This window comes from Coturnix japonica, chromosome 3 (genome assembly GCF_001577835.2).
Source record: "Coturnix japonica isolate 7356 chromosome 3, Coturnix japonica 2.1, whole genome shotgun sequence".
Taxonomy (NCBI): domain Eukaryota; kingdom Metazoa; phylum Chordata; class Aves; order Galliformes; family Phasianidae; genus Coturnix; species Coturnix japonica.
Window position 1 is genome coordinate 62,909,469 of NC_029518.1, and position 72,089 is coordinate 62,981,557.

General features: G+C 37.3%; 1 protein-coding gene and 1 long non-coding RNA gene across 2 annotated transcripts; both read left to right on the forward strand.

Annotated features, from left to right (window-relative positions):
• The first annotated feature begins 7,174 nt into the window (after positions 1-7,174).
• LOC116653227 lies at positions 7,175-22,547 on the forward strand. Its single transcript, XR_004306749.1, has 3 exons — positions 7,175-7,826; positions 10,023-10,173; positions 20,383-22,547. It is a non-coding gene; the product is annotated as an uncharacterized LOC116653227 (long non-coding RNA).
• A 1,005-nt stretch (positions 22,548-23,552) lies between these two features.
• Positions 23,553-25,917, forward strand: LOC107311894. The gene is given in 2 exon segments (XM_015858788.1): positions 23,553-23,805; positions 23,808-25,917. Coding segments are annotated over 2 exon segments (1,497 nt in total). The 5' UTR covers positions 23,553-23,637; the 3' UTR covers positions 25,137-25,917.
• Positions 25,918-72,089: the final 46,172 nt, after the last annotated feature.

The following is a 72,089-nucleotide window of genomic DNA, read 5'->3' on the forward strand; positions in this document are numbered from 1 at the left end:
CATGAACCTTTCAGTCCACAGTGAGCTATGTTGCTGTTTTTCATGATTGAGACAATTTGAGTTATCTTGGAAATTTTGAACTGCCTTCTGTTTGATGCACAGAAGACTTAGCTGCAGCTCTGCTCAGGGTCAATTGTTCCTTAAACTTCTTTTAGATTCTACTCAACATGACAAGCAAATCAATCTTTTCAGTTCAGGAGCTGCTGAAACTCAACATTTTATAAAGCACTACTATGACAGTATGAACTGAGTAGATGCCTTTCAGGTCTGCTCAGTGTCACTTTGCAATACTTTACTGGGATTTCTGAAATTGCAGAGTGGTAACCTGTATGAGGTTGCTAAACACACATAACCAGATCAAGTCAAATAATAAAATATCTTTTTAACAATGATATATTTATGCTCTAGACTCTCTTTCTCTTCCTTCTCCCCCTGCCTCCTCCATTTGTGTATACATATATGTGCAAAAATGTAAGAATTATCATATGACTCTATGTATGCTACTGGATGTAATGACTAGATTTTTATATGGTGAGCAGGTTTGTGTGAGAACATGTGATCAATAATTATTTCCAATTGGATGACTGGAAATATCTTTATTAGATTTTTTCAAAGAATAACATCTGATGGTGACATAAATTTATAACCCTGTCTTAGTGCATGAGCATTTCATCAGCTGTCATTAATACAGAAATCTCTGTTCTTGGTGAAACAACTTATCATATTTTTACAAAGGATGTAACTAGGTTATTCTTTCCATACTTATCCCTTTTGATACTCTCTCTCTCAATAAAGTAGTGAGTGAAGTTTTGCTTCATTAAGAATCCTGATTTTAAAGTGACTATTTAAGTTTCAAGGATAGTTTCTTTTAAATGGGGTGGTGTATAATGAGATATCAAAACACTTATGATTTTAAGTGTGTAGATTTGTTCACTCATCAAGGAAAGAAAATGCGATTTTTATAAAAATTACACACTTTCAGAACATCTCAAGTTGTTTACCCTGTCAACCCTGTTTGTTAAACAGTATTCTGAGGGACTGCACATTTTGCTTCCACATGCAGTTGGCCAAATGTTATGTCTAGTTGTGAACTTCAATGTATATGAAAAGTAGTGAAATTCATACCCTTCCTTGAGAAGATCTATGCATTTGGCAAACCTGTCCTAAAAGTTTTGAACGTTATTTGAAATAATTTTGAATTGAGATGTTCTGGTATTTGATATAGACAGGAAATAAACAATCCTGTAAATTTCCAGTTTTGGGCTGGAGCAAAATGTCTGAGATCCTTTCCTCTGTTCTTCCTTCTCCTCACTCCAACAAGCACCTGCAATTTACTACTTGGTTTTGGTATTTTTGGATGGCTTCTTACCCTTGTTTTCTCTGTTTTTATGGGCTAGTGTCAGGCGACCCATCCTCATCCTTCCTCTATTTCTGTCCTTTCAACTGGCAAAGGTAATATTTCACAAGAGAAAAATGCCTGTCTGGATGTCTGTGTTCTCTAGACTTAAATATTTTGAGAGAGATATCGTGGGAGTTACAGGTAGTAACTTCCCTTGTATTTCTGCAGAGCATAAATAAAGCAAAAATCCCTTTCAAAAGAGCGATCACTTTAGTTTGGAAAGTTTATATATTTTCCCTGTTTTTCCAGTGAGAATATTTTATTTCACATTTGTGAATGTAGAGTACTGCACATTCTGTGGGACTCTGAGTTCTGCATGACTTTCAGTTTGCAAACAGTTTTCTCATCAGAAATTGCATCATCTGAAATTTCATCTATGAAATTTCATCTATGAAATTCAGACTCCCCCCCCCCCCTTTGTTAGCCTTTCAATCAATTAAAACTTTGACTCTTTTATTTTATGTATGATTGAAATTCAGATTAGCTGATTTTACATTAGCTTGCAGCCAAAGTCACACAAGATATTCAGTCTTGTCACAGTTTACTCCATTTTTATTTTTGTTTGCTTATTTTGAATTTACAGTTTTACTGGAATTTTATGAAAAAGAATAGATATTAACAGATAACACACATAATTAAAATGTAGTGTTTTCCTATATTATACGAGACCTTTTCATAGTGTAATGGGATGCTGATACTCATCAGGAGTAATTCAATGCCTGCCAGCACTGGGTATTAATGAACATAGTAAATCTTTGGATCTCCAAGAATATTTTTCTATGTGACTATAATCAGTAAATGCATAACAAAATTCCTGAAAAGATCGCACTCCTGATTTCAGTTTAAAGTTTTTTTGAGGGTCATCAGAATTTTCTTAAAATCAATAATATACTGTTTTTGCAATTTATTTATTCAATTGGGAAAGGGACAAAGCATGCCTATTGCTGAATCTTCAAACTTGGACAGCAGTATTCTCAGACCATTAAACTTTGTGATACAGTATAAGACAGAGGAAAAATTAATTCATCTTCCACAGGGTCTAAGTGGCATCATAATTTTTTTTATATCTCTTTCTTGTGCTATAGACTGTGAGAAGGATAGAAAATTGTGGAGACGAAATAAGCTAATGACAATAATTGAGAGAAGAAAGATGCAATCCTGAAATTATAATGTTAGTATTGCAGTTTAACAAATTTATTTCAGGTCTTGAACATTGAACATTGCAGATGATTAATTTACAGTTTTTTTTAATTTATTTTTTTTTTTTTTTTTCCATAAGAAGGTTATTGGTAAAGGTGAAGGGATAGTAACATAATACTTGACACAAAAACTTTCAAATGCCCTTAGCTTTTAGTAGTTACATATTCTCAGCTTATCTTTATCCGTATGCTTATAATTTCCTATAAATTTGTCAGACTCAATAATTCAACTCCCAAAGATACTTAGACTCAGCCTGTGTTTAAATAGTTATAGCTGAACAGGGCTTCGACCTAATGCTTTACAGAGAGGTCATAGGGAGATTTTGGATCAGTTTCTGTTATACAGTTCTGTTTTTATACTTCCATTAATTCCTGTAACATTCACCTTTACGATGTAGCTTTACATGCTTGAGAAAGTATTTGGATTCAGCAGAATCTTTTCAGCTGCCTTTGGATTACAAAGAAGCCTATTTAAATATATGAAGTAAATCATACTTCTTTTTTTCCTTTTTTCTTTCTTGTCCAGAAAGGAGGAATGGGAAATGTTTCAAACCAAAGCAAGTTTTACACTTTAAATTGTTCATGTACAATAGGCTCATAATGAGCAGCTGAATCAATCTGAAAAGATTTAAGGAAGTGTTCACGTCATCCAGTCTTTGGAAGCGGATATGATCAGCCTATTATCCAGACTCTTCCTATTGTCACATTCTCCAGAGAGCTCTGATTTATGTGGTCTGAGTCACCTCTGGGGGAAAAAAAAAACAACAAAAAACCCACAACTGTTTCTCTCTATGCTGCCCGTTGCAAGGTCATAGAGAGAAGAATTGTTTAAATTAGATGGCTAAAGCTAGGTAGTATGAATATCCTCTTTCAACACAAGGCAGAAATATTTTCTGTCTTTGTAACTGTGCTCAAATACATGCATAGAGTGGAATGGGTCATCTGTTCCCAAGGTTTCATGAAGATCTTGTAGCATGCCAGAATTATGTGAAAGACCCGGAGCTTAGTGTCTGTAATGGACTGGTTTTAATAATATGCTCTACTGATATTGCAGTTTAAAGATGTTGCTCATGTACATGTTCTAATACATTTACAAAGTAAATGTGTGTCTTTGTTCTTGAGGAGTGCCCATCAGGGCTAGGTTAGCCAGTGAAACAGAGGAGCTCAACGTTTCTTCCTCCATCATGTTGCCTGTGGTTGCAGAGCTCAGTTGGCATCCTGTGGTGGAGAAGCACCTCTGCAACCTTCTCTTTATTTTGAGGGTTTCTGTAACTCTGGTATGACACTTTATTATTTTTTCCTCATTAGACAATATCCAGTGTTTGCTCACCATTGGGCTGGCATGATTCTTGTCATGGGTCACTCAGATCAGGAAAAAACACATGGTCACATTAGTAAGAATTTAGCTGTTGGGCTCAATTGGAGCTAGGGAAATACGAAAAGCAAGCAAGATTCAGTACTGTTACTCAAAGATTGTGTATGTAATATTATTGTAGGCAACAATTAATATGTCAAGTAATCTAAACTGCAATTTCTAATATGAGGTAATAAATCTTGATTGAAATAATTACTGGTTTTCATCTTGCACTGTTGCTATACTTTCAGACTCTTTTCTTCAGAAATATTTGATTCTTGCTTGTTGTTATCTGTGGAGGCATGATGATTTTCAAACAAATGTAAACTGCAATTTAAACCTACATAAAGCTATTCTTCAGCATCACATTGTGTCATTAAAATGTCAAATGACATTTCTTGTTTATTGTTTGATACTATTATTACTCTGTGACAAACTGCTTTTGATGGAGATGGAAATTTTATTAAGTTGCAGTTCCACTTAATTGCAGAAAATGCATCTTCTAATGCCTTTTATTAATGAAATAAAATTATTTTAAATAGTCTAGTGACAATTTAAAATGAAAACATTTTGTATTTTGAAATGATTTGTTACTCAGAAAGCATTCATTGTAGCTAGTGAACTGAATGTGTTTATGTGCTTATGGTTACAGTCTCCTGAAGACTTTGAAATAATTAACTTTTAGTCCTCTGTGGCTTGTTTTAGTTTGTAGATTGGATGAGAAAGAGAAACTCTCATTTTTCAGTCCTACTCAATTTCTATAGTTTGAATGAACTAAATACTGTAGAAAACTGTTAAACCAGAATGAAGAGAAAAAAAATTAAAAAATTCTTCCAGCACATGAGAGGGAGCTGCTAAAATAGTTTAACACCTCAGATTAGAGGTGTAAAACTTCAAGGTTTTAGCCATGATATCACCTGATGCCCTCCCATCATTTTCCTGGTTTCACTGGCTGTAAAAATGTAGTCACAAAAATATGCACATGCTGCTTTTAAGACATTAAAAATATTTTTATGACATTTTAAGAGTGATCATCTTTTTAAATTATTCTTGAGATGTTCCAATTGCCTTTTAATAATATTCTCTTCAATTTTAGTACCTAGGTAGTGTCTGAATGTGTCCAAACTCATAACAATTTTCTTTTTCTTTTCTTCTTCAGAGAGTATAAATCAAACTTGTATAACTAACTTACAGGGTAGATCTTGTGCTGAGAATGTTAGAAAAGCAATGCAAAGAGATAAAAGCAATTTTGCCATGATAGTCTAAGGTACAAACCCAACTCCTCAGGCACATAATTGAAATTGATTTCATGTGAAATCAATTGAACAGAATGGATTCCTATTGAAATCAAGGAGACTACAGAGAAGAGTAAGAATTAACTGCCTGAGGCAGAGTGTTCAGTCTTGTGCAAATAGTTCCTAACCACACAAATAGAGAAACTGCATCAGGAAAATGTGTCCATGTATCCTTTCCTTTTCTGAATGCTGAAATTTCTATAGAAAAAAATAATAATATATATGCACATATATATTTGATAAACTGACTGAAAAGTACGGTCTTAAATGCAGCTTCAGCTTCAAAAAAAGCAAGGTAAGGTACTCAACGTTTCTCCTTATCAGTGTGAGTGCCTAAATTCGTTTTTCTAAAGATTACACAGAATATAATGAATACACCATAAAGGTGTGTAAGTAGTTCCCAGACCAGCTGGGGTAATGCCTCCCACGCTGTGTATGTGTGTGTAAACCTGTCATAGTTAATTATCATCTTAACTCTTCCAGTGCAAGCTGAAGGGTGCAGTGGCAGTGTACCACTAGGTGTTGCTGTAAGACAGCATCTAATAAAGAAGAACCTGAAAAACCCTGCCATTTCTGATATTTGCATCAATTGCCACAATTCTCTTTAAAAATAATTCACAGATTATATCTAAAGCCTTTAAAAAAGTTCCAGAAAGAAAGTGGAAAAAAATATCTTGGGTTGCTATTAAAACATTCAGTTTCAGAGTTACTGCATTTCTGGGAACAGAATGCGAATAAGAATGCTATTTTATCAGAACACTTTAGTTTTCAAGACTGTTTTATTTAATTCTCAAAGTGCTTTTTGTTAAGTAAATTCCCATCCTTTAAAAAAAAGCAGAGTGTAAATTCTTTAATCTTTCTGTTCCCAGATCTGAGGCTCATGACTACTTCAGGTCAATGTTTAAATGAGTTTGCTGGTCTTGGCTGAAATATCATGGCTGTTTCATGGTATTTAGTTCAGTTTATCTTGGCATACGGACACTTAGAAGTTAAATAAAAGAAATGGTAATTAGGTCAATATGGAAATAAATCTGCAGAGCTGTTAGAAGATGCTTGCACAGTGTGTACTGAAGCAGGTGTAGTTTTAGTTTAGGCTTGCAGTATTTCACTTGCAGAAACAAATAGATTAATAAAAGAGCAGGAAAAACCTTTGAAAAGTAAAGAATTTGCTCTTATGGGAATTAGTGAAGGTTGATACCAAGGTCCTTAGTATGATAATTCAGAATGGGATATGTATGCAGAAAAGAATTTTGCAGGGTAGCAGGCTCAAGTAGGAGAGCAGATGACACAGCCAAGAGTACTCCCCAGAGTGAATTTTCCACTTTGCTTTGGCCCCACTGAACAGTTCTGTGTATGCTCATCTTTGAGTAATCACACTGGTTCAATTTTCAGAATTTTCTCTCTTACTTTTAATTCACCATAATGAACAACAGAAGGATACAATCAAAATAAGTGGGTTTTTTTTTTGTTTTTTTTTTGTTTTTTTTTTCCTGAAAAATTGCAACTGGCTCATTGATTCAAGTGGACATCGAGAGGTCATTAACACTGTGAGATGGATTTCTGAATTGTTTTAAAAAGCAGTGTGGGTCTTAAATGAGTAAAGTCTTTGCTGATCATTTTATTTTTGCATTTGAAGATGTTGTATTCTCCTACTTATGCTCTACAGGAAATGTTTGAAATTAGTTCTCATTAGTTCTTTTATAATATACTCCTCTGCAGATTGCAGCTTGACCTCATTATATCACCAGAATCTGCTAAAACTTTAAACCAAACATTTTCAAATATGAGTTTTTTAAAAGAATCTTAGAAAAACCTCATAAAAGTAGAATTCTGTTGAACACTTATATATATATATATATATATCACTGTTGTCCATAAATAGCATTTTAAAATTGTTTTTTATTTTATAAAAGTTTTTCAATCCTTCTTTTTCTTCCTTGTGATATAGGGACATGCTCACACATGTGCACATACACGCTCACATACCATGTTAGAAACTAATAAAGATGTCAGCCGCTGTGCTCTGTTATGAGCTGTGACACGTAACATAAAGCACCCTGCCTTTTCCTGATACTGTCATTTTCTGTAAGTGCAAGCTTCACTTTGGGTTTTATTAGCCAATGCATCAGAACTCTGCACATAGAAAGAGATTTAATAAAGTCAATTAATTAGGCTGCCCTTTTAGGCAGTGAAGGAGCAGGAGTACAGGAGCTATCTAGAACCACAGTACTGCACAACATTCAGTACTCTTCTTCAGATAATGCTTTTGTAATAACAGAGATTCTCAGCTCCCATATAACAGATTCTCAGCTACTTGCTGGGCTCTGGCAGCAGGGATTAGTTTAGGTAGTACACTGAACAGCTGGACTTGTTGTTGTGGGCATGCTGCCGGATCTGTGTGCCTCCCGAGCCTGCTGCCAGCCCCGTGGTGTGCAGAAGGAGATGGACGAGGGCTCCCCGCCAGCAAACTCAACACAGGGAAAGCCATGGCCCATTTTCCAGAGAAGTGGTGAAAACCACCAAAGAGACTGCTCCATCTGCACAGCTATTACATATCAAAGCCAGTGTCTGCATTTTCAGTGAGTATATAAATCTGCTGTATTTGAGATTTGTACCTGAGTGGTAAAAATAGGCTTGCCTTCTTTTGGGCTATGTATGTGAGATTGCTTTCTTGTTCTATGTTCAGTAATGGCTTCATTCTTTAAAGGCAAAATGTGTGTATCGCTGATGTTCTAAAAAATAGATGGTCCTGGGCCACCTTTGGGGAATTCTCTAAAGAGAAGAATTAGAAACCAACATCTCATGCTGGGTGTTGAAGCACTTTGTTGCTTCAACACTTGCATGCTGAGAGTGCTGGACCTGGAGAAGTCCCTGTGTGTGTGTTAGCGCAACAGACTTAGCAGCTTTGAGTTGTCAGCATGGTGGTTCAATTATATTCAGTCTTAAAAGCCTTCACTGTGGATGTACAAACTGGAGTTTGCATTATAATTGTCCTGTCAGTGTGTGCTGCTCACAGGGAGGAGGTTGGTGCCTTTGGAGCATGAACAGGCACACAGCTTTGCTTCCATGGACTATTTCCTCCTTTCACTGCACTGGGAGCAACCTTCTTGTTGGAAATATGTCTTGAGAGCAGCAGCAGAATGAGGACAGGCAGTGGTGCTGATATAGAGATTGTGTGCACCCTACCCAGTCTCTGCCCCACCTTCTTGTGTACAAAAAGAGGAGGTGAGATACGACCCTTCAGCTCTTTGGTAAATCTGCAATTCTGTGTAATGAGCCAGGTCTGGTGTGGTCTTGGAAGGCAGACGTTGAGCTGGGGAGGACATAATATGTTCAGAGAGCAGAGAACAGAACCTGCTCAGGTCCCCTGATGGTTCTGCCATATGTTCTGCATGAGGTCTGGCTTGGATGTGCCTTTCTGAAACCACATCAGGAAACAGCTGCCAGGCAAGGGTGGGTCATAGGCACTGTGTTACTGTATTTTGTCATTGGCAAGGCCTAATTCTAAAGGTGATTTTCAACAGTGCCAACATCAGAAATTCAGCTGCACAATTATGGTAAGAATTTACATTTACTTTTGTGTTTTAAGAATGGTTTGGTGACATAAGCACCAAGCTGAATCAGAGATTAGGTGGTTCCCTTCACTGATCTGCCCTCCTAAGGGTCTGTGTGGCCTTAGTAGGACAGGTATCAACTCAGAGGCTCTGTAATACATCCATGGCATTTCCTGAGATACAACTGAAGACACAGCTAATATTGTCTGAGACTATGCATAAATGGAACTAGAGAATCGCAGTAATTTCATTTGTAGTACTTTAAAGAACTAGTAGAGACTTACTTGTTGTTACTGGTTTCTATCATCTGCAAGAAGTTATTTTGTGCTATAGGTGCTCATTAGTCACAAAGCAGGATTGGTGAAAATAAATAAAGTGTAACTAAAGTAAATCCTTATTATTTTATATTGATAGTCAAATAGCCATCTGACAACACTTCTTGATCACTGCTAATGTGAATCAGCCCCAAACCATAGCAGAAAATGGAAGTTTCTCTTCAAGTCCTTTGGATCTGCATTGCAGAAGTCTAAAATCAGCTTGCAAATATGCTGTATTGCTGTGTGCTGCAACCCATAGTTCAGTTTATAATGATGCATTTCCTACATGTCTCTATGATTCCTAACTGCATAGGGAATACCAAAGTTTGAATGCATCCTTAGCTCTGGCTTTACTGGCATTGTTGATTTTTATTGTGGTTGCAAAGCAGATTTAATAACAATAAAAGAAAACCTATTTGCTTTACAGTGGATGCTTTCTTCATATTCTTCTTTATTGGTACTAGAACACCCTGAAGTTTAAGTTAAAGCAAAAATAGCAAAATAAATAAGCTGGGGGCATTTGGAGGGGAACAGTAGCTGTGCCTTAATCTGAATGCCTTTATTGCTACAGAGCTTTAGTGTAGAGCAGCCTCAGACAGAAAGCATTTTAACCAGCCTGAACAATGCATCTCAGGCAGAGAAAACCTGGGAAGAGCACAACAGATGGATTAAGTAGGAGTGCAATAAATATGCATTTAGTTATTTATTATGGAATAAATTATGTATCGACACAAGAAATTACACTGTAATTTTCTGTTTGAAATGTTATAGAAGTAAATGGGATTCTGTCTAAAGGGTAGTGCAGAGCGTTGGTCTTACATTTCTGCTGTGACATTTAACTCATTAGCATGCAGGTGCATTCCATGGGCTTCATGCAATAACTGTCTTCTTTCTTTGTTTACAGATAATCAAGCAAGTTTACAGGCCAAATGGCTCTCTGAACGTGAGCCCACAGAGCGCTGAATGAAGCACTGTGCTGCTCCAGGAGGTTCCAGTGCAGCCAGCCAGAAGGTGGCTTTAACAGTGATGTTAGAAACAAAAGATGGCTTGAAACGGTTTGTAACTGACTATCCCGATAATTAATTGTAGGTAATGTTGCAGTCACTCATGCTTCTTCCTTTTCCTCAAAATAAACTCTTGTTTTCAGCCACTGATCCATGGCTAATAGCAGTTAGTGTGATGCATCTGAGCTCCGGGCTTGCTCCATGTAATGAATTATTCTGCTTCGCAGGGGTTCCTCTACTGAGAGCTGCAGGCATGTGAGAGCTCCTGGGACCATGCTTTGGGACTGAATACAGCTGGAGGATCTCCGGCCCCTGCCACTCAGTGCAGCTGCCTGCTAGCTAGCAGTGCCAGGGCCAGAGGCAGGGCCTGCAGCTTCACAAGGGTCTAGGCTCAGGTCTGGTACTAGCATGTAGCTCAGATAGTGATGATACATATGTGCCTCATATCTCCTTTGGCTAGATAGGTGTGATGTCCTTGCTTTATGCTTTTGTTGAGAGAGGCATCAAATGACCAGTGACAGTGAGGCATTCATCTTATGTAAAAGAAGTGCCTAAGACGTGTGAAAATTTCCTCTCTTTGTACCTGGCACTGATTATGAACCAGCTTGCCTAAGTAACTGTAACTGGTGGAAGTTAGGTGAGGCAGTTCTACTTGCTGAATCTGCCTCCTGTCATCTCTTCAGACAGACTGTTGTCTGCCATGACAGGCATCACTATATGTCTAATACGGAAAACCATCACTGCAGATACAGTGTAGGTGTCTCCAAACATATGTAATAAAAAGAATAGATAAGAAGTCACATAGAGCTACTGACCAGTGTTTAGTAGCCTGACTAAGTCACCCTACTTCCATATAGAAAATCTCCGGATATTAACCCAGGATGTGTTACTCAGTCTGGCTCAGACACAAAATCATGCTTTGGCAGCTTAACAAGCTGCTGTGTGCCTACTGAGCAGCTCTTATTATCCCTGTGCTGATCTCCTTCTCATCTTATCTATGCTCATGTGAAAGGTGTGCACACGAATGGATGCCTCAGACTGATACATCGCAGCCTGCTAAGCCATGGTTATCATGTTCTATAGGCCACTCACAGACTCATACCAGATCTTTTTTACTTGTGTTTCATGCTGACACTGGGGATTTATTAAAATCTGCTGTGCAGCTATAAAGATTTTTGCTAAATATGTAATAAACATCAATGTGTGGTGTATAGGAAATTGGACAGAATGGCTATTAGGAAAAAAGTTGAGCATCTGTTCGGTGAGTTTTCATGCATGATTTGTTAGGTAAAGGTTATCAGAAAAGTCAATACAAGTGTGCTCAGAAAACATAACATCAATTAAATCTCTTGACAGGTGCATTACAAAGCAGCAGAAGAACATTCAAAGCTGCCCAGGAAAATTCAGTTGCTCTTGAGGGTAGAAATGCCTCGTCATCCTCCTGGGCTGCTTTATGAACCTGATGGTCCACTAGGCTGAAAGCTGTTGCTCTGCTCCCAGATGGTGTGAGCTGCATTTGGAGAGGCAAGCAGCATCTCTCATCCCTCTGGTGTGCCAGTCTGGCAGTCTTTGAAAGCAGGTGAATGAGCACTGTTTTAACAGAGGATATTTATGCACACAATAAATACCATCTTGAGACTAATGGAAACTCAGGTCCTTAGCTTACCCATGGAATGTGAGCAATGTGGGTTCTGGCAGTATACAGAGAACCCACACAGATATTTTTCAGAGAAAACACAGGAACCTTGGGTTCATGAGTTGGGTTTCCAGCTCCTATGTGTGAAGAGGCCACAGCACTCTCTCATTTTAGTATGCTTGTAGCTCCTGTTGCCAGCCCCCTTTCTTGTTCACACACATAGGACCCTACAGCTCACTGTTCTTGGTCTATAGACCAAGCCCACAGGGCTCTTGTCTTTGATGGTTCTGGGTTTTCAGATCACCTCCTGAGGCCAATGTGGTTAGAAACAAGATAAACATGTAGACTGCATCTGGTTGAAAAATATAACCACAATGTGCTTTTTCACAATAGTGATGCACATCTATCTGAAAACAGCCCGTGTGTGTGTGGTGCTGGGTTCTTGCCATCCATCATTTATTCCTTACTGTCTTGAAGAACAGAGCTGAAAATTTGGATTACTTTGAGCTTGAGTTATCCTGGGGTGCTCCATTCAAAGACATGTCCCACTGTCATCCCTACTATGCCACCTAAAGCCTTTCCTCTCTCCTTCGTTATTACTCATATATGAATCTGAAAGCAAAAGAAGGGAATTAATCAATCTACACATTGGAACTGGGATTCGTAACTGATACTCCAGCAGATTCTCCCAAATGTTGCAGCTGTATTTCAGGCCATTAAGTTGCCAGTGAAAAGATTTGTGTTCCTTCCCTTTCAATCCCTTGATGAATTCAATTGCCAGATGTAAAAGTTTTTAATTAGATATTTAGAAATCTTTGTAAACTGGTGGGATTACTGAGCAGAAACCCAGCACTGTGAAGGCCATAAGGTCTGCTCAGAATGGAAAATCTTTATAAATAAGCATGCACTGAAAGAAAGAGCAAAATAACCACTACCCCAAGCTATGAATCAATGTTCTTCTGAGAGGTTAAGGCCCTGAATCAGCAGTGCCTTTAAAAATATCCCTATCTTTAAGTGACCCCATTGACTTCAGTTATATACATTAGGGTCATGAGTTTGCTCAATTGGGACTTCCTTTTATGAGCTGAAATAAATACATTTTTTATTTGAGGTATAAAAATCATTCATGGAGTCTGGAATTGTGGCCTCTACACAGTATGCGAACATAGTGTCTGGAAAAATGTAAAATCGAAGTAGAGAAAGTTAGAGTGGGAGAAAGTTGGTAATACTAGTCCCATTAATCAGTGTGAGAAACTGAGGCTCAAGAACCCAATGGTTTATTTAGGGCCATATTAACAGTATATTTCAAAGCCAAAAAATGTCCCAATTTCCCTGGTCCTGCCTTTTGTATATTAATCTTCTGGTGTATATTCAGAGGAATTTCCACTCATCCTCTCTTCTCCTTTTGACCTCTTGCTAACATCTGAACAAGTGACAGAGACAGAAAAAAGTGAGCTAATCTTACTGGGGATTGGGAAACACGCAAGCACTTTTGCAAAAGCAATGTGTTCTATTTTATTATTTTGGTCCACAACATCAGAGGCAGATGTTGGTGGCATGGCAGTAGAGTCTGAACCTTCCCAACAATATTCCATTACAATTTCTGGTCATGTAACAAATGGAAGCAGAGATGCAGTCTGACAAACTGATGTCTGACATGGAAGTATGTATGCATCCTCCATGATAAAAAAATGGCACCCATTGACATTCATTGATGCTTGCTGAATGTTTATAGAGGCGAAACAAAGGATGTTGGTACAATGAGGCAATGGGCAATGAAGAGTATTTTGATCAGCTCATCTGCTCAAATCAGCAGATTATGACCTGGGATTTATGTATGGAGCTGAATATTGGAAACAATGGTGGCAACATCACAATACTACAAAGTTTGTGGGTCATGGAGGAACAGTTGATTGGGATCTATTGTACCAATATGAGGCTGACAGTTTCCTGGATTGCATCATTATCAGTGACAAGACGTGGTATCACGACTATGAGCCAGCTTCAAAGAACAGTCCATGGAGTGTTGACGTGTGAATTGCCCATTGGAGAAAAGGTTCGAGATACAGGTCTCAATGTGCACTGTTGTTTGGGATAGGAAACATGATCGTTCTGAATTTCCTGGAACCCAGACAAACGTTCAGCTCTGATCACTACATCATGACTCTGAAAAGCTCAAATTTCCAAGTCAGGGAAGAGAAGAAGAGTACTTTTCTGTTGCAACACGATAATGCTAGGCTCAGTACCAGTTTGAAGACCAGTTCAGAGCACACTGCCAATCTTGGCTGGACTGTCCAACCACACCCACTGTATAGTGCAGATTTGGCACATTCTGACTTCTATCTGACTTCCATCTGGTTGATGAAAGATGGTCTGCATGGGCAAAATCTTCCTAGAAATGATGCTGTCAAAGCAGTTGTGAAACAGTGGGTCATCTCTTTTGGTACCAAAAGAGCGTATCATGCAGGCTTGTGTTGACTGCTAGCAAAAATGCACAGCTAATGGTGGTGACTGTGTTGAAAAACATTTTTTTGATTAGAATTTCCTCCATCAAATAGTGCTGTTGTGCTGTTTGTATCTGTTGTAGTTTCCATGGGAATCAATAGAAGGCATTACTTCCAGAGCAAGCAAAGTATCTTCTTGCTTTAAATTTTTTTATACACTTGAGTGTTATGCTGGTGAAGTGAGTATTTTGCCTAATAATCTCTGAATCTCTGTACAATTTTTTTTTTTAAATAAAAAAAAGGTGTTCTGTTTTGTTTTGTTTGTTTGTTTTTACTTATTCTTTCAGATAGTTTTAGCTGATACTATTTTTCTGACCAAGCACATCAGCAAGTCTATTGCAGCTCATTTCATAGAACAGGAGCACAAACAATAAGAAGCAGGCTCACTGAGCCTTGAGTAATTAAATACGAGTAGAACAATGCTAATAAAGAGAAAGAAAACACTGGGTAAGTTTTCTGAAAAGGAAAGAGGTATAATTACTTCAGCCCAAGGGCAGCAATAACACAGACATTGACAAAATATAAGGATTTTTATGTGCTTATTGACTTAGCCGTTCACCAAAAAAAGTCATTATCTTAGCAAATGCCACATTACACGATAATAATCAAGTTACTGTACTATACCTATGAGGTACAAAGCACCTTTTACTGAAAATCAAAGGCACTTTTCTGAACAATTAAGAGAAGAATTTTATTGTTGTGTGGTAATATGGACACATATTTTACTTTCTGCTTTTCTAACATTTAGAGGCATTTTTCGCTCTCTTTATTTTATTACAAAATGCTCTGAGGTGCTTCTGCTGACTTTTAGTGAAGTAGCTGCAGAGTTAGTATAGAAGCTCTTAGCATGCCCAGCTGAGGCACACCTGACCACCTCAGCTGTGAATGATAAGCTTGCAGTGTGAAATGACTGAAAAAGATAAAGGTAAGCTTATCTGTAAACCCTAACTCTCCCTTTTTCCATCTATCTGTACTGCCAGTAAGGTGTCTGTTGAACTAATGATAGGGATCCTCCATCTTAAGACCAAGGGGATTACCAGGCTGTGGAAGAAGAAACTGATGAATGCTGACAGGGTGTTGAAATTTGTACTACTTGTGGGTGATGACCGTAACATTGACTAGAGGGGCAGGGACAGCTACAATGTCTTTAGATAAGCATCCCTAGCCCCATTTTGGTGTCTATAACTGGATACTAATCATTCAAAACCTTTCCCTTAAAGTAAAGGCAGCTACTCCTGTTTCAAAAAATATAGATGTCACAGTCATGGGGAAGATACCCGGCTTGGTGTAGAGTCAATCAGCCTTACTTTTCTTTCTCCACTTCTGTTTTTGTATTTTTGTGTGACAAATGAAATTGGAATAATTTAACTGAGGATTAGTTTGTTTTTGCTCTCTGTGTACAAGGTCTGTCTCCATCTCTTCAGCATAGAAGCTGGGAAGGGACCTTCCTAGTCACTGGTATGCAGGGAAACCTGAAAAAACCATCCAGATTCAGAACACTATCTTAATTTGGAGAACTGATACTTCTTCAGTCCTTTTGCATTGATATCTTTGTCCTAATGACTATAATAACTTTCATCTCAATTAGATTAGGAAAAAAAAAAACACAAAAAACCCCACCAAACAACAACAACCCAAACCATTCTCTGAAAACTGTGGAAAAAGAAAACAAAACAGCTGCAGGTGTAAAAGGCTTATTTATTAATCTCCTACCAGAGTATGAATTGTAGGTATCTGGGGCAGACTGCTTCAGCATTGGAAAGCCTATGAGGTGTTTTAAATCTGTTCCTGGATTTTAAATACCTTACACGTACTATTTTACCCAAGAGTGTGGGGCATAAGAAAATAACATTACTTTGGTTCTGCAATTTCCAATATAAATCAGCTGCAAATACTGAAGTAGATCTGTTTGTTGATGTACGTTTATTTTCCTGCTCACATGGTATGGTATGGTAAGAAATCCCTGTCTTTTTGGGATGACTGATGTGATTAGGCTTTCTGACTGTACTACATGAATGTAATTTTTATGGGTGTGTATTATTTTGGACGTGGTGGTACTAATTAGTATGCAGTATGACATTTATCTTTTTTTTGTGAGAAACGTCCTTCTTTCCACAAGAATTTTTGAGATGAGGAGCAGGCAGGAAATAAATTCTTCTTCTATATCAAGTTTTACATCTGCTGTATCTATGGATAACAGCTTCTGAGAGGAACTGCTGAGTGTGACACAGTACAGCTGGTAGAGTTAAGAGTGGAAAGTCAGTCTGAGCACACACTGTAATGGATTTGACCTCGAAGAGCACTACAAAGAGAAATTGCAGATAACCATCTGAACTGACTTGAGAAGCCTGTAGCCCTGACTCCCTGGATGCCAAGAAAAAAGAGAAAGACTAAGTAGATTGGAGTGAACAATCAGAAATACAGGAGTGAATAAATGCTTAATATTTGAAGTGCTGACAGTGCAAGATAACATAGAAGACCAGTACATTTTCCTACTTGATTTCAGTCATATTATGAGAGTAAAAGTCCTTAAAAGACAGCATTGTAAAAATAAAATGTATTCCGAATAGAAGTGAGATGTGAAAGTAATATTGGAACAATTAAGACATGCAGTTGAATACATTCTAAACGCCCTTCCAATTACTTGTTAAAAATGGGAAGGAGAAAGGAGAAATTACTGACATGCAGAGCAATAGCTGCATTCTCCTGATTTGGTATTCTAAATTCTTAATCAGCATGGATCAGAAATTCTGATAGAAACATATAAGAACATGAAACAGGTATATGCTTCTCTGCTTCTCACAATGCAGGCTTTCCAATTCACAGGAAACAGCTGAATGCTTGTATGTGATTTTGGTCAGAAGAAATTTCCCTGTGAGCTGCAAAACTGTGAGAAGGGAGGGTTTTAAGAGGTGTAGGTGCACAGAAATGAAAGAATGTGAAAGCACAACTATTTGATTTACTGATTGATATATAAGGGCAAATATCTGGAAGTGATTTCATTGGTTTGATGCTCCTAAAGTTGGTTTGACAGAGCAAAAATCACCGTGTTATACTGCTTGTGATCTGAAATGAGGGGATAAGACAGACAGAAAATAAAGTGGATGATAAGAGAGTCAAAAGGACATCTGTGCTTGTCCCAGGAAACACTAGAGTAGAACTGGGAACAGAGCCGTGCTTAAATTATATCCACTGCTTGTTATGAGGTTTGGGCTTTCCATTTGGTTATTCTACATATTATATTTATTAGCAGAAGTAGGGATTAGAAGGAGCTTTGAGGATGCTCTGGGACTGGAGACTGTGATCAAGTGCTACTTGTTTTCTGTCTATTGTGCTTGAAAAGAGAGGCAGAGAAAGACAGTAGTAACTGTGCATATGTTTACTGCATCTGTTCTACAAAACCCTGAGTCAAAATAAGCCTTTAAAGAGAATATAGACATCAGTGTATTTAGTTTTGATTTATTAAAATAGTTTTCAGACTGCAGTCTTATTTGTCCTGTGAGAACTACACTCTCTGGTAATGGGAGCACTGAATTTTCATGTGAAACATTTTAGAGAGCACATTTTTTTTCCGCGTACAAGAGTGTGACAAGAATTTGTTCCTGTATGATGATGTGCAAGTTATTATAGCTGCAATGCTAAACATGTATTTATGATCACTGCTGGCATGGCTGCTGTGCGTTTTGTTTATATTGTTAGAAGCCTAGTTGTGACACAATATAAAAAATACATTCTTTTGTGTTAGTCTCCCACTGAAGCAGAATAAATCTTGCTTCCTGTTGCTGTTCTGGCTTTTCTGATATTGCACCTTTGCTTTTCCCCACCCTAGAGGAGAGAGCACCTGTGTGAATCTCAGTCCCATACCAGATGATGTTGAAGACCTCATGAAAGGCTGAAAATAAATGCCTTAATATAGCTGTCAGAGAGGCAAGCCCCAAAACACTGCATGCAGCAGTGGTGGTCCTTCAATCAGAATAACCTGCTTTCATTAAATGCTAGCTTAGTTTGAGAGCAGTCTAGAAAAACTTTATGCATATGAGGAACAATGTAATGAATAATTTCAAACTGGGGAAAAGAAAGCTTTCAAAATGCATAGGAGCTAGCCAGATTCTGCTTGACATGTATTCCAAGCATTCTTCACATCTTTAATTTGCCCTGCTCTTTCACACTAAAATGAAAAAAGGACAAAACTACATCCTCTGTGTCTCTCCTTGTGCCTTTGCTATAGGCATCTTTGTGATATGTTTTTATTTCTTTTAATGAAAATACATTCAACACAATTTTAAAAGCTTAAGATTTGCTATTTTTGAAACAAAGATTTCTTTATTTCATTTGCCAGAACAGAATATTTCAATACTGCTTAATTAACAACTATCTAAGAGCATTTTTGATACAGTATCATTGTCTCCATCATCTGCATTGTATTTCACAGTCCATCTTCTGCTTTCCCACTGCCATCGGTTCTGTAAGATCAAACCCTATTATTCTGAGTCTTGCTAAAGATTAAGTATTTATGTATGTAGGCATACATCAACAAATATGTACAGATGGCTTTGCATACATTGTTGTAAAGAATATGTATTTATGTAATAACTTAAAAAAATGCAATGCTATTTTTTTGTTGCTTCTAATTCATTCACATGCAATGAACAAATTGGAATTTTAATTGAATTTTAGAAATTGTAGGGACATGTAGTAGATATTTCAGATCCTAATTCTTAAAAAGACAATGTATTTTACATTTATAACTATTCCATGTCTAACTTTCCAAACTGCAGAATGGATAGCGGAGAAAAGAAATGTGTAAAATTTTTTTCAGCAGCTTTGGGTAAAAATAGTGGGAACATACTGTGCACACATCCCCGTCTTCATTGTTGTTAACTGCAAAAATGTAAGCTAGAACAAAGTGACTGACATTTATGCAGATACGTGTTTGCAAGGCTGGTGTCTTAGTTTTAAATCTGATTTTGTATAATGAGAAAAAGATTCTAAAAAAGTTTTGGATATTTTATTGTCTTCTCTGATAGCTGATGTTGCTGTGAATGGATCCAAAACAGCTTATTGCTGAGCGCTGAGAAGTAACGGTGGGAATTTTAGTGGATATCATAGTAAAGCAAACATTTACTATCCATTTCCACAAGTGTCCTTAAGCCTTTCTCTTAACCCAGAAGAGAGACCACACTCATATGTTATGTGCCACTGGGCTTTAAATTTTGGTTGATACTTAGGTTTCAATGGCGTGTATGTATGACTCTTCAGAAAACAGCTGGTTACAAGGCATTTTGTTTAATTATGTTGTTGTTTTGACTCTTCTGTAGTCTTTATCATCCTGAAGAGTAAGACTTAAAATATAGGTCAGTGACCCTTAGTATACTGCAGTCTGACTCAGTGCTCCATGGGGGATTAGCTACCAAAACAGAAATTTTATTCATTACCCCTTCTGTGTAGCTGTTCTGAATCACTGCTTTATAAGGCTATGGGAGTAAAAGACTAAGGTCAGCAAAATTTTGTTTGGTCAGGTCCTCTTAAATAATTCCTTGCAGTGTAATAAAAGGGTACTTTTCTTACCAAACAGCATATAAGAATTCAGTAAAGAGAAACTACGGGGAAGAAAGAAGTACAAGACAACTGCAGAGCAGGAAAACTGTTGAACATTCTCCAATTTCTTTTGACACTTCACAGTGACAGAAACCCCTGTGCTAAATATGTTGGTGCTGAGCTGCTGTGAAAATTCACTGTTCAATAGCTTCCAGAGTTTCTCATCTCTTACCTACAGTGAGCAAGCATAGTGTCTGACCATTGGGTTTCCTTGCTGAGTGTGGCTGGCTACTGAGTAGCTCAAAGACTTTTAAAGGATTTTGTGAACTGTGTTTCCAAGGTGCCCTCCACTTTTAATCTCCTTATGACTGGAAATTGTTGGTCCATGGTGCTATTCATGAGAAGCAAAGCTACTGAACTTTGTGTATCAGCAAATGAATGAAAAATCACTGGGACTGACAATGCCTGTTGGACTGTAAAAGAAAATAAGCCCGTGTAACATGCTTTATTTTGAGAAACACAACTTCACTGTAATTTGAAGTAGAAACATCTAGCAATATGGTGAATTTTCTTTTTTCTTAGGTCATGTGCTGGCTGGCTTGCAGATTGAAGGTAAAAGATACAGAGGTGGAAATGGAACACAAGGTCAGTTAATTTACTATCCTTCATTTGCTCAACAGCTTTTTTGATTAGTGTCATTTTAACACTGTTGATGATCTCAACTGATTATTTCCTCTGGAGAGTGTTCACAGCTTAATATTAATTACACGGCATTGTAAAATTTCCTAAAGAATTGAAGGGGTTAAAACAAAATGGTACTGCAGCTTTTTGCTGTTAGGTATCTGCTAACAGGAGCATGTGATGAAGGTTAGGGCAAATTAATTGCTTGATTACGCAACACTTGGTTCTTGTGTTCATAGCCTAAGTAACAAATCAGTGTTTCTGTATATTCTTATTCTAATTACATAATAATATAGTAGAGTGTAAGGACAGTCATCACAATGGTAATTTTTACTTGTGGAGGTTCAGAGACTTCCGGTTAGGTTGAAACAGTAGCTGAACATGCTATTCTCTGTTTTGGGGGCTCATGCTGAAATGTGGGAAAGCCTCTTAAAAGCATGCGTGCATGTCTAGGAATATGGGCACTTGGTTTTACTAATTTTTGTTTAAAAGACTGACAAAGTGGATTTTCTGCCTAACTTAGAAACATAAATCTGCCAAGATGTATAACAAAGGCTAAGTCATGGACAAAGCAGCCAGAGGAAACCCTGAAACTGTCTGATAGCACTGGTGTAGCAGAACATCACACAAAGCTGCAACTCCTCATCCACCAGCAAGCTCCTTTGGACTGCAGCTGCCCTATAGTGATTCTCACATATGCATGGAACTATGAAATTTAGCACAATATTATTCAGGTTTAGCTTTGGGGCTTGGCCACTGGTTACTGCTGAAAAAACAGAGGTTTGCTTTGCTAAAGTGTCCAAAATTAAAGTTGCTTGCTGATGCTGCACTAAGTTGCCATCCAGCATGCACTAAAGAAATCCTGGTTATTTTCCCATGGCTCCCTTAGCTATACAAATGCTAGGTGGGAATGCAATCTCCTTGTGAAAATGGACTTTGGAGAACGGACCAGCTGGATTCCCAGGTTGTTCTCCTGGGGCCTTGGCAGGCTGGGATTCAGGGTTGCAGGCATCCTCCCTTCCTCTTAGCCTCTGCAGGGTGAGCAAAACAGCATTTCTGCCGTCACGTATCTCTGTTTTGTACGAGTCCTCTGTTCATTGCAAACATATGAAAGACACATGTTTTACAGCAGATTTTTTTGGCGTGCAGGCAAAGTGCAAGGAGGGGGGCTAATTAGACTTCAGGGTGGTACTTCCCTCTAGCATCAGGAATAAAAGCTATTTAACAAAAAATACAATATGGTGCCAGTAAAAATGCTTGGAAATAGAATTACAATAGCCAAACTTGTTTTTTGTAAGTTGTTTACCATGAATGAAATAAAGTGCAGAGGAAATGGAAAATGTGGTAACTGTATTGAATGCATTTATATAGTTTTCAGATGTCTCTCAGAGTTATCCTTATACTATATCTCCTCTCAATATGTTTATGGACCCTCTGTGTAAAAAGGTCATGCCATTTTTTCCCTGGAGTTTTTCCTTCTGTCTTGGCTAAACCTTCCTGCAAGAGTTTTGGAACTTGGCAGTGTTAAAGAGTTCAGACAGAGAAACAGACCTAGACCAATGTCAAATTGAAAATATGGAAAAAAAAATGTTGTTGCAAATATAAATCAAACTCCATGAGATCTGCAGCAAAGTAGAGAGTTTTGCCTATCAATCAGACCCAAAGATCCCAAATCTAGTGCATATATGTTGAAGATCACCATCCTATCTGCAGTCTCTACATAACTCTTATGATGACTAATTGTGAAAGACAGAACTGTTTTTCTTTTATTGTCTCAAAGTTTGCTTTCGTGAGGCCTTTCTGATGATAAGACTCTGACAGGCAACTGCTAACTATCCAGGAGGGTGAATGGTGGGTGTTATCGTGCCATCCCTGCTTAGGACTGCAAAGATAAGCAGGAACAAGACAAGCAGTTTTTTCCAGGGGTGCTGCTGGGAGGAGCAGACCCCTGCAGAAGGTGGTAAATCTTGTGTCTGGCAACAGAGACCTCCAACCCTTGCTGGCTTATCTGTGGGACAGGAATGTCAGAAAAGTTAGTTTTAAATCATTTTACAAAGAAGTGTTTGTTAAGAAGAAGAAAAGCCCCCACCGCCCCACCGAAATGGGGGATAAAAGGCCCTCGCTAAACTGGGGACTTTGGAGACAAACTCCCAAAGACACCTTTGACGGAGAATTCCCTGAGGGGAAAACTTTGTCGGAAGAACCCCCGGGACCGGCTTGCTGCGGAGCTCCCTGGCTGTCTCCCATCCCCCGCGGTGATCAGACGAGTTCCTGAGATCAACGGACCTATTGTGTACCTCGCTGGACCCACGGTGGTGACTATCTCTTTTGCTCTCTGCAAAGACTCCTTGCTTACATTCTACTTTTTCTAACGCCTACCTTCCCTTCCCATCTCCCTAAAAATAGCTAGGACAACAATAAAAACTGGGTTGGACCAACATTGAACCGTTGCTTCTTAATCTCACGCCGGGTATATACACAAAAGAACCTTGCCTCCCTCCTGTAAATTGGAGCGAGACATTTTTATTGGCGTAGTCGGCAGGATGCCCGCCGTGAGAGTGTTGTCCTTCCAAAAACTCCAAAATTTTTCTGTATGTACCTCCTGGAGTTGCAAGGAGCGATAATTTTGGTAACTTAGATGTGAGCACCTCTCCAGGAAGACCGCTCCATATTCTGAAACTTTACTGCTTATGTGTTTACCTCTCGGGGACGTATGAATTAATTTTGACTATTTGCTCTTGTTTTATACGTGTGTGCCTCCTCGGGAAGACTATTTCGCATTTTTGTGGTTTAAGTAACTTGTAACGTATTTTGGAATTTGAAAGTTTTGTGTGTGCACCTCTTGGGGAAGTGAGGAAGTAATTTTTTGACGTTTGTGCCTCTCCAAGAAGTTTATTCCTTTCTGAGAAACCTAGAAGTGTTTTGTAACTTGTGTGGCTTTAAGCTTGAAGTTTTTCTGGCCTGACAGGGTAGCCAGGAGCGATTTAGGTGTTTACACTTTCTTTGTAAGTGTTGATTGGGCTTCTTGGTCTTTTGTGAAAGGGAGGAATGATTGTAGCATTGCATTGTTTGATAGGTGCGTGTCTCCCTTGGGAGGGGTAAGGAGTTAAGTGTACCTTCTCTTCCCTTAGTGTGTATCTTTTAGGGTATTGAGAAATGAGTGAAATTATTGCCACTATGAAAAGTGAAAATGTGCTATTTGACCTTTTAGAAAAGCATGGTGCTCGGCCCTCTTTATCAGGGGTGGATTGGGCACGACAAAACTGGCATAACTTGCAGAGTGTTTCCGACCGCATTCGTGTTTTACAATATGAGGCTCATACCGACCGGGCGGGAAAGGAAAATCGTTTATTTGTGCGGTACTCGGTGCTGCTTTAAAAGCTGCCGTGGAGTTCCGAGATGAAAAGCATTCGGCAGAAACCCAAACCATACAAGCATTACAGGAATCAGTTAAAGTAATGCAAGAATTGGTAAAAACTCTGCAGAATCAAATAGTGAACCTTGAGGAACAATTACAAAGAGAGCAACATAATACAGTTTTGTTGCAAATGGCTTTTAAGGAACTATTAACATATAAGAATACTAGCAATACTGCTGTCCATAATTTGCCTCAAGAAAAAACTTTTCCTCAGAAGGAACTACAAGGAATAAAGGAAGGGCTTGGCAAATTAGAGGACTCGCCAACCCAATTGCGTCCTTTGATAAAAACCGAATATACGTTTGATAACAGTGAGGATCTGAACCCTCAAATGAATGTTAAAGAAATTCCTTTTTCTGCCACTGAATTAGCAAAACTGAAAAAAGATTTTAGCCGCTCTCCAAAGGAATCGGAAACAGAATATGTATGGAGAGTCAGCTTAACTGGTGGAGACCAAATAATGTTAACCGAAAAGGAGGCTGAGGGTTATTGGGGGCCAGGAGTATTTTTGACTACTGGTAATAACCGTGCTCCCTGGTCCCTAACACAGAGGGCTGCCTATTGGGCAGGTGGTCTTAACCCTTTAGAAAGGGGAGACCCTCTTGCTATTAATGGGACAGCTGATCAATTAGTGGAAAGTGTTCAAAAAGCTGCTTGTCTGCAAATGATGTATGATAGAAAGCTGCAGCCACATCATGAATCACCTATGATGATGCCTGTTGATCCTGAAAGGATGACTCCTTTAATCAGGGGGCTTCCAGAATCACTGAAACCTATAGGTATACAACTACAAGGAAAAATACAAGCTATGCCTCAGGGAGAAAGAACCCTGGCAGCATTAGAAGGAACTGGCACCTCAGGCCATTTGCAGTCAGGATATAAAGTATGGACATGGGGGGAGGTTGCCCAAGAGTTGATTAATTATGAAAGGAAATATGGGCCTGTGGCTTCTTCCAGTATATCTGAACCAGAGGAAGTAAGGCTCGCAGCAACCACCCTTGCTCCTAGGCCACCTAGTCCAAAGCTCAGTGGAACTGGAAGGGTCTCATTGCCAGTAAGAACAGGTAGGCGAAATATTGATCATAAACGTAATCGTCTCTGGACACTGGGCTGGCAAAAGGGTGTTCCACGAGACTTGATGAATGGATTACCCACAGTCAGGTTAGAGAAATTAGTTAACTTGTGGCCAGACAAAAGCTCAAGGAAAGCTGATGCTTTCGCCCCCTCCCCCAGATGAGTGGGAGGAGGGGGGGGAGGGCAGTGAAGGGTGGATGTTTATTAGAAAGCTCACAACAAAAGGAGATCCTCGATTTAACACCTTCTGTCCCAAGGCCTCCCCACTCCTGCCAATTGCCCCTGTGAGTCACGATCCAGTTGCTGATAAGCTAGGGAACACTTATCTCTCTGGCCAGCTTGTGTGGACTGACTCAGCTAACATGAGGCGTTTCCCTAACCTTAATGAAATCCCTTAACAAATATCCTTAGAAGGCTAAGGACACCCCGAAAAAGGAATGTAAAATTAACTCCTCGCTGGATTGTTCTCTCATTTTTTAATTGTATTAACAAAGCCCCAAAAGGGCAAGTTGTTGTCTTGTTTTATTTTACAGAAGATCCCCGTGGGACCTTTACTGAACACAGAATGACTGATAGCTGACTTTAACCATTTGTGTTTTGTGACAGAAAAATTGAAGATGTGATCGTGCTAGAATTCTGAATATAACTCGTTGTTACATATTTTGGTTGCAATAGTATTATGCTTTTGTTTGTTGTTGTGGATTGTGATTGATATCAGTCCTTGGATCTGTTAAAACTTCACAATTTGGTTCAGAGTTTCTTTTTCAGGTCATCCTGGATTTCTGGTACTTTCTGCACAGTGATAACCATTCCTTCTGATCCCTTCTTTTACCCCTTTTTGTCAAACTGATTATGATTTGCATGTAACTCCTCCATAGTGTTTCCAAATTCCTAACAAATTGGGAAATGAGCCAAGGGACCCATCTAATAGATGTGGTCAAAAATGAAATCTATCATAAAACCCTTTGCACTGATGTTTTTCAGTGTCACATAAGTCCAGGAGTTCCATACAAAACATGGTTGTTGGAAAATGTCTAAGTTTTGATAAGAGATGTGTATGTTTCTGGGATTATCCCTCTTATGGTTTATACTGTGGGGTATCCCACACACTGTCCTGTGAAAAGTTCGGTAGACTATAACAGTACTTTAACTTGCCAAACTAGTATTTATATCTCTCAGCAATTGAACTGCTTTGGAAATGCTCAAGTGGACAGCAGCTGACACAAATACCCCTATTTATTTGTTTTACTTGTTTATTTGATACTATTGGTTATTGTCACTGTCTTTGTGATTGTTAAATGTTTATGGTATATATATTGATGGAAAAAAATTATGACCTTACATGTAACCTTATGTTTAGTGTGTTATCAATCAAGGTTTTGATTGAATGATGATGATTGTTAACATTTAATTCCCCCATATCACCTATCCCTCTTTTCCCTTATGCTTACTTTTTTTTTTTTTCCTTTCCTCACCACCGTGAATGGTCATTTGCGCATCAATTTCAAGCAACCTTTGAGCCACGGGGTGGTGTGAAAGACAGAACTGGTTTTCTTTTGTTGTCTCAAAGCTTGCTTCATGAGGCCTTTCTGATGATAAGACTGGCGACTGCTAACTATCTAGGAGGGTGAATGGTGGGTGTTGTTGTGCCATGATTATGGCACAAGGCTTCTGCTTATGATTGCAAAGATAAGCAGAAGCAGAATGAGCATTCTTTCTCAGGGGTGCTGCTCGAAGGAGCGGACCACTGCAGAAGGCGATAACGCTTGTGTCCGGCAACAGAGACACCCTCCTCCCCCGTCCTTGCTGGCTTATCTGTGGGCCAGGAATGCCACAAAAGTTGGTTTTAAATCATCTTTCGAAGAGTGTTTGCCTGTTTGTTCAGAAGTTTGGTATTTCCCCCCAAAAAATGCTGAGCTGCAATTCTCAGACTTCGAAGAGGAAAATTCCCACCGAAATGGGGGATAAAAGGCCCTCGCTAAACTGGGGACTTTGGAGACAAACTCCCAAAGACACCTTTGCCGGAGAATTCCCTGAGGGGAAAACCTCGTCGGAAGAACCCCCGGGACCGGCTTGCTGCGGAGCTCCCTGGCTGTCTCCCATCCCCCGCGGTGATCAGACGAGTTCCTGAGATTCCTGGACCTACTATGTACCTCGCTGGATCCCCGGTGGTGACTATATCTCTTTTGCTCTCTGCAAAGACTCCTTGCTTATATTTCCTACTTTCCCTATCGCCTACCTTCCCTTCCCCATCTCCCTAAAAATAGCTAGGACTTTAATACTTTAATAAACTGGTTGGACCAACATTTGAACCGTTGCTTCTTAATCTCACGCCGGGTATATACACAAAAGAACCTTGCCTGCCTCCTACAAATTGGAGCGAGACACTAATGTGTCTTTCTTTTCTAAAACCATTAGAGAATACTTTAGGCAAGTCAGCACTGGCAGTCACTTGTGAGTGGACACCATCATTTTTTAACCTAGGTAACATTCATACAAAGTCACTGTGTCATATCCTTGTGCCAAGAAGGCTCTAGACCTGAGACTTATCAGGACATGGTATGAACAAGAACTGGCATTGAGTTACAGGCTAAATTACTAAAGAACTTTTTTTTTTTTTTTTCTGGAGGGGGGGGGGAGTGGAGGGAGTGCTTACTGGGGAGGGAAATAACAGATCTTGCCATCAGGCTTGGGAACTACAAATTTTCTTTAATTACAGTATATTCATAAGGACATATATTTGCCTCACTCTGGAGATGTTTTGAACTGAATATCCTATAGTACTGAAAAGGAATAATCATAATTCATACTAGTCGTTTTTTTTTTTTTTTTTTTCTTTCTTTTTTTTCTTGCATCTGTAATATAAAAGTGTTCAAAAGGGGAAAAATGTTTTCTTCTCAGTATTAGAGGAAGGTATTGCATTCTTATACTGGACAAATTTCATTCAAGTCAGTGAAGTTCCAGTTGAATAAATGGTATAGAGAATGAGAGAAGGAGCTTTTCCCTTAAAATGAGTAGTTGCAATGTTAGTGTCTTAGGCTCAAATATTTAGATGTTTAGAAAGTAATACATATGTATATTCTGGCACATCAGGATAAGAATTTACCCTTTGTTGCTTTTCATCCAGGGAAAAGTAGGGGTGTGAAATTGCTTGAAAAAGTATGACATAAGTAGCAGAGAAAATGGGCTTAGTGAGATGATGGTGTAAAACTCGGGAGGCATGTCATTGAGTCATGCTGTGCCAAAATTAGATTTTAAAATTGTTTCTGTCATCTCAAGAAAACCCACAAGACTTTGTTCTGAATATCTTAAAGCTCTTATAACTTCTGTTCAAAAGGAGTTGGCTTCCCTCTTCCTTGTTCCTCCAGACATTCCTACATGTTAAGAAGTTGATATAATTTTTGACACATTTCTTTGGAATAAATAAATGTCCTTTTTCCTTACCTGCCATAGTAGATCTGCTGCTAGGGCCAACTGAAAAGTATTGCAGAATGCACTGGAACTGTATGAAGAAGTTATATGTTCAATTGGACTGATTTCTCCATCTGGTACTGCCAATTAATTTGCCAAATTTAACCTTTTAAAATGTCATTCTTTACTCCCTCTTAAAGATAACTAACTAATACCTTCTTATTCTTTCTCTCCTGACTTCCTAGAAGCTTCTTCCCTTTTCGTAGATATAGGAAGTTCTTAAGATGATCGTGAAAAGGCAAAAAATTTGTTACAAATTTGGCTTCCCTCATTGGAAGTAAATGATAATTTTGCCCCATATTGTTCTTTTAATCACCTTAAAATATGAGAATGCAAATCAATGAAGGCAGAATTATTCAAGTGCCTGTTTAAAAGTGACTAATTTCTGTGTCTATGGCATGACTTTCCTGTTGACATCTTGTTTTAATGGGTATTATGAATTCCTTGCCAGTTTAGTTAAAAAAAATCAAAAATCATTATGCTGATGTGTCTGTAGACCTTTTGTTTTTCAGTTATGAATCTAGTATTGTTAGGTATGTGTAATTCTTTCTTCTTTCTTAGAGTCATTTCAGTCTTAACTGTGATGACCATTAGTATTTCATTCAGAGAACTATGAAAAATGATGATACTAAATGTTTTACAAATAGGTTTTTACTCATACTACTTGCCTTGCCATAATGCACAATGACATGATTAGAAATGATTTTTATCTGGCTTCTGAGAAGGTGTTATGTATTAGTTTTGTCATGTGAATTAATTGTTATAGTAATGATAGCATATCAATTATTCATTGGAAGGTTGCTTTAAATCAATTCTATAATTAATCTGACCTATTTCTCTATTTATTTCTCCAGTAATTATGAAAATGTTGGTGTTACTTTATGAAGTTAGTATTTATTTTTTTCTGATCTAGAGGTTATTTTACAAACAATATCCTATGAAGTATTTTTATGCATTTATTTTTTCTTTTGAGAATGGAATCATTTTGCTCAGTTTCTAAGCATTTCTTGTACGTTTGTAAAAGCTGCTCACACTTTATTATTTCCTTTAAAAATAAAATTTTGTCAGTTGCATTTTTTTCTTTCTTTTCCCAGCACAGTGAAGATCTTCTAAAGTGAAGATGCTTGCTCTGAGAAATTTCAGATGTGACAGGGACGAGATTTCTCCAATTTCAGTTGTAATCTCAAGAGTTTTCTGCCTCTGTTGCTGTCTTATTCTTGGCTGTACAGTGTCCTAACTTTAAAGTGGAACAGTGATAGGTTTTGTTTTTAAAACTATGTTTTTCTTTGTACTTAGCTGTGAAGTCCACCTTCATTCCTCCCTTTTACCTGTAGAAGAGTTGTCTCTACTACCTGCTTGGTGGACAAAATGACAGCCCAGGGTAATGTGGGCTGCTCTGATTTTGAAGTAGGCGATGTAAATCTGCACGTTTATTACTGCCAGTGTGGAAAACCACACAAACAGAAACATGGCTTTGTTATCTGCTGTACTTGTCACAGTAAATATTTATGATGTAGGCTGCAGTCGTAGTAGATTGACCAATTCAAAATTAGTAGTATTTTGGTTGTCTTTTTGTCTTTCTTTGTCTCTCAATTACAGTTTACTATGGAGCTTTGTAGCCCTGCACTGGTATTTGGGTATAACCACTAAACCTGTGACACAATCCTGGGTACTTTAGGCATAGCCACCAGTCAAATTTAGGTCCATTTAGGCTCGACTCTGTTGAGGAGTAGTTGTTCTCCATCATTCCTTATACTTCGCTTACATCATAAACAAAGACTGATGATCTGAATCTTTCTGGAAGGATAAGTGAGTTGTCTGTATATACAGGGTATTTTATCTATACAAATTATCCAAATATATAAGTATATCCCAGATTTTTTACCCACTGCAGAATGCAGCAGCCCAGTTTTCTGAAAACGATGTAATTTGATTAAAAATATATTTGTCTAAGCTTTTAGAAAAGATTGAATATTCCTGTAGAAATCTGATTTAGGAAATATACAAATGCTGTAGGATTATTTGTGTTCAGAACAACTGTCTTTCCCCTGAGGTTTATATAGGTCTTGGTATTTTTTAAAAATTTTTTTTGGATGATTGTGTCTGCTAAGTGATAATTCTTTGAAGATTATATGTCATTTACTATTTATTAAGACAGATGATCGTAACTATGCAACAGGTAATGTAACAGCTATTCAAAGGTAATGTACTAGTTCACAGTAAAAAGCAAATAGCTTCTGGCTAAGAAAATCCCAATGCACCCTTGTAAGATAAAAGTGAAAACAAATTTTAAACAGCTTATCTCTAGTCTCCAATGAGCTATGAGATCTGTTATACTACCAGAGTAAAACATGACTGTGGATGCAGGGAAGTAACACAACCTTGTAAACCAGGGTTGTTGCCAACAAATGTTGTGTACGCTCTTATTTTTGCAGAGAGCTGAATTCACTCTTGAGCCCAAACATTTCTGCCAGGCTCAGAAACTGTGTGCAAATACACACTCAATAAACAGATCAAGGCCAGCATGCCACTGAGGTGTTGGGCAGCCCAAGTGTATTCAACCCAACAGCAGACTCTTATCTCTCCAGGGGTGACTGTCCTGCATGAGCAGACGATTGAAGCATTCAATGAATATTTTGAGCCATAGCTACAATGGGCCTGGTGAGAGGAACGTAGGGGGGTCATAGATTTTATAGGATTTTAACTTGCTTTTGACCTTAGTTAGCCAAAATGACTAAATGTTTTTTAAAGGATGCAGGCATTTCTGGGAAGCAATCACAGAATTCCAGTCCTCCAGACATCGGATCTAAAAGAGTCTTAAATTCCTCACATTACCCACTGGTAATTAGATACTGGCTTTGGTAAAACCTAGTATTTCTTTTTCTCTCTGAATTTCCTGACAAATAATAAGAAATTTACTACAATGAGCAGTTAAGCTTGTTTGTTTCTTACATTAATCTGTGGCTATGTAAGAAAAGAGCCAGCAGTAGGAACTTACAATGCACCCACTTGCATAATAGTAGCTATTATCCAAATGAATGTATCCTTGGGCTCCCTCCTGCCACACAAGTCATGTGACCTCACACCGATAGATGTGATAGCTGAACTGCAATGCCACAGAGAAAAAATAAGCAATATTATTACCTTTCCTGAGGTGCTTATAGACTTCTTCAAAATAATATATGTCAAAACACACTGAACACAGTAAATGGGTCCTTAGCTAGTCCAGATTTGATAATTACTGGCATCTTGATACTCTGCCAGAAATAATAAGTTTTAAAGATTATCAGTTTTGATCTGATGTTTGTGTGTTCATAGTCAATTGCCATCATCTCAATGTCATTCCAAATAGAACGTTATTTTAAAAAGGTGAAGTTGTGAGAAACTTGAAAGGATTGATGTTGCTTTAGAACAGCAGTTTCTACAGTATTAGTGCTATGTATCTAATAATAAATATTTTGCTCCTTTACACGATTTCACTTCTGAGTGCTACTATCTTCTTTTTGCAGATGGGAAAGTTAAGGTCCAATTAAATAGTATATTGTATGAGGAATCAGGTACAAAACAGAAACTAAGTTTCCCAGCTCCTAACTCAGTGTCTGCGCCAGGTTATGCTACTGTGATTTATCATTGCCTGAAACTGGGATTGATGTTACCATTAAGCATATTTCTGAAGGAAAGTAAAATGTATAGTCAAATGAATGACAGATGAATTCAAAATGAAATACTTTATGATTGTTCAAGGGCAAATAAACAAATGGGGGCCAGCCTTTACCTCCAGTTGTTTATTTTATCTTTTTTTTTTTGTTCTTGTTCTGTATAGAAAAATGATCTCCACCTTTGGAGAGCAGATTTGGTTAAAGCCAACTTCTTCCTTTTCAAAATAGCAATGAAACATGAACGTAACAAAAAGTGAATTGCAGCCACTGCTGAGATTCTTAACAGTTCTGTACAAAAATTGTTGCAATACTTTTCTTTGCAGGCTGAAAAAAATTATTTTCCTTCACCTCTTCTCTGTCTCTAAAACTGCTGAGGTATTAAAGCTCAAAGTTTGCCTCCAGGCAATGAGCAAACTGAACAGATCGGCCCAATAGCTGAGAAAATACTTTAGAAATTCACAGGCATCAAGGGCATGTGGAAAAGTTTTTAGCAATCATAAGAAGAATGGTTAGTTGATCTAAGATATCACTGTAGGCCTACTCCAGAGCAGAGTGTAAATACATCAGACAGCTCACCTATAGTGAAACCTTAGAAGCTGTGGGGATACAAGTCAACTTCACTAACTTCACTACTTTTTTTCTTTTTTTTTTTTTTCTTTTTTTTTTTTTCCCTCAATTAAAAATTACCATTCCAGACCTCAGGCAAAATAATCAGCAAACAAGGGGCTGCAACTGGGAATGTATTTCCTCCTTCTTCAGGAAGTAGTGGTTTAGTTTAATATAGGCCTGGCACAGAAACTACAAGGAGTTTCACTTGTCTGCATAGCCATCCAGAACTAACCATGGGATGAAGAGAAAGTACCCCACAGCTCCGTGTTTCTCTTATTTAATTATGGTTATAAAAGCATGTGAAATTTTAGTATTTTGCATAAAAATTTTAAACATTGCTGTGCCAACAACACTTAAGCCTGTTGCTTTCATTTTATATATATATGTATATTTTGTAATATTTTCTTCCAGTAAACAGAAGAAACTTCTGCCTTAGTTTTGTATTTGAATTTATTTTTCTCATATATTTTCCTGCTACATGAGAGCTTATTAGGGCCTGGAATAGTTTATTTGCCAATGCTTATTCTAGTCAAGTGCTGATGAGAAGAAATAGCTTCTCAATAGATAAATAAAAATAAAAAATTTTGTTGTCTCTCATAAGGTAACTTTCAATCTCAATAGTCTCAACTAAAGGAAAAACCAGGTCTCATCCAGATGACAAATGAGTCTGATGTGTTTTCCAGTACCTGCATGAAAATGGATGCTAGGAAAATATTAAAGTTAAATCCATCTGCTCCACAAGAATAATTTCCACTTTAGATTTCAGAAATATCAGCTTTTGGGATTTGCAAGAGGATACGCAATCAGATGTCCTATTGGCCCCTGTCAGCAGTAAATGATAGCATCACAGTGCTTTCTTTCTTTCTTGAGCTACTCTGTTAGCCCATTGAAAGCTAAAAAGCTGAAGACCGTGTCTTGCACCAATTATTGGAGGAGGCAGTGCAATATAAATATTCCTGGAGTGAGATAAAGACCAAGTGCGGCACAATGCTGTCCAGCTGGTTTATTATTGGTTGGTATAAATTTCCCACAGGAATTTTGTATTCAATTTTAAAATATTATCAGCTATCCTAGAATAATTATAACTGTAAAACATGTAACAAAACATGAAACATTATAACAAGTAAAACATGTAAGATTTTTTCAGATCTTTTAATCGGTCAAAAACTATTGACAGATTTTTCCACTTCTTTGATGGCTACCTGAGTGCAAGGAGAGAGGGTGATGATGGAATCACAAATGTACCAACCTTGTTCTTTTTGATCTAGACACTAAAATATATGAAAATGTTGTATCATATCATAGTATCATAGTCTCGTGCGGGTTGGAAGGGACCTTAGAGATCATCGAGTCCAACCCCCCGGGATTCGAGCCTCTGTGTAGCAGAGCGGCACTTCTACCACTCGTGCCACAGGGTGGATTCGAACCTAGGGCCCCAGTGTTGCAACGTGGCATTCCTACCACCTGCGCCACCGGGGCACACCGGTTGTGGTAAGAAGAAGATTTTTATGACAACTTCTCACCTCATTTAGTGAAGTTTCTTTGATGATCTTGTGAAAAAAAAGATATTGACATAAGTGTATCTTGGGTTTAGCAAAATTATAGCATTTTAGTCCTGTACCTTATAAAACTCNAAGGGCTCAGCACATTCCAGTGGCTCTCAGTTGGCATGGAAATATCTTTGCCCTTCTCTAAGAAATCTTCACAACTCTTTTTTTTTTGAGCTCATAGTTTTTCAGTCAGATGAAATAAATAAAATCTTGTCACTTTAAAATAATGTTCATTAGATCTAACACCAGCTACTTAGATACAAAGAAGTTTCTAACAAATCAACAAGAACAAGCCAGATTAAGGCTTCCCAGTAAATATTCAGATGTCTTCTTCTCAGGATGGTCAGAGCAAACAAGCAAGTAAGAATCCTTATACTGTATGGGTGTATGGAAAGTTTCTAAACTACCTATAAGTCACCAAATCTGGGAAATGCCTTAGCAAACATGAAGAAAAAGGAGACAAATATGATTAATTCATAGCCAAAAATTTATGGGGTTTTCTATCAATGCAGATAAGTTCATTTAGGATGGAAAGAAAACAGTATTTTCCCTAATGAATTAAATAAATTTCTTTTTCTAGCAGCCAAAATGAAGACAGAGATAGGAAATTTATCTGAAATTTCAGCTGAAACAGATCCAGCTTCAGCTTTTCTATAGCAAATGCAGATTAAAGTTTTGAACTGAGGCCTCCTCTGAGGCCAACATACTTTTGATGGCCTTTTTGTTTTTTTTACTTTTCTATACTCCCCCAAGCTACACTGTTCAGTTTTATGAAACCGAAAGACTGGAATTGTTACCCTAAAACTCAGTCTTTTAAAATAAAAAAAAATGTGTCATCTTCAAAGGTTTGTTGTTTACATTTAATAAGAAATCAATGAATTAAATATTCTTTTCTTCTAGAAAACTTTGAACTGCTGTAGATACTTTTTGTGCTTTTGTAGCTTCTAGGCATGAGTCATTAAGAGTATTATGAGCAGCTATAATACTAAATACATCAAGACAAAAACAGTCAAGACAAAATATTCTTAAGGAGTTTATTTACTCAAAAGAATGTCACATCCATTGTGGTATATCAGTTGAGTTGGTCTATATTTCCATTACAACTGAACTAATTTCTCCTTCTTAAAGCCAGTGCCAGATAATTCTGCTGGCTCCTGGAATGGAACACTCTTTTCTCTCCACCATTAGAAGTAAGCAGTTTTTAATGTGGGCACTGTAACTTCCCTTTAAATAAAATTTCTGAAGTTTTTTACCAGTAAACAATTTAGAAATCAGGAAGAGTTTTCAGAGGTTTCCTGTAGCATGAAGTACTTGTAAAGCTATTTTGTAGGGAACATTTTAGGGAGGATTTCCAGGGTATAGTAATAAAGCTGACTTAGCCCCTATTCAGTCCTTCTTATATGCATATATATATATATATCTGTCTTTTATGTGCATTTTAGTATTTCCAAAATGTTTTCCTTTTGTGTATCTAGTATTTAGTTTTTCTGTGTATAGTTTATGCTTCAAATCTTTCCATATTATCTTTTTGGTCCCTCCATATATTGACTATGTGGATTCTCAGTGGATCTTTCAGAAAATGTTGGCTATTATCTTGGTAATAGACTGTTTAATCTTTGACAAGTCTTGCTGCACTAAATCTAGCAGACTAGTACCATGGATCAGAATGCTAATGTAAACTCCAAATAATTCCATTTATATTAGGAGTATGCACATTGCTAGTCTTTCTATCTAAGCTAAAGCAGTTTGAGGATGTTACTTGTTCAGACTCACAAACAAACTTTAACAGACTCAATCATAATAATGCTATTTGTGACTGCTTCTTGAGGATCTCAGTGCTAAAACTGGACTGACTGTGGGAGGTATGATCAACTAGATGAAGCTTAGAAGTCAAAGGCTAGAGGTTGAGTGACTTCATCTTTCCTTCTCCACCTTTCCCTCCAAGACAGTTGACAGGACAAGGGGAAATGGCCTCAAGTTGCACCAGGGGAGTTTTAGGTTGTATATCAGGAAAAACTTCTTTACAGAAAGGATTGTTAAGCACTGGAATGGGCTTCCCAGGAAGGTGGTTGAGTCACCATCCCTGGAATCCAAACCTGACCATTTGGATGTGGTGCTCAGGGACATGATTTAGTGGAGGGTTGTTAGTTAGGGTAGTATGGTTGGACTCAATGATCTTTAAGAACTTTTCCAACCTGAGCGATTCTATGATTCTAGCTTTATGCTATATAGTAAGTGAAAATAGATTTTGTGAAGTTTCATTTAAAATATTCCTATATTTCTCTTAAAAAATATTCCAATATGCAAGTATGCAAAAGCATGTAAATATGACAGCTTATACCGTACTTCCTGCAAGGTCTTTAATATCTCTTGGGAAAAGAAAGATTTCTAATCCACATTTTCTCAATAATATGTGTACGTTTTCTGTCTTGTCTGTCCTATCTGAAATCCCAGTAGTTTTCCATTTGTATTTTTTCTCTGATTAGTTGCTGACTTTTCAGTCCCAGCTGCATCTGGTAAATGTTTAATGCTAAACCAGCACAAAGAATATGCCATTTAAAAAAGCTTACATGGCTCTAATTTTTTAAAAAAGTCTGGTAATTATTTTTGCGGTCTGTGTTTTGTAGCAAAAGGTTGCCATATCAAGCAATGTCAAAACCTGTCCTGAAATTTCCTGCCTTATTTTATTAACCAGGCTTGCTCAATAGCTTTTATTATTAGATCGGGATTAAAATTAGAGTTAGATTGATCCCTGCTTATAAACAATTAACTAGCAGCTAAGTTCTTCCTTCTACATGGAGTATATCAGGCCACCAAGACAGTTCCTAGTGTTGTTCAAAAGAAATTGTTGATTTATTTACCAAAACAATAACTTCCTGCAACAGTAATTTCTGCTAGCTGTCTGCTCCATAATGACTTACTAGACAGAATGAAATATACTTGATTTAATGGTACACTGAAAGCAGGATTTATCTTCCCATCCCTTCATGAAAAACAATGTAGTTACTCTTGAATAGTCATTCTCCACTTGGGAGGGCACCTAATGCCACCCTCCTTTAGAGATTCAGTGACTGACTGGAGATTTTGAAAGGCGATGCATCTGTTGAGATCTACCCTAAAAAATCATGACCAGTCTTTTGGCCAGGGTTGCACAGACTTCTTTCTAGACACTGAAGGGTTGTTCCTTTGTCATCAGAGCAATTCCATGACTCTTGAGATAGGGAGTAATCTTAATATCCTAGTCTAGTCTGGACCTATGGAAACTCTATAAATTCAGATATATACATCCGTTTCTAGTAGATCTAGCTTGACAGACATCTCTCAGCTTACTTGTTATAAATTCCTTGAGGGGATAAACTTCTAATATTGATAGAAAGAAATACTCACTTGGTTTATACAATTTATCTCTAAGTAGACTTCAAGCAGCTTATATAAGTACTTGATTAAGCTATGCTCCTCCTTAATAATCACTGCTTTGAGAGCAGCCTCTGATGTTTTTTCTGTTGAATTATATTTAAGACTTACTTTGAAATAATTGTTTGTATCCTCAGTTATCTGGGTGTCATATCTTTCTGATATAAAACTGAGGTTTCTGTATTACCATTTGAAAGGTTGCTTACAGACCTTCAGTCTTGTTTGTTGAAACCAAAAATCTACATGCATTTTTCAGAGGTATGAATTCAAAATATACTTAAAAACAATAGAAAATATTATGTTGAAAAGAATTCTTGGAATTCATGTAGTATTCACACTGTAAGGAATTATTGGTGAAAATACACAATGTATGTGGCTGAATAACACTTTCTTTTTATTATTTGTGTGTGTGGGTTTTTTTTGTGCGTGCTTTTTTCTTCTTGTTTCTTTTCCTTTCAAAATCTGTAGAACAAGATAGTTATATTTATCCAGATGGCCAGATGTTCAATAAGTTTTGATACACATTTGAGCTTTTTAATAAATATATTTGTGACTTGTGTGATTTCAGTTTCTGTGAACAGTCACAAAGCCCATTTGCTTGCAATTGAACATTCATATGAAACACGTGTCTGTCTCAGATCCTACTTTTCTGCATATGAATATTTGAACTGGAAACAATATGCAAAGCTCATTGTAATCAGACAAAAAGACAACCACTGACTTTGGTAGACTTTCTTTTATTGTTTTCTAGATGTATTAACTTAATTCTCCAGTCAGGAAATACATTTTATTTTATTTTATTTTATTTTATTTTATTTTATTTTATTTTATTTTATTTTATTTTATTTTATTTTATTTTATTTTAAATCAGATTAGTAACAACTGTTTCAGAAATGAATACAATTCTCTAAAAATCATTCAGTATTTTACTGAGTTGAAAGCTGTATTTTGTTGTTATGAAAAATAGCAATGAAGTAAGGTTTTTCTTCTCAATACTCTGACAAAACACATTCACAGCTACAATTTTGTTTAGAATGATTTCTGCAGGAATAGTCTTGAGACCTAATTTCCAGTCAAGGCGGTCTTTTCTTATTAATAAATGTGAGAGCTCTTATACTTTTTCTCTTGCATTAATGGCCTTTTATTTTAAGTTCTTACCAAGAGTAGAACTGTATTCATTTTCTTGCTTTTTCTGAATCTTCTTTAACTATTCTGGTATTATGAGTTTGTACTGTGAGTGGTACAGCTCTCTTCTATAAAATGTTGAAAGTAACAGCCCAGTCAGTTGTTGGCAGGAAAATAACTGGAACCTGCTGTCCTCCATAGTCAGTCACCTGGATTAATCATCATCGCTCTTCTACCAGTTCTACAGCTTACACCTCCGTAGTAACTGAAGTGACTTTACTTGCAGTATCCTCTCATGTAAGTGAAATGACAGGGAAAAACTACTGAAATTAATGGCTTTGTACTCTTACCTACTCTCTCCAAATATGAAAAATTAATTTCTTAACAAAGCTCTTTTTTTTTTTTTTTGTAGTGTCTTTGTATATCCATCAAATCATCCAATGGTCTATTTCTAGTTTACTTCTTATATTAGGGTAAGAATAGACTAGGTGTGTAAAACTTAAATGGAAACAAAAATTAATCTATGATTTTAAAGAAGCTGTCCTTAATTCTGAGTCTAGACTGCTACACCTCCTTTTTATTTAGTACAATGTATAATTTCAAGCTCTCTTGCCAGTTGTAAAATTGCTATATCTGTCATTTTTCAAGCAGGATTAAATCCCTTTCCTTCAAGGACTTCTCATGATGAATGTAGAAATTTGAAGGCAAACCTGATAAATATGAAATTAATGTCCTCAGAACTCACTTGAATTTCTTCCTTCTTCCATAACTGAGTAACAATAATAACAATAATAATAATAAAACCTAAAAAAACCCACAAAAACAAATACAAAATCCTGAAAAATGGTTTCAACTTCCAGTTAGTACGTAACTGAATATATTTTTCATTAGATGCCAGTAGTTCTTTCATGATAGATAATTACTGAAAATACTTTACTTTCAACATTTTTAGTTGCCATGCACATAACACAGTTCCATTCTGCTGAAATAATTTTAAAAGTATTTCTGGATCTGTTCCACCCGGGAATGAAAAGCTAGCAAACACTTATCTCCAAAGGGATAAAATTTTGAAATTAGCAAGTAAAAGGTGATGGATTTTTGATGAGTTTGATTTCATAGTATTCCAGGTCTTGTGACATTTGTGTACAGCTTTAAGAATCATAGAATTATATAATCATCTAGGTTGGGAAAGACCTTCTAAAGTGCCAACTCCAATTGTGCTAGTTAATACGAGCAGTTTCTTAGGACAAATAGTTGGTGTGAAAAATATAGCTTTTGTGCATGCTTTCATGTTCTTTCCAAAACAGGTAAGGAATAAAAATATCCTTTCCTCTTTCTAATGCACTTATTTGTAATGCAAAAAGCTTTTATTCAGACTGTAGAAGTGAAATGTGCTTAAAAGCTTCCTGGACTGGCTTGAACAGAACAGCAGACCTCTTCACTGAAAAGTTAGTGTTTAAATAAAATTATGCATTTTTGAATGCATTAATATTGTAGTTTGCAATAGAAGAACTTATTCTTGGAAGCATATTTCATCTTGCTAAATCCTCAAGAACTGTTTTTTTTAGTAGTTTTTATTTAATAGCTTTTTATCTGATTCCATTATAAAGAACAATAAGCTTAATGAAACAGAAGCTTTCTACTCACTAATGAATCATACTCTAGGCATTTGTTTATTTAAATATTTTTATTAATTAGAATTCAAACTTCAAAATCAGAAAGAAAAGGTTTTCAGAACTTCTGTCAAAAATTCATTAAAGCACATAAATCAGTGTTATAGGGACTCTGGCAGAAGATCACTGGCTCCACAGCCTGGAACTGTTTACTCAAAAGATTGAAATCTGCCAAAAAACCATGTCATTGTGTAGTTAATAATTAAGCAAATGTGTAGCAGACAAATGTCTAAAATAAAATAATATTCTGAAGTGAGCCATTATGACTGGATTCTTCTCCATGCACTAGTATTTTAAGTCAGCCTGATGTGTATTTTCAGAAGTTCTGAGAGAAGATGGAGCAGAATTGTGGTTTCTATATCCTAAGTTTGTTTATGCTGATGTTAACCAGTATCCTCCAGCCTATTTTAGAAAAAAAGATAGTACATGGAAGTTTTGTGAATGTGTTAATTATAAAATATTGCACATAAAAACACTCAAAACATATGAAGCAACTGTTTTGAAGAGTGTAAGTTTCCAAGTAAAATTCAACAGAGAAGCATATTGTTATTTCACAGAGGGAATTTTTAATATGCATTCCATGGTATTTAATGAAATCAGAAGAGATCTTTTTTAGCTAATCTTGAAAACTGCGGTGATGCTTTAGGCCTTCTGATTTATGTAATCAATTGGACTTCTTTGTATCCTTTCTAGTTTTCATATAAAATCCAATTCATCTAAAGACCAATCAGCTTTCCCTCATTCTCGCTATTTTAGCACCTTTAAGAAGATGTGGGGCAAGTCTGCAGTGCCACAGAAAGAGCCATGAAAAAAATTCTGACTGTAGACATGACCACTTTCTAATTTTCCATTATTTTTTTTTGTTTCTCCCTGTTCCTTGCAGCAGGGATACTGGCTTATGCCAGGTAGGGGCAAAGCCAAGGTTTCTACCATTCTCTGGCAAAGCTAAGCCTCTGTATTTCCTGTCTGGTACAAGGCTTCACACTGAGAGCCATGCTGAGAAAAGGAGCTGCTTTTCTGATTCATCCTTCTCTTCTGTTTCTATGTCATAAACGCAATCTTATCCTCATATAACATCCAATATAGCTTTCTTCTAGCATTAAAAAACACTTTTTCTTTTTTTTTTTTTTTTTTTTTTTTTTTTAATATTCACAAGTGCCTGAGAAAATAGAAACTATCAAACTCACTTTTCATCATGGTAATTTTGGAAAGTTAAACTCCCAATTCTTCTAACAAATAATGTTTCAGATAGGCAACTCTGAAACTTTCCTGTAAAGTGCAACAAACTAGTCTCATCAATCAGACAATGCACAAGAGAAAGAGCCTCGGGGAGTGAACATGACTTTGTAGGACCTCTGTTTTCCTGAAATCCAAGGAAGCAAAAAATGTTACTATCTGCAATAAAGTGGCTTTTGGGGCACTGGGTATCTTCATGTATGCTGTGGCTATCGGCACAAAGGAGTTGATGCAGCAAGCTGGAGATCTGGGAGATGACATCAGGCCCTGGTGTCAAAGGGGAGGACCATGGTGGCCTGACTGACGCCCAAGACTTTCCTATGAGCTGGAATTTCTCTGTCTTCTGCTCCATTTGACAGTGACATGGAAAGTCGTAACAGGGCTGAGGAGATGCCACCTGCAGGTAAACAAAATCCTTTCTTATGGCGCTAATGTGCCAATACTTATTAAGCAGAGCAGAATTTCATCGAAGATTATAAAGAACAGGCATGTAGGAGGTTGATGATGCCAGATACGGCCAATGGGAGATGTATACATTTACCTCTATTACTTGAAGTTTATATGTAAACTTAAATATGTTTAATTTATGTGTGAATGTCTTTTTAACAGCTGAGCTAGCCAGTAGCTCTATCCTCAGTGGCCCTTCTTTCCAGCAAAGGAAAGAATGTGCCATGTACTAATCCAGAAGTCACGTTGCAAAAGTAATAGCAACTGGGCAGCTTTCTGTAAATATCTTCAATTAGACAAGAATTCAGCCTGACACGTATACTTTTTGTGTAACTGTAATCTGTGTTCAGTTTGTGGGAATCATAAAGTATAAGTTGTTTAGACTGCAAAGAAGAATGGTATGCAGTTCTGATCACAAACAAAATCACTGCAGCTTTTTCCACAATTATAGAACTGCAATCCTCTTGAGAAGCTTGAAGATTAAACCCAGTACTGGAGTTGACTTTAGGAAAATATAACACCCTGCTTCACAGTATAGGACAGATGTGGGATATTTATTATTATTAGGTGACCTGGCACTGGCACATCATCATTGATATCTTTATATATATATAATATATGTGTATGTATATATATAAAATTATATATATAACACTAATGCTCTGTTCTTACTCTTTTTCTCTCGTGCTGCTTCAGAGACAATTTCAGCTGTTTGCAGCTGCAGTTCATAACGTGCACTTATGCTGTCCATAACGCTGTGTTTAATTTCAGGACATCAGTTTTGCTTTGGCTTTAGAGTATTTGGATTAAATCTGAATTTAAAGTTCAACTTCAAACCCAACCTTTTTATCCCCCCTTGATTAGTTTAGTTTATGTTCCTGCTTTGCAGCAAGAAATTAATTCAGGTACCTGCTCCTACTCAAGTGGAGGTACAGTTCAGCCTTGCTTTTGCTCTTCTTTCTTCATTCCCTTGAGTGTACATTGATATTCCAAAAACGTTTTAGGTTGAGAATTCTGTGAAGCTTTTCTATCAGTCCAAGGGTAAATGAGCCTGAAAATAAATCTTTCAGGAGTCATAGGAAGCTCTATTATCGGGTTCAACTTCATACAAATAACAGTGCTGTTTTGCTGTAGCATGCATTTAATAATGCTTTTGCAATGATAATTTTTACTATTAAAATACAAAGCGTTATGAAGTTTGAAGATACTTTGTTTTTACTGATTCTTATAAAATGCTATACTGAATAAATGGAAGTGAACAGATTTGTCTTTGCAACATAAAGTAGGAAGACTCTCAGAAAATCTTGATCATTGTTACCCGGGGAAAGAATGTCATGTATTCAGGTCTTTGACTTCCTCTGTCACTGTATGCTCATTTTGATGTATAATATATGTTTGATTTCTATTTGAGTTTGGTGCACTCACAGAGAAGTAGATAGGCAGGAAGGGGAAGAAGTTTAAGTACAGTGTGAAGTTTGTTGTCTAAGGGGATGCTGAGGCGGCTGGATTTGTTTAACATGGAGAACAGAAGGCTAAGGGAGCATGTACATGCTATTTTCAATTCCATGAGTGGAACCAAGCACAGAGACAGGTTTCTCTCTTTTAGCAGAAGGATTTGAGGCAATAGTTGCAGCTACAGCACAGTAAATTTCAAATAGGTGTACAGTAAAAATAAAACCACCATTTGGATGGTCAAGTACTGGAACAGATTGCTCAGAGGGATTTTTGGATCTGCACCTTTGGAAGTGTTCAGAGATTCACTGGATATGGCCCTCAGCAGCCTATTCAAATAATGGTGTTGGTCCTAGAGTTGGAACTAGATGATGTTGGGAATGCTGCTGGGACTAGAAGTCCTTTCCAAACCAAGTTGCCATTCAAATTTGAAAGCACACAAAGTAGGACAGAAACCCTATCTACTGTATGTGACTGTAGTCTTCATCACATAGTAATCTTAGGAAATGACCAGCTGTACTCTGAGCTTTGATTGCTTAAGAAGCTGCAGAATTTCCAGCAACTGCCACCTGCTCCCTGCTGTTAAAGGAAAGCTTCCATCTGAATGGACTAAGGTTGAGCATCAGCTACAAAGACACATAAGATTAGGTGATTAGAACTAGTTTGCTCATTTAACTGTGCCAGAGGAGGTTCATATTGGATACTGGGGAAGGACTCTTTGCCAAGAAAGTAGTTGGGTGTTGTAATATGCACCCCAGGAAAGTCCTCATGGCACAAATTTGAAGGAATTCATGAGACATTTGGACAACACCCTTATACATACAGGAGTTGGATCTGATGATGCTTGTGGGAGGGAGCTGCCTTCCTCTCAGATGACTTTCAGATTTTGGATGAGTTTGCAGCTTTGCTTCAGCTGCATCCAACACCTGGGACAAAATCTACACTTATCAAAAAATTTCTTCTTAGTTTTGATCAAAAGATAAAGAAATAATTTTCTTGAATCGCTAGATAAATTGCTAGGTGTTCTGCACATGCATCTACAAACGAATTGTATTTCTTGGAATGTGGCAGTAACTGCAAGTGTAAGGGTATTTATCCAAAGAACGTAATGGCAATTTATTTCCCTTCCTAAAAGTCTGAATGTTTATCTAAAACAACAGAGAGCTGTGTACTGGGAGATGTTAGTATTATGACTCAAAGATCTTTGACTCCATAGGAACAGAATAATCTTATTTGAAGCTGTCTAAAAGAGCAGCATTAGCATTGATTGTAAAACTAGCCTTGAGCCTTTTGCCCCTTCCTCCAAGCTAAAGGAAAGTACCAATATCCACCTAAGCAAGTTGAAGAAAACAAGAAGTAATATATAGCAAGTTGTATAACAAAGTTATTCATTTTTTAATGTATAGAGAGGAACAGTGAGCTAGGAATGATGATAATGTCTATGTACAAGTTCAGTTCAAAGAAGACATAAGGTTTTTCATCTATGTTGTTTAATAAATTTTACATTTCAGAAGGAGTACAAAGCATTCAGTTCATTATGTGCTAGGACAAATTTGATGAGTCCAAAGATATCACCTATATAACACCACATAGATTCAGAAATATCTTTGAATTACCCTTAACTATACAAAATTAATCTGATCTTCTGTGAAAACCTTTCCTGTGAATTTTCAAGTGCTTCTCTGCTTAGGAACATGACATGGCAAGAAAAATGTTTTGTTTTGTTGTGCACATTACTGTAGGCCAGGTTGTGTATGTACGAAGTGTGAGAAGAGGAGCAGTATGTGAAAATGTATTGAAGTTAAGAAAGAATTCTGATTCCATGGCTACAAAGATTTAAATCATTCTCTCAGAGGGTGGTGAGGCACTGAAATAGGCTGTCCAGAGAATGATGTCCCATCCTTGTAGGCTCTCAAGGCCAGGCCTGATGGGTTCCTGGGCAGTCTGATATAGCAGTTGGCAGCCCTGCACATGGCAGGGGTTGGATCTCTGATGATGATCTCTGAGGTCCCTTCCAACCTAAGCTACTCTACAATTCTATGATTTTGTGTAACTGAGCTTAAAAAAGCCACACAACAAAGCCCTAACATTGCACGGGCATTTTATAAAAGACTCAGATTTTTGAGACTGAAAGATCATCGGTATTTTCATATAATGTAGTCACAGTAGCATCATCTAATATTACAGTGATCTTCAGTAGTAGTTATAGGATGCTCCTTAGCCAGTCAAGAGGACTTTAAATTTAACATAGTAAAATGTTAGCAAAAAGCCTGTAAATTTGAGTAAGAATCACAGGAGATACTATTTCCCTTTAAAAGACAATAGAGCAGAATTATGATGAACAAAAGTAGCAATGAGGTAACTACACTAAAGCATAAAAAGCCATGATCTGCTGCCATTCTTACCATGTATTATTTTATAACTCACAGTGTGAATGTACATGCAGGAGGAAAGTCAGATGCAGCTGCTTGGTTCTTGTTTTGGTTTGTGACATACAATAAAGCAGAATTTGAGAAGAAAACACTGGTGTTTATTAGGCAGAAAGCTACTAAGCTCCACTGAGGTCCACTGTCTTGAAGGAAGAAGTTCTGAACGTATTTTTTACTGTAAGAATCTCCTGTCTAGATACTTGCATCATGTATGTCACAGCTGAAATTACAGTGACCATAGTAGGAGAACTTGCCAACACCAGGGATTCAGTAACTTGAGCATGTTCTTTTCCAACCTTGGTGATTCTATTATTCCATTAAATTCTTCAAGACATCATTATGAACGTTTGAACCATTTTTTTCCTTTTGTTTAAGTATAGTGAACAGTGTATAGATGCAGACATTTGTAAAGAGGAAAAAGTAATTCAATATACATATGGATTACTGTTGCATCCTAAACAATTCTCTTATTTTCACACTTTTTTGTAAATGTCGTAGTGAAGTATGTTTTACTCTGTTACCTGACTGCACATATAACCTCCAAAAGGCAACAAAATCAGATTTCCCCCCTCCCCTTTTTTTTTCTGCATAAGAATATTGCATGTTGTGATTATCCTTCTGTATCAAGTAGTAACATGCACTACCAGTTTCAAACGTGAGTAAGGAGAACACAAGAAGAGGCTCTGCAGCATGATTGAAGATAATATTCCAGATACGTATGGCATTAATAATTTCTCAACTATTTCAGAAAAACTTACAAAAGAGACAAATATTATCATCACAGATTAACGTCAAACTCTTTCACACACAAAAGATAAGAAATGTTGTATATAAGTTCATCTGTCTTTGAAGAACTTTGGATCAATTTACGTTCTTCAGTAGTCAAAGAGCACTTAACTACTTTTAAGACAGTGTTGTCTCTGAGAAACTGAAGGAAACCATACATATCCTAAATGTGTTCAGGAGCTCCAGTTCTAGTTACCTGGCAAGAGTAATAATAAAAAGGTGTCAAAAGGAATTTTGTGAGGGCCTGTGTCTTCTGGATATAAGCATTGCAAAATTGGACGAATATTTAGATATATAGCTAGTTCTTGAACTGCCCAATTTTGTTGATTCTAAGTAGCTTTTTGTGAAGATAGGCCTTTAAGAAGATACAGTTTTCTTCTGGAGGAAATGTGATGAGTACCAAATTTAATCTAATAATGAAAATTTCTGTGTTTTGTGAACATGCATATATTTAAGCAGAGAAAGATTACTGAAAGCTGGTGATAGATAGTACTTTTATGACAGAAAAAGTGTACAAAATCTTGCCATCAAAACTGATGTGAGAATTTTAGCATGTGACACACACAATTAGGTGTTTCAAAACTGTATGGAGACATTTTACATTAGCTACCTACTCACTGCTACAGTTTACTGCTGCACTAAACTGAGCCCATGTATCTGCAGTGTGAAAGTGTTTGAAATATGTTAGGTTTCTTATTTGTCTTATTTAATGTTAATAGTTAATAATCATAATGTGTATTTACACACATTCACACACAAAAGACTTTTCTCACTCCTGTCAAGAGACTACATGAAAAGGTACAGATGAAGACTTTACCAACTCCTCTGAGAATGCTTCAGGAGCAGTTTGTGTTGCATTTTGTGCTATATTCTGTCAAGGTGATTTCTATGGTAACCTTTATTTGCATTCTTTCAAATGAAGGTAAATTCTGACACATTCCATTAAATATTGATAGCAGTGTTTCATCCGCTGGAAGCTCACATGGGAATATTTAATTTTATCTACTGTCTGAGTCTATCCTCTTGTGGTATCAAAGCAGCAAGCTTTTTACTGTTAAAATGTTAATTAGATTTTTATAACCATTTTAATCTTTCTGCTCTTCATCTAGGTTGCTCCAAACATGTTTATTTACAATTCCAAAATCTTTCCTTTAATATTCCACATCTTCTCAGAGAACAGCTTAATAGCTAAACCTCAAAAATGTACCTAATAATGTGTAAAATACCTATAGAATCATAATGCTGCAATTATTATTGTATTTTTTTTTTTCCCCAACAAACAAGCTAATAACTGAGTGATTCAAAAGATCATTTAAGGAAAAGTCTGAAAGAGAAAACCTCATCATTAGTTTCAAAATGATATTTGTTTCTGAAACATGGATTGGTGCTGAAATTGTTCACCTAAAAGAATTGTTTTTGAGGTGGGAGAATGAAAGCCAAGAAAAATAAATGTAGGTTTAAAAAAAATCTCTGGCTTCCTGAATGGGACATGAAATACCTCCAAAAATTTAAAATTTCCTTTGGCAATATACCCTTCCATTACAAATTGTGTTTCACTTTGCATAAAACATTGGTCAGGAGACAGGCGTGTGACAGTTTTATTATAAAGAAATTAGTAAACAAGAATTTGTGGTAAAGGCTAGGGCTCTGAAGTGCTACTGTTTTATGTCTTGCATCGCTGCTTACAGATCTGAACAGTAATTACAACTGGATTTAAAGCACCACTAAGTAAAGAGAACAACACTGACGCTCACTAGCTTGCGGCTGAACAATGTGCTGTCATCTGAACAGGTGGCAACAACACAAGTTTAAACTGCGATGACCTTTTCTTATTTGATCTGCTGGCCTATAGGTGGAAAATGCTGCACATTAATGTGGAACTTCTGACCTATTTTTGCCCTTCTGGGTAGATTCTGTGCTGCGATGTGATGATAAGAGATACTTTAAAAAAAATGTTGCTAATATCAATGTTTTCTGAGCTCCACCAAAGCTTGTAAGTAAGAAATCTTTGTGCTGAGACAGAATACTGAAAACATTTATGCTAAGATCATCTGTGAAAAGAAGCAACAGTACACATGGTCCTAGGCTGAGAATCTGCACTCCTGTGAAACTATTTCTTGCATACCCAACTTCCAAAGTTCCCTGTTATTCTTGAAATGGGGAGCCCAGAACTGGACACAGTACTCCAGATGTGGCCTCACCAGGGTGGAGTAGAGGGAAAGGATCAGCTCCATTGTCTTGCTGGCCACACTCTTTTTAATGCACCCCAGATTTTCACTGTTTCCTTGGAAATCACAGAGCCAAATGTTTTTTCTTGTGGCTTATTGATTCCACTGGCATAGTGATGGCCACTCAGGTATCTGCAATATATGCAGAGCAAGATTGCCTGACTGTCTTTTTCCTTACAAGAATGCTTTTTCATAATATAATAGAAAACTGCGGAGGTAAAGGAGGTGGCAAAGAAGTGAAGGAAGTGAAATAGGGAAATAGAAATGTGAGAAAATTAGAGATGGAGAGTTAAAGTATGGAAAGAAGGAAGGGATAAAATATTGGTGCAGGACAAAGTTGATTAGTGCAAATGAAGTGATGTTTCCAGAGTGAATTCAGGTTAATTGTCATTAAGTACTATAGTAAGGCACAGAGTCAGATTGCATCAGCAATGTGGACTGAAGCCAGTCAACTGCCATGGACATATGCTTTTGTAATCAAAGGGTTGGTAATGCAGAATATGTTTTTAAATTATGCTTATCATACTCTGAGAGCTGTTGTTTTGGGAGGAACATAAAATTCAAGATATTTTGAAATATTTAAGCAAATAATTAGCTCTTTAGAGCATAACACAAAGTGCCCAAACTCTGTGCAGGAGCCATCATAGTTCAGCTGAATCAGGGCTGCTCTGAATGCTGTAATTTGGAAGACAAAGGAGAACAAGGCAGGTCTACTTGAATCCAGTTGGCTCTGACATAGCTAAACAGTACTTTCTTCAGTAGTTATGAATTTGTGTTTTGTCAGAGTTGACACTTATTACCTTAGATCAATGCTAAAGACTATAAATGTGACTGTGAACATGAGACATAGCAAATCATATATAGGCAGTATTGCACCTGAGACTCTAAACTGGATCTGTACCACTTACCTGCCCTGTGATGTCTTTCACTTGCTGGTCACCAAATGGCACCAATGGACTGAGGCATGGTCAGCCATCTGGGCAAGTTGTGTGCTATTTGGCTAACCAGATAAAGGTGCCTTGCAGATTACATCTAGTCTTTGGGCCTCTAGTTAGTTATTCCTCATGAAACTTACTGATAACTGAGATACACTGTACAACCACTTTTTGTCATTGTTAAGATTATACTATCTTAGAACAAGGCACTAATCTAATGACAAAAAATACAAGAAATTTCAGTAGAGACACAATTTATGTATTGTCTTTCAAAGCAAGAGGAAACTAAACAGTGTACTCCCACATGTCAGAAGAGCTTCAACACATTATGGTTCAGAATGATGATGGCTGTAAATAAATTGTTATTTTATATCTATTTGTTTTATAATTGAGATATGAAATGTAGCGGCTTTGTGAAATCATGTTCTATTGGCTTGACTAAACAACATTTATATTCTGGGATTTAGAAAACAAGTGCAAAGAAATGCAGTGAAAAGCTGCAATTTATTTCATCTGCAAAGTCTAGAAGCCATATTTTTCTAGCATATAATTCTAGAGTACTGCACTTCTATCATGAGTGTCCTTTTGATATATATAGTTTTTATAGGATGGGTATCATGTTTTTTGCCTATGAACTGGGGAAGATAACTGTAACACTGACTCAGGCAGCTACAAGGCTGGAGATACTGGAAGCTGAATTTCTGCAAAAGAAATGGAGCTCTGACTCACACACTAAGTTTTTCAGCACAGTAACTGTTAGAACATGGTCTCTGCTGGTTCTAATATGCAAAGAACTGGAGAATAGTGTAGCATGTATGTAGTAGCACATAATGCATTGGTTTCATCTCCTCTGGGTTTACATCCCAAAGCTGTGCAAGGACAAGGCATCTATTAGCTCTTTATCATGAAAGGAAAACCTAAGAGGAAACCTAAGCAAGAGGAAAGACAGAATGTTCAGCCACATTTCTGCAAAAGATCCAGAACATCAGGGTGTCCCTGTTTAGACCCAGCCCAAGATAACATTGGCACTGAAGTCAAGCATACTTGATATTTATGCATGCATGCATGCATTTGTGTGTGCTTAATGAGTGCATTCTTCCAGCATGCAAACATCAGAGTACAAATTGCTGTGTGCTTGCCAGTCTGATCATGACACTTATCCCTTTGCACAGTTGTTTGATTCTCTTCCTCTGAAACACTGCAGTGTTGCCAAGGTCTGTCCTAACACATCTTTCTCACTGCATTCTATTCTTGATGCTTTGAGGAATTTCCTTTCCTGGGCCAATCTGATGCATTAATTTTACAGACCTTAAGGGCAGCCCTATTAGTAGTCATATTCACATCCAAGATCTCACTTAATTCAATCGAAATTGAAGACACTGCAGGAGGTACGACACATCCCTATGTAACTGCTAGCTACAGCATGGGGTTGAAGAAGTGAGGTGAGTTTATAAGACTATGGGAACGTGTATCTGTGCTAAACATTTCTGTGTTTTTCTTGTGGAACTGGTAAAATTTGACCAGTTTCCCTACCATTTTAATGTGTGATGATTGGCTCGTCTCTTTAAGTACTGATGGAGCACGGCCCGATGAAGAACCGATTAAATCTTCTGAACACTCTGAAGGGCTGGAAAGGAAGAACTGGAGAGAATAGCAGCAGGAACTGGAGAAAGATCTTCCTAGAGCAGAACTACTGACAATGGAATGGACACTTTCTCCTTCATCAGGAGATCTGCTCTGGAGCCAGCTTTTCATGCATGCCCCTTTGATGTCCCAGAAGTAAAATCAAAAATTCATACAGCTCTGCTCAAGCTGAGGGGCTGAAAGTTTCACATAGGGAAGATAATGAATATTTGATTCACTTTTTTCCACCTTCAACACTCAGCTGATTATAGATTATACTTAGAAGGCAAAATTAACATCTCTGCTCTCCAGCAGCTGCTTCTGTAACTAACAAGGAGGGGTAAGAGCTATGTAACACAAATTTACTGCTTCTCTGTATAGACTTAATTGATGAGGAGGATGTTAGATCCCACCTTGATGGACACTTTGAACTACAAAGAGAAATTTTGTACATGCCTGTGAAGTTGTCAGACTGAATTATGGTCAGTAACTGCTCCAGTATCACTGAGTGTCCAGCTACAAACTATCTTATTTTATTGGTTCCTTTAAACCATCCATTCCTTGCAGGTACTTTTAATTATCACCAAGATATGGTAACATCCACCTGTTGCCTTTCTACCATATTCTAGAAGCTGCAGTGTTTCCCTTTCCTTCCCTTCCCTTCCCTTCCCCTTCCCCTTCCCCTTCCCTTCCTTCCTTCCCCTCCCTTTCCCCTCCCCTTCCCCCTTCCCCTCCTTCCTGCTTCCCCTTCCCCCTTCCCCTCCTTCCCTCCCTTCCCTTCCCCTTCCATTCCCCCTTCCCCTTCCCCTTTTCCCCTTCCCCTCGCCTCCCCTTCTGTTTTCCTCCCTTCTTCTTTTCTTTTTTTTTTTTTTCTCTTTCTCCCTTCCTTCCCACTCCCCACCCTCCTTTTCCTTCCCATCCTTTCTTGTTCTTTTCCTCCCTTATCCTTTCCAACCTATTTTTTTTTTTTTTTTAACCTTTCTTTCTTTCTCTTTAGATAAAAATTTTTGGATTTTTCAGATGTAGTTCCTGTTATTCCTCACAGTAGATTATATTTTATTATATAATTTTAATGCTATTAGCATTAGAATCAACACATTTTGCCTGTGACTATAGGTGCCATGTAAAATATTTAGTCTCTTATGATGTGGTATTTAGAAGTCTCAACTCAAGGTGGACTGAAAGCAATTTGAACCTACTAAGTAGATAAATGTCAATCAAAAATCAAAAGCTAAGATTCTAGTGCAGATCAGGTTCTCCCGTTTAAAAATCAAATTTATCAGATTTCCTAATTAATCTTTTGAAGGGATATTTATATGGAAAATAAGCTGCTAAGATAGAATTTTGAGATCTGAATGCAAGTTATTATCTTTTGAGTAATCTTAATTATCTTTGGTAAACTAAAAAGGAAGTTTCTGTCTCTGCTTCTTTTCACTTATCCTACACCATGTAGTCTACAGAACACTTAGGGGTATATTTATTCCTGTTGAGAACTGAAGAATCCTATACATAGCATGTGACATGTTTGGGAGATGAATCTCTTGAATATGTAATAAAGATGTTTGTCATAGACAATGCTTAGATATTATTCATTCAATTTATACAAATATCTTTGTTCCCATTTTAGGGACCAATGACCTGAGATCATGATGTTTATGGGGGAGCAACGAGCTCTAACAGGACTCAATGACTTGTTTCATACCAGCACATTAGTTGGTTTGAACAGGAATGACAATTGAGCATTTTAACACTGAGTTAAGTATTTTGAACAGTAAAGTTGGCACAGGCCAATGGAAATAGCCCCTTTTGCAGAGTATTGAAAATAGGTCTAATAAATGAAAAGTCGCTATTCTTTTTAGAAGATGGAGTCTTTTCTTTACTAAACAGTGTTATGTGGGCTCAGATTCTGGGAAGATTTCATGACTGTAGTTGGCTAACAGCTGAGATTTTGATAATTCCAACATAGGCTTGCCTTCTGGTTTTTCATTTTCTTTATCCTATTTGCCAAAGAAGCTGGATTAATCCCTGGTAATATGATTTTATGTCATGCTCACATCATTCAAGTCGTGTGTAAGTCTGTATTTCTCATTTATGGGGAGTACATTGTTACTAATTGTAACAACAATTTTGAAAATAACATTTCTGTGTTTTTTTTTCTTTTTTCTTTTTTTTCTTTTTTTAAAAAAATTATTCATTTGTTTTGGTTTTTAATGCTAATGTTTGCTTGAAAGCAGATTTTCCTGGTAAGGTTATATCTGATTACTGCATTTTTTAACTGCGTGGCATAGCTGTCAGTATGCCAAATGAGTACATCCCTTCCATTCTTCCTCCCTATAACAAAGACTTCATCCTCCATTGCACAATTTTATTATACTTTAATGAGCATAACAGCATCTTTTCTCATTGGCAACTAGTAGAAATATTCATACGTATATGTCATATGCTATATATTCTAGTCCACGCTATTCAAAATCACAACTATTCAAGTGAAAGACAGCACTTGCAAAGCTATAGAAACAACCTAGAGAAATGGTTGTGGAAAGAGAGGAGATTAATTTCTGACAACTATCCCATGGCACATATCAACCCAGAAAGAGATTTTACTGTATATTTTGAAACTCACCTCATTAAATGCTTTTGTGAGAGAACATTCTGGACTTGGGTAAAACAGTGAGTGATTTTTGCAATGCACAAGAACAGTATGTTAATTCTGTGCAGTAAGTTAAATTCTGGGAAAGAAATCAAATTCAGTAAATGTTATGGGGGATTTTCTCCCATGAACACAAAAATCAGTGTTTCTTCTGCAATCCATACTTAGTGTCATTTAAGGGTACTATCATCTTTCTGTCAAATTCCCTGCCTACGCTGTCTTTTCTTTTGGTATCCTCAAAGATGACCCATTATCTGTTTCCTGCTATATGACACTTAAGGAACCTGAATAGAAAATCAAAAGCAAGAAATGTGTTATTGCTAAGGCACCGCTGTTTTCTCTCTTTTTTTTTTCTTATCTTTTTTTTCTGTTGCAGACAACAAGGTGCTGAAAAGCATCATTTGCTAGACAGTAAAACATGAAGAACAGACATCTCATCTACATTCTTACAAAGAGTAAACAAGTAGGACATTGATGTAAATTGGGCGTTAAACTTCCCACTCCTTTCTCCCTCTCCACATGCTTTATCTATTTTTCTTAAGTAGTTAACTCTTTGAAAGCCTGAGTATCTATCATTTCCTTCTACTTCAATCAAAAAAGCTTCTGAGGTGCCATTTTTTAAGAAAGTATAGTGCAGATGCTGTAATAGATGGTGCAGCTTCTTGTTTCTTAGTGCTGCCTGGAACTTTCAGAGGCTGGGCAAGAAGAAAACAAGTGCAAACTTTGTAGAGTGTTTTACAGTGGCTCTATCCTGTGTCACGTGCCTTACATTATGCCCACCAATGCCCTAATTCAACATCAACCGCTGCTGCTCTTCAGCTTTGGGTTTGGATGTTGAACAAGTGTTGAATCCTTGTCACCTACCCTTCTCTGGTGCACCTTTGTAGGCAGTGCTCCCCTACATCTAGCAGAATATTCATTGATATTCAGAGGCTAGGGCAGAGACAGAAATCAGTCTTGCAGTGCATTTAAAAAAAAAAAAAAATCTGGAAAATATTATATAAATTCACTTATTTTTGCAACAATTCAATTTGGTGCATGCTTGAGAGAGTCTGAGCCAGGAAACTGAATAAGCTGCTGCAGCCATGACAGGTATATTTGGTGCAATGGAAGTAGCATGACTGGGTTCTATTACAGCAAGTAATACAATTCCAGAAATAACCTGCATGGAACATATTGCTTCTACCACACATGTCAGGAAATGGACTTTGATTGATGTTGTTGCAGCACAAAACCACGTACGAAAACTTTCTAATTATGATGACAATGTAAAAGTGTAGAGGGTGCTCACTGACAGTGTTCATTGCCTTTATAATTAATAAATGGACATTGCAGATTAATCCTGCATGCTGTTCATGTTTAAGTATTCTTTCTAGTTGCTGCCATCAGCACACACACAAGCAATAAGGCATGACAGGGGGCCTGGTTATCATCACCTCTGGGGCGTTAAGAGGCATCCTCCAGGGGAGCTATCATCTCATGATAACCACACCACCTGGAGTTACCATATTGCAGCTATAAAAAATGTATTAGTGTAAGAGAAAAACATGTACATTTGTGATAGAGGATGAAGTTAGGCATTCAGAATGCTAAAAAGCACTATTTGGTTTGCATCTCTGCAGTTCTATATGATAATATTCACCAGACTATTGTAATATTTACTCAATTTTGTAAGCTAGAATACCGCTTTAGCAACACTTTTTTTTTTTTTTTTTTTTTTTGTGTGTGTGTGTGTGTGTGTGTTGTAGCTCTGTGTGATAGTCAAGAATGAAACAGGGATGACACAGACACCAGAGGACAGAAAGTGAGTTAGTCACATTACCTCAAATTGCCTTCTCAAAGGGAATATCTCAGTTGGCAGATGATATACCAAAACACGTTTTTTCAAAGTAAAAAGCAGAAGGGAATCGCAAATCAAATTAGATAAGTGTCTATAATTTTAAATTTTAAATGGGCTAATTTCTCCTCAGCAATGCATTTAGAATATATTTAATTTGAATTTATCAGAAAACTATGGAATGAAGTACATGGCAATACAATAACTCATTGTCTGCTGTTCACTACGCTAATGTAACAAACTGTTATCTCGTACTCTAATGACTTTGATGTTAATGGAGTCATGTGCTCTTCCTGACCTCTTCTGAATGGGATGGATTTATATCTGTATTCACTGTCCTTCTGGTTTTCTGCTTCCCTCTCAACTTTCCTAATAACATTATTATCTTTACTTCTGTTTCATTTCCTCTTTAGAAGGAGGGAAGCTTTTATTTAAATGAAGAATTTCAGTTTTACACTTGTAAGGATAATTTTTTTAATCGGTAAATTCTGAAGAAACTTGTCCATTACTGATACTGTGACCATATATTTCCAAGAGTATTCCTTGCTTTTTCACATGGGGTTTATCTACTTAATGAAACTTGGCTGGCCTGTCACCCAGAGACAGTCATAATTTTTTTTTCTGTAGTACACTCCTTTTGCTTCCAGCTGTATCTGTTGCCTGTCTGATAGCACCCATAACCAGTGGTGGGTGTAAAGATGGACTTCTCTTGAGCTTTGTAGGTGGTTGGAACTATGATGTACACACTCATGAGAATGTGGTCCAGAGGATGCTAAGTGTCTACAAATTACAGAATGGTTTCATTTATTGCAGACTGCTGCTCACTGTATGTTCATCTTGATTAGTGAATGCACAAACAGCTAAAGAATCCTTGGGGGCAGGAAGAGCAAGAAAATCATTTGCTTGTGCAGAACTTATTTTATGCTTGGAGTGCAGCTTCAGTGCATAAAGAATAGGAAGCAATTTAGGTTTATTTTTCATGAGTCTACAAGGCACTTTGAAATGTTACCTTCCTATTATAAATTCAAAATATCTAAGCCATGTGTGCACTGTGAGATAATGCCAACTCTTTCCAGGCATCAGTTTATGGCTGTCACAGTTCTGGCCTAGTTCAGCCTAGTTCCATGACTAATTGGGCAAAGGGACCTACAGGTCCATGCCTGGGAAAGGGGGAAGAAAGGGATATGGGCCCAAGGGAGGAAAACATTTGCAATAAGTTAGCGGAGAAAACTAATTTACTAAATATTATAGTGGAATGTAAGATAATATAATACACTATATTCGGAAGTGAAGCTAATAAGTCAAATAAATGAGAGATAGAGTGTCCAAAACTGAAGATCTTTCTCTAATGCTGTAGGGTAGATGGCCAGCAACAAGGAGAACCAAAAAAGGCAAATATATCTTCTGCAACATTACATTTGGTTCCATGGGAAACTTTAAGGAGAAACTTGAGAACATGTATTTTTGCAGATTTTAGGTACTGTGAGAATTTCCTAGGATATCATCTGTATCTTTTCACAGCTAATACAAAAGAGTAATCGTGTGACTATTTTAGCTTGAATTGAAGAGCATGGCTGTCATTTATGCCACTTAAGAAATGCAAGACAAAATTATTTTTTTATGGCTCGATTTGATTCTCCATTCTGACTTAGAGTGTGAAAAATAGAGATATAAAACACTAAACCAGAATAATTCCTCTGGAAATTTGTATTATTCTCTCTTGCTGACCCCACCAATTTCTCTATTGGAAATCTAACTAAAAGTAAATGCTATTCAAGATCATCATGCAACTTTCACTGCCGTGATCAGGATTGGTAGTGGGATGGAACTAAAGGTATGAGAACTGTAAAATTAGTGCTGACATAGGTTAAATGAGCCTGCAGCACTCTATGGGGGAGAAGGCATCCACAGGAATGTGTCCACCTGTTCAGTTTTTCAAGATTGTTGTAGAGCAGATGTACCTTATCACTCGTGTCTAAAGGAATATTTTATTGTACGTTTTGGAAGTTAATATACAGGAGAACTGTTTTTTCTGCTTTCCTTCTCGATACTTACAGAAAAACTCTTTTAGACTATCACTCAGTCACTTAACGTTATTCTTTTTTTTTCCATAATTCCTACTTCTAAACAGCACAAAGAGCTCTTCAGCTTAACTGCTTCCTATAGGGTAGTGAAAAGTAGTGCTCAGTAATCAAATGTGATAAATTACTAATACCAGACAATTATCAATATATTCTTTTTTTTTTTTTCCCCTGCTGTTCTAATGTTTCTCTTTTTTGTGTGCGTGTGCGTGCAAAAGATCATCTAGATCTGCAGACTGTGTTGCCATTAAATGCCACTGCAATGCAAAGACAAAGAAAGATAATTTACTGCATGACATATTTGCCCATCCCAAATCTTTAGGTTGACTGATATTATTAGTTTGTGTGATTTCTTTTTTTTTTTTTTCCTGCCAATTTTAAGAAGCTCTTTAAATGCAGATGTGTCCTGTGAAATGCCATTTTGTTCAAAATCTGTCACTTTTAGCTTTCACATGCTAGATGACATGGCGCATGAGTTCTGCTGGGTGAGTTTTCTTCATTGTGTGCTGCAGCTCATGGTGTGCTTCACAGATCTTGAACAGCTTTGCCTCTGATGGATGCTAGTACATTTTCTCAGTGGCTGACTTTTATTAGTTTCAAAAGATAACAGTCTATGTAGCCACATGCTCAAGTATGTATGTGTGTGAAGGGCATCAGACGAAAAATTGGAAATCTCCTGTTCTTGTTCAGATTATTTCCTTCAGAATATTATTTCTGTTTCCTGGTGTATTATTTAATGCAATAGTGAAACTGTAGAAAGCCAGAACTGCCTCTCTGACTTAAGGACAGGAAAAGATATCACTGAGTTCATTCAAATTCTGTGAATTTCATTGCCCCACTCTGCACAAAGAATAATATCATTTAACTCCAATTTTTTAGATTTTTAAAAACTACCAATAAGATTACTCCAATGAAATGTCTGAATTCCTTTGTTATTCCTGAGCACAGGCAATTTGGTGGAAGGAGGAACACTTTCAAACAGCATATGCTGCATATGACTGCTACTGGATCATTCCTGTGTCAAAATAGGACCAGGGGATGCTTCTGAAGGAGACTGAAGGGTGTGAATAAACTGCAGAATAGTCACCATTTAAAGTGCACAAGAAAATTGCTTCATATTTTTGAGCACCATCTGCTGGCATTGTCCCATTTAACCAGTATTTACATAAATGGAGGAATCTCTATAGAATGTCTCTGAAAGAAACAGGAGCTGAGATCTGGAAGAAAACAAAATCTGAGGATGTTCCTTAGTTATGCTTGGAAAGGGATTTTTTGGAAGATCATGCATGGAAATATACAAAAGACCCGGAAACAGATTTCAAAGAGCTTACCAAGTTACTGTATCAAAGAGAAGATTTAGTTAAAGCCCTGAATGCATCACAGCAATTTTCACTGAGATGTGCAATGCCTACAATAGGGATTTTAGCATCAGCTTTCTTTTTTTTTTTTTTTTTTTTTTTTGTTCATCAACAGGCAAGATTTGTTAGCATTTATAGCCAAAATTTTCCGAAACAGAGGAAAAGGAAGGAAAGGAGTTTTACTATGAATAACTTAGTAGTAATAGTGCAAGATTTATGTAAGACAGTTACTAAGCAAATGTTCAGAAAAACCTGAGAAAAGGGACAATAGGAGAGATGAGGGAATTAAGGTATTGATACTGATCTGTCTTGACTCTTTAATGTGTGGATACTCAATATCCACCTCTGTTCTCTTTCAAGGCCTAAAAATACAATATTGTATCTGAAACAAGTCTGAAGAGATCATCCATGACAAATGTAATAATAGAACATGTAAAAACACCTGAATTGTCTTTAAAATACATAAAATTGTCTTTAAAATACATAACCCAGGTACAGATATTCATTTAAATAAGTGAAGGTTCAAAATGTTTGCAAGATTTTGACTGTTAAGTCTCACCAGATTTCAGCTATCTTCTACACAGCCCAGGAGCAGTAGCAGCGTAGTCTCATATCATGACTGTGGTAAACTTACATGTATCACATTCCTACATAACTCATCAGGTCATTTCAATGGAGTGTTTCTATGCTCTGTTCCAGAAAACCTCACCTTACTGCTCCAGTACTTTGTATAGCAGGACGTGTATGTGGAAAGAATTTTGTTCTATGACTCTACAGTCATACAGTGCATATGTGCTCTGATCTTTCATGTGATTAGCTTCTGAAAACTGGTTTAGACTTATTTGTTTGCTTGGCTGAAAAACAAGCCAATGGATACACGGAGAAGCCACGAAAAGGAGAATATACAGATTTCAGAAAACCAAGTTGCTGGTATGTATCTGTGTACATGCTTATCATTTACACCTCAAAAAGTTGTGAATATTATTCTGAGCTGTATGGTGGTATAAGGACTGTTGAATAGCAGCTGTATTTAGGATTTATAAAAATTAAAATGAAAAGTAAGGTATGAAACATAATGAACACTGTGTCTGAAATAAACCAAATATCAGTGAAATGGAAGACGTTGCTTTGCCCTGCCCTTTCTCTTGGAAGCTTTTTGCACAGATAAAAAATGACAGGGTTGGAATTTGTCAGAGACATTGAAGACTACAAGATATGAGGCAATCATAGTTCAAAAATATTTTTCAGCTGTCTTTGGAGAACATAATTTCTAATAGAATACATACACATTAACATAAACATACATAAAATAGAATACATACACATATACATAAACAAAAATGTTAATACAAAATACAAAAACACTATCAATTATTTATTTATTTATTTATTTATTTATTTATTAGTGTATACTTCTGAGAGTTCAGTACTTTTCCTGAAAGTAATATCAGTGGTGGTGTCAGTACCACTGGTACTTAACTAATAATGCAACTATATTCACAATTTAAAAACACATATTGCTAAACTATAATAGCCAGATCTGTGCACTACAGTCTTATTCGTCCAGACATGGCATTTACCAGTTCATATGTCTCGTATAAGATCTGTGCTTGCACATTTTTATCAATCTCATTCAGCTAGCCACCAAAAATGTATTTTCCATTGACAAGGAGAATACAATAATGCATTAAATTCTAAGCTTCATAATCTCTTCCAACCTCAGCAAAAAAATGGTCCTAAAAACATTAAGTGCATTTAGACTAGTCCATTGTCTATCAGAAACAAAATTAAAACTGAAATTTAGCCTAACTTTCACTCCTTTTGCTTTCTTGTGAAGCACATCACTGTGAAGAACTGCGGCAGTTCAACTGGTGATTAAGTTTCAGCTAAATCTTTAATTTGAATTCAGATCCTGCCCACAGCTCTTGAATTTTTTGTACATTTTTAAGTGAGTAATCTTTTCCTCAGTTCTGAGGGGTGTAGTACTTACCAAAAGTACTTACACAGTACAATTTTTTGTGGATACGGAGAACTGTGGAATGGTAGAGACTACGTCAGTATTGTTTATAATCCTTATTACTAGTAAGTAAGGAATATTAAATTCTGATGCCTTTAGCCTTGAGATAAAACTGGCTTAAAAAAAACGGTTTATAATATCCTGTCCTGGGAGATTTATGCTGAGATGTTAATGAAATAATATAAAAAAGGAAAGCAGATTAATAGTCCCTCTACTCTTGAACTCCTTAGTTGTACTATGCACTTATTATATTCTTTACTCATTTTTGCCTAACCAATGCACAACTGCAGAGCTACTGTGTGCGTGTACCAGTTTTCTTGCTGCAAAAGGAACACCAATTGATTGTCATAAATGCGGCTATTCTGTGAGGAAAAGGAAGAATTTGCTAAATGGTATAGATGGATAATAACTGCTTAAATAGATATCATTAGCCACTTGGTGTGCATTATAAAGTTTGCATTCAAGACACACAAAATTGCAGTAAATTAATTAGCTTGAAATCAAAGTAAACAAACAGAAAACAGAGGTAAAAGAGAAATCAGATTTCCATTAAAAGATTCAAATTAGCAAGGCTGTGAGACAAAACTAATGTAAACCAATGTAGAAGTGTAATTTTCTTCAAGAGCCAAAATGAGGACTTTCTGCCACATTTGTTCCTCTTTAGAAGGGAAGACAGAGGTTAAGCTGGACTAAGGTAGAATAGACCTGCTCCTGACCCAAGCCTCATCCCACTAGGCTGCTCAAATGAACACTTTTTCACAGGTGAACCAGAGGTTCCAGAATCTGTTTTTCCTTCTTATCTGAACAGTATAGCTTATAACCTTACGGCAACTTCAAAGACATTTTGTAAGCAAGAAGGACAGCTTCTCAACTGCCATTCAAGGTCAGACAGATAAACCTTTTCCTGACTTGGCAGTTCTAAGGCCTACAATTATTCATTTTCTTCTCATTTGAGAGCAACTCTAGAAAAGTTGAATGCTTTATCAACAGTTTAAAAGTGTTTCCCCTAATTGTAAAAACAACAAATAGCTAGAGAAATTTAAACAATTTTAAAAAAGAGACATTACAAAGTGCCAAATGGTGGCAAGTAATACTGCTGAGTATCACCAGCACTATAAAACAACACTTAAAGCAGTTAGAAGTTACATTACAGAGCCAAGACTGTTGTGGCTTGATTAAAAGTGGTTGGAATTATTGAGAAGCCTCATGATATGTGACTGTTTTATGTGAGGCAAAGATTGGAATGAAGTTCAAGTTATATCCTTTCTGCTTTTCACACTCCCTTCTGTCTGCTTACATAGCTGAATAATCCCCTTTCTCAGTTTCCAAAACCTCAATACTGAATACAGCGTTTAAGCCAGGTGTCATAGGCTAGTTATGTCCACCTTATCCAGCATTCAGCTCTAGGTCTCCCTTGGCTGCTGCTTTCTTAAATCTCAAAGCATAAATTTTTATTGTGTGAATGTTTGTGCAGGTTTTAGGTTGTTTTTCAGTTTGAAGTGTTCAAAATACATAGTAGTTGTGTCTTCATGCTGGGTAGTGAGCAGTGGCAAATCTTTAGGCTGATGTCCTATTCATGGACTCATTGGAAAAGTACCAGTCTGATCAGTGCTGTGGGACACGTACATGCCAGGCAGAGTAGGTCAGCACAGGACCTAGTCCACCTAAGTCCCACTTAACCTCTATGTGAAGCAACAGGAATTGAAGTGGCACACAGACCTTACTTTGGCACTTGCAGAAAATCATATTACTAAACTGGCTATTGGTGTGGGATATAGCCCAGGGAGTTGGTACACAGTAGAAAATCAAAGGAGGGTGGCTGCTATGGTTGTAAGTTAAACCCTGGTTCTTGAAGGAGGAAAGGGCTGGACTAGAGATCCCATGCCTTGAGCTGATGAGGATCCTAAGAGGCTTGCCCTCCTCCGCCCCCCAAACACACACACACAGTACCACTGTTAGATCTAGTGCTGCTGCTCAACTTCATTTCCACATGTCCTGTCCTCCAAAGTGATACCTCCACCGCAAAACCAAATTTTCTAAGTGTCTGTGATCTGCTTCAGGAAATCAAAGGTTTACTGGGGAGCAAAGTTAACTTTTCTAGCTCCTCTTCCATGGCCTGGCATGTGTGATCATGCTCCTTCTCTCCCAAAGCCCTGATAATTACTGAGTAATTTGTGAAGTTTCTTTCCCTTCTTATGGGAGGCAACAAGGAGGCATAGATCTCTCCAGGCCCTCTCAGGCACCAGCAGGCAATATTCCCATCTTACTATCTGAATTCAATGCATAATTGGAAGCATTTTTGCCTCTGAATTTAACGGGCCTTGAAAGCCACCAGTGCTCTTTGGGTTCAAATAGGATGTTACTGGTAGAGTTGTTTCCTTGGATTCCTTCAGTAGAAATGCTCCCTTCCTCCAGCAATAATTTATGAAGTGAGAGGGAAGGGAACTGGTTTTATGCTACTAATTTAATGTTAGTACAAAGCCTTTCTAGCCAAAGATGCATTACTGTGGAAATCTGGGATTTAGTAGGTCTATGAGACTAATCTTGTGTGCAGTGATTCATGGGTAGTCCATAAAAGAAAGGCAGCTCTGCTATGGTGAAGTAAGTTTAAGTCTACCACAAAGAGGAAAAGAATAATCTTGTTGGGTGAGAGAAGAGCAATGAACTTATATCAAAGAGAATTCAGACTGGATTTTAGAAAAACCTTTCTAATGATAGAACTGGTGAAGCACTGTAAAAGATTTTCTGGGTAGGATATGGAATCTGCAGAGCGGGAAATCTTCAAGAACTGATGAGAAAAGAATCTATGAGATATAGCACAGATGAAGGTTATCCTGCCTTGGACTAGAATAAGCTAGATGACTAGATGAATGTCCTGTAGACTATTTTTATCTAAAACTGTAGATTTTATTGCTTGGCCCTTGACATTTTACATGTTGCTTGTAGTACCACATTTTGCAAACAAGGAGTGTCTAATTACTGTGATTGTGAAGATGAATTTCAAATGGTGGGCAAACTAAAATAAATTAAAACAAATGCATAACAAGAGAGATTTTAAGCCAGGTCTTGATGACTGACTGCTTCATATTGACATAACTAGAGATGTCCAGATGAATGGATAGAGGGACTTCTCATTACATACTGTCGTGAAACTCACCTTCCAGCAAGAATTTTACTGGGGGCTGAGATTTTTAATGCTTCCCACTGCCTTCAAAACTTGGAAGCAGTTTTATATGCATGTTTATTTATCCCTTTTTACTGGGAAAATACTTTTACAGCCATTACAGAAGTGCTGTAGAGAGTTTAATATAATTGAAATGCTGTAGGCAGGGGAAAAAAGTCATGTTTTGGAGATGGAGTTCCCGAAGGAAACTGAGTTCTGGCTCCAGCTACATTTTCTTGTTAGAATCCTGCTTTTTAGATAAATCTCATACAGGAGTTTTGAAGCTGAAAATAGAAGCAGATGATGAAAATAATTCTAATCACTGAAGCAAGATTCAGAAACAGCAGAATAGGAAAGTGGTCCTAGGTGAAGATAATAAATCCATGTCTGACAGATAGATACACTGGAGTGTACAAATTATATGCTTTTATCCAGGGAGAATTTTTGAGCAAGATTAGGGTTTTAATGTGATTGCCTTCTTGTGACAATTGGAAGGAACTGCATTATTCATTGCAGTGAGAGGGCACTGAGCTGAGGTCACCGAGTGTTCTCTTTTCCACTCTGCTCTTGAATCACCTTAGGTAGCAAATTGCATGCTCTACTTTAAACAAGAAAATAGAGGCAAATCACAATAGCTGAGACAGAATGAAGGTGTGTGCAGGCTCTTCTGACTTCAGATGAACAGTGAATGTCATGCAAGGGAAAAGAATGGCTAAAAGACTGAAAGAAATAAAAACAACATGTCTTATTTACATTTGTTTGTGTATTTTAAAATACAGGTTTTTTTGTTCTCAGGTTATTTCTAAAGTTTATGTATATGTAAGTTGCCAAAATATAACAACATAGGAAATGCATCCCCTCCCTCCTTCCCCCGTACCCTCCATTTCAGCGATTAAAGTACTTCGGGTACTTTGATGTTTTAAATTCTAATTCCTTTGTTGTGATTTTTATGGTGGCTTTGAAGGTTACTTTGCAGCTTTTTGTATTTTCTTTCCTAATAGTTTTATCAGGGCATGCTTCTATTACAGCTAAGGCACTTAAAGGAAATACATTATTTAAAAGTGAAATGGAAAGAGAGAAAATATAAGACTACAGTGCATTTTTCTTTGTCATTTGGAGACATAATAGAACAACTCAGAAGATGTAAAAATAAAATTAATATGGGAAACCATGGGAAACATGGCTTATCTGCTAGCCACATACAGGTGTGGCTCTTCCACTTTTAACTAGCACTGGCTTTGTTTTCAGAATACAAACTAGAAGGTAGCTTATACCTATGTTTTTTAAAGGGGAAAAAGCAAGGCACTGATTTAAAAAAAAAAAAAAAGAAAGAAAAAGGCTGAACAAACCTTTTTCTTCTGTAAGTAGGAAAGGGTCTTTCTTTTTAACTCCCTTCATTCCATGCATTTATACTATGCCAACCATTTTCAACCCAATACACTTTATTATGATAATAATTGTTCTTTACTGCAGCAACCTCTAAGGATTCCAAATAGGGTTCAGGACCCTATTATTTTAGGCACCATCCATGTGCATAATAAAACCAGCTCTTCTGTAAAGAGCTTATGATCTTGACATATGACATGGCTCAACAGTAAAAGAGAACAAACAATTGCAGGGGAGGGATGGAGGGGAAGCTATCAAAAAAGCCAATGCACTGGGTGTGCTAAGTAGCACTGTCTGAACACTAAATGATTAGCTATTGTCAAGGGCTTTGTATAATCTGTAGAAACAGTTTTCACCGTGCCTTCTATATCACTTAGTTTTCAGTTTTTAAAATGCAAATATGTTTGTTACACCTCTTGAATAAGCTGCCTGTGAGAGGAAAAAAAGACTGATATGGAATACAGTTTATAAGAAAAATAAAATATAGAATAGGTGAGTTTGGCTCCCGCTCCAACTGATACCAGTAGCTGAGTACATTTAGAAAGTGTTTTGAGTTCTTTCATTTTAAGAGGACTTAAAGGGATTTGGAATTACTTTTGCTGCTAATACTTTTAATATACATCAACTACATGTTAAACAGGTCTGAGAAAATAATACATGCATGCACAGTTCAACATGTTTGTGTGTGTGTATTGCTACTGTTTTCCTTGTGTAACTTTTTTATTGAACATAGTAATCTGGTTGCATACTGAAAAAGGGGTGGAACTAGTTTCCTTACCTGAACTGTAGACTTCTCAGGTTTCTCTTTCTGTTCTTGAATTACATGATCGTAACATCTTTCTCAGGAAGGAGTTTATATGGATTTATTATAATACACATGGATGGTAGCTGGCATCCTGTAAATTTTCTGCTGGCCGATTATGTGAACATATCAAAGAGAACAGACAAGCACAACAGATCTGAAAGCAGAAATAGAGAGAGCTACTTTTCTTTTTTGGCTTAGCAAAACCTTGGGAGAAACTGTGTAGGTGTTGTGTGTTGTCAGTTCCTTAGTTTAAGCTACTAGATGTGAAGTTTTAGAAGCATTATTGTTTGCTTATTTACTATTGGAGCCATAGTGGTGAGGCTGGTCTCTTTTCAGTAGTGCGTGGGGATAGGACTAGGGGTAATGGGATGAAACTACAGCATAGAAAGTTCTGCACAAATGTGCAGAAGAACTTCTTTACAGTGAGGATGACGGAGCACTGGAACAGGCTGCCAAGGGAGGTGGTGGAGTCTCCTTCTCTGGAGATATTCAAGACCTGCCTGGATGCCTACCTGTGTGACGTGGTGTAGAGAGCCTGCTTTGGCAGGGGGGTTGGACTCGATGATCTCTAGAGGTCCCTTCCAACCCCTACAATTCTGTGATTCTGTGATTCTGCTACTTTGAAGGGGAAAACATTAGTAGTAGAAAATATATGTGGTACACCAAGCTCATTAATATGACAAATATATCTGACATTTAACAATATTTATCCAGTTATTATTTACATTTATATACAGAATCAGCATAAGATTACTAAGATCAGGACGGACTGCATTACCTGGAGCGGTTTTGGTGGTGCTTTGCAAATTACTCGTATGTTGTGCTGTTTCCATGATGGGTCAGAAATGTCCTGTGACAGACAGTGCTAGCTCTTCCTTATTAGCACATATGCATTTCATCATCAAATTGTGAGTAATGATGCTGGGAGCATTTATGTAACACAGCTTATGGGATTGTAGAGGATTTAGGCTTGCCTAAAATGTATCTTCAGAGTCTAATACTGAACTGTGCTGAATTGGACACAGGAAGCCAGAGGACAATGCCACTAGGAAGTGCTTGTCTCCCTCCATCAAAGCCAAAGGGCTCCTTGGCAGCCTAGTACTTGTACCCCATATATAGGTAAAATAATCTGTGAGGAACCCCATCCCAGTGCTGCCACCTTTGAAAGGAGGGGATGAGTGATGAGCAGAAATTCTGTGGCAAAATCTGCAGAGGAGCATAAAGAGGTATGATGTGATGTCTGCTCTCCACTTCTCTATTTGGCAGCCACAGCTGTTTCTCTGCCCTCCTTTCTTATTCTCAAGATGCAATCTTTCTTCATTGTTAAGTGAATTAATTCTACTGGCAAGGGTTTGTGCACATGTGGGGCAAACAGCCAGAGCACAATGCAAGTCTTCTGAGAATTGTATAAAGGAAGCTTACTGAGGGATATGTATATGCCTTCTGCATTTTGAAAGGGTCACTTCACTAGAAGAACCTTTCTGAAAATGATTTTTCTGGAAAACTGTGAAGCCTGGTGTCTATATCTCTCTAATTTAACATGCTTGAAAGCATTGAATATACAAAGCTTAACTTTTGTCCCTTTACTCTCGTTTCCTTCTGGCTAGCTCAGGTGGTGCCTTCTTTGACGTGATGGCTTCAATGAACAGTCAGAGTTTTTATTCACAGATGACATGGGGAGCCTGAGGAACTAAGCCCAGCTGAGTGCTACACCAGACAATGACACGTCTGAGAAGTAGGAACTGCAATGGTAAGTTGAGCCACTGTTGTTTCAGATTTAATCCCTTGTAAACATCTGTTTTGCTTATGAATTTAAAATTGTTTTTTGCCCCTCTGCAGAACACAACCCTCTACCATGCACACACATATACAGACAGACACGTGTACATAGGTGCATACACATATGCGTATGACAGAGATCGCCCTGAACACAAGAGAAACAGCAAATATTATTTTTATGCTAAGCTGATGTGCACTGCAGTCTGACACTGTTATCCAAGGTGGATTTTAAGAATTAAGAAGAAAAAATAAAACCTCCAGGAGAAATAGCAAGCACTCGATCTAGTCACTGTCAATTAAAAGGGAGCTTCTGATGCAAATGCCACATCAGCACCAATTTTGTCACTTAAGAACTTTAAGATCAGAAGCAATTACCTTCAATAGCACCTTGTTTCTATGTGTCTACCCTTCATAGCCTTGGCTAGTAACTTGGCCTCTACCATAATTTACACTGACATCTAATTTCAGTGGATCTGCAAGCAATCTAACTGAAGATGGAGATACTGAAGACTGAGGAGTACTGCTTTATCACTGCTGACATAAAGATTCATTATTTTTTGCTAACTCAGAAAGTGAATCTTATGGAAATGAAGACTTTGTGTGTGTGTGTGTGTGTGTGTGTGTGTGTGCCATTCATCACAAAATATTTCACAAAGAAGAAGCATGGCATATCTCATTACTTGAATTATTTCTCGGTTTAGGCAAATGATTGCTGCCTTTAACTAGATGATTAAACACTCTAAAATCTCACAAAGGGAAGAAAAAACAGCCAAGTACTATGAGCATTGAGTAGATTTACCATTTTCAAGTCTCTCTGCAAAATGAGAGCAAAAGAAAAAGAGTGCATTCATTGCTAATCATATTCTTTGAAGTATGGCAGAGACCTGGCAATTTTATATTGTGCGTGAAAGTCACAGTATTAGACTAAGATTATTTTAAGGAACACTTTTATCATTTTCTAACTGACAGAAAGGGCAAGTCTGCCAGCAATGCAGCTTGATGTTTTCTAGTGAAACAGTAAAAGAACCCCACAATGATGTGATTAATGACTTGCATCCATTTTCTCTGATCCCCGAACTTGAATGCAGAGAACAGAGCAGATCTCTGAGCTATTATCCAGCCCTCTATTCAGACCAGACTAATGCCAGCAGAACTTCTCTTGCAACACTTGTTACCCAAGCCAAGACATTTGCATATCACAGAAAATAAGGTTATGTAACACAGTTGTTGATTTTGGTGGTGTGAAGAGCTGTCAGGGTTGTTTTTGTCACAAACTGCATGGTTTTAGAGTAGATTTTATGAAAGTGTGTGTTCTTGCTTGTTATTTTACAGTATGGGAAACTGCTTAATTTTGTAAACCCGTAATTATTAAGAGAAATACTTGCAATTTTTACATGACCATGTACCTTTCAATAAGTGTTCTGTGGACAGAGAAACAAGACAATTGCCACAAAAGACAGCTCTTGCTTCTTTAATTGAAAGTGCAATTGCCCTTGCTTACAGCTCTGTTTCTTGGACTGTTTTGAGGCTGTTGTAGGTCACTTTGATACAAACTCTTGCAGAATAGTGCAAAAGCCATAAATCACACAATTAGGTGCCTTTTGCTCTTGGTTCGCTTCTTTAAGGTCCACCAGAGAAAGTGACCTGTTTTGAATTGAGACAAAAAATGGAGTACCTGAAAGCTGAAGGACACTGAAATCTGACAAGCACTGCATGAGGACTGTGATGCTGAGGGCAGTTTACTTGCTTAGCAACTGACTTACCACTTTTGTCCACTCTCACACAAATGATCACCAAAAGGGAGAGAAAAAAGTCCCTGCATTTATTAAGGAAAAGAAACACAGAAGGAAGAAGTTTATACTGATTCCTGTTGCAAAAGTAATTGGCTGCAGGTTCTGGAGGTATAAACCAAACTGATGAAGATATAAAAAAGGACAGCTTTACCACTTCAGTTTCTTGCCACTTTTCCACGATGGGAACTAGAGTTTTTCTATGATACAACCTGAGGTACAGAAGTTATAGCAAAACAAACAAATAAATACTGATGCAGATGAGTATACAGAACTGCGGCAGTCAGATCCCTGAACTCATAGTAGTTAATCTTCTACTGTAACACAGCTGAACTGGCAGAAGAGGAAATGCATTTGGAAATTTCAGGCACTTTTAATCCTGCTGTATACATTAAACTATTAATACTAAATAACAGGGAAAAAGCACTGATTTGATCAGAAGCAACACTTTCCCTACAGAAAGTATCAGTTAAAGCATCCCTTATTGATTTAGTCAAAGGAACAGTATATTAAATCAGACCCCATCAGTTAGATGCCAAAACCAGGGGCATATAGGATCAAAAAAATCTTAATTTTCAGGATGTCTTTTGATACTCTAAACATTATCTTTTTTGTTATATAAATTCTATAGGTATGAAAACTGAAATGGCATCAGTCCTAACCACACTTTTCCTGTGTGTCTTTTGAAGGTTTGGGAAGTCAGTCACAATTATGTGACATCCTCACAGTGATGGCAAAGCACATCCCTCCACAATCCTCACCCAAGAAAAAGTGATGAATAGCCCCATTTGTTTTATCACACTGCACTAACCAGGACCAAAATGCTCTCACATTTCTTTAGTGAGAGCTTCTTCTGGGTACAAGGTAGCCTCAGGAGTCAAGACTGGAGATATCAAAGCAGAACAGAGAGCAATGACCATTTTACCTTCTTTACTGATTTTTTTCACTCAGTTACAGAAGTGGAGGTCTTGAGAGCTCTGAAGGATAGCAAGGTCTTTACATTATTCTTTAATCTTTCCCTTTGCTTGTTAGCTCTCCATTGAGTTCTAATAACCTTTCTGAGACACCAATTGATTTGAACAGGAACTCTCCACACAATTTTTTCATGGTGCTTGGGATATAAGCTTAAGGAAGTTTTATAACAGAAGTTTCAGAGGATTTAGACCTACATTAAATGTCTTTGAGCTTTCAAGGCAACCAGACTTCATCTACTAGCTCCCTGGAATTCTTACTGTTCAAAGCTTTTGAAGTTGAAAACTTCAGCTACAGGTATATTTGTGTGTGTGTGAGTAAATTTCATTTAAATTCATTGAATTGTGATCAACTGTGATCACTTACAAGAATATTTTGTATAATTAGCTCTTCAGTGCCAACCCAAAATAACATAACATTTCTTACTCCAAAGACTGAGGATGAAGAAACTTGGCATGTACAGAATATAAAAACATCTGAACTTCTTTCTTTTCTTGACTCAGTTCTGCTCAGGGACAGGATTTAGTGGAGGGTTGTTAGTTAAGACAGTATGGTTAGGTTGTGGTTGGACTCAATGATCTTTAAGGTCTTTTCCAACCTGAGCAATTCTGAGATTCTATGATTCTAGACATTGCTTATTC